The 71,904-nt window shown below is 48.3% G+C and overlaps 1 protein-coding gene across 2 annotated transcripts; it reads left to right on the forward strand.

Annotated features, from left to right (window-relative positions):
* Positions 1-21,658: 21,658 nt before the first annotated feature.
* VSTM2B (V-set and transmembrane domain containing 2B) lies at positions 21,659-46,952 on the forward strand (the record flags this gene model as incomplete). Of its 2 annotated transcripts, XM_080702069.1 has the most annotated exons (5): positions 21,659-21,761; positions 22,303-22,487; positions 23,550-23,579; positions 24,871-25,342; positions 46,864-46,952. In XM_080702069.1, 5 exons carry the CDS (start codon positions 21,659-21,661, stop codon positions 46,950-46,952), a joined length of 879 nt encoding a protein of 292 aa, XP_080558195.1. The 2 variants fall into 2 exon arrangements, with proteins under 2 accessions (XP_080558195.1, XP_080558196.1); XM_080702070.1 differs by lacking the exon at positions 23,550-23,579.
* Between the last annotated feature and the right edge of the window lie 24,952 nt (positions 46,953-71,904).

Raw genomic sequence — 71,904 nt, forward strand, 5'->3', positions numbered from 1 at the left:
GACACAGGAAAGCATGGTGAAGTCTTGGGGGGTAGGGAGCCCCATGGAGGAAGCATTCCTCTCCTAACTTCATGCAATGATTGGAGACAACCTAATCCCCAACCACCCCTTCCTACAAGAGCCTTCACATGCAGCTGAGTGTCAGGAACCATCTTATTGGAATCTAGAACCCCTTGCTATGGCCAGACCTAGGTGTGATGCCTGGAGGGCATTGGAGCTGGAGGTCTTATGCAAATAAGCCCTCTTCTCCCCAGTCACCACCCCTGGGGCTCTGAGGTTAGAACCAGAGGTCCTGAAGGATTCCTGTGGAGCAAGGGGATCTTCCCTGATGACTATTTGCACCTGGATCACTCAGGCACTCAAGGTCAGAAAAGTTTAGTGCTGGGCGATACTTCCATGAAGTAGGCACTTGGCTGAAATCCAGTACTTGGGAGGCTGAGATAGGCAGATCACAGTTTGAGGCCAGCCTCAGCAATTTGGTGATACCTTGTTTCAAAATAAAAATAAAAAGAGAATAGGAGGATATAGCTCAGATGTGGAATGTCCCTGGGTTCAGTTCCTAGTACCAAAAAGGAAAAAAAGCCAGCTAAGTAAGACTGGGAGTGTAGTCTCAGTGGTAGTGCACATGCTTAGTACCCAGGAAGCTCTGGGTTCAATCCCTACCACCAACAGAAGGAGATGCAGTGAAGTTGCTCATCCAGGCACCAGCTACTCCTCCACTTTCTCACCAATCCTGAGACTTAGAGAGTAAAGAGATCATTTTATCCATTTTATTAGTTGAGAAACTGAGACCCAGAAAGGGGAAATGACTTGCCCAAGGTCACAGAGAGCAGGCCCTAGAGCCATCACTACAAATATCTGGCCAGCCAGGGATCTTTCCACAGTGCTGAGATACAGAAGCTTGTAAAGCTCTCCTCTCATCCTGAAGTTACTAAAATACAACCAAATTGCCAAAAATATCAGGAGCAAGGGACAAAACAATCACATGCAAAAAAAAAAAAAAAGAGGAGCAACAATTTGATGATTCTCCAAGTGCCTGAAAAATCATCCGTTCTCTGAAACTCTCCCAGTGCCTTAGATGTATCAAATACTTTTTACAGCCACAGATCAAATCGTTTCTGATTCTTCAGAAGCTGCATGTCAATAGCTGATGTTAATATTTTGTGAGAGATAGGCATAGTGGAACAAATGCAAAATCAATGCCATCTGTCTTCAGGAAACTACTCGAGATTCCAGACATCAGAGAAACCTGACGCAAGCAGATTTTGGAGTGATATCCCTCACAGAGGCAGAGCGAGATGGGAGTGAAAAGATCCTTTTCTGGTCAAAAGAAATCCCTTTTTGATTGTTCAAAAAGCAAAATCAGTAAGATTGGGCCATTTCTGAATGATTCTTCCTTCTTTAAAATCCTCAGACCAAACATAAATTTGAAATACAATTGTCCACACTTGACAGCAGGGTGGCATGTGGTCAGAAAGCAAGGACAACCTCCTCCATAAGAGATGCAGAGCTCCAGTGAGGCTGACCAATGAGGCTAGTTTATGTGAATGCCCACTAGGACCACCATACACCTATCCTGGAGCAGAGGCCTGTATTAGATACCTCCAAAGATGCTTGGGGGCTAAGGATTCTTAGAAGCCTGGCTCAGCAGGTTCATCATTCAAAAGCCAGGTCCAGGAACTCCAGAAGAAAGGATTGTTAGGAAGTACACTAAAGCCTCACAGACTTATCAGGCAGAGAACCAGCTGAACTTGGTAAATAGGCCAAGTAGCTCTAGACGTCCAGGCCTCAGCATGTGCTGTGACCACCTCAGCCCTCAGAGTACTCCAAGAAGCACAAAGCAGAACCCAGGCAAGTGCTTGTGGTTCCCAGAGATATGACCATTCCAGCTCTGGAATCCCTGCAGACTTCTCAGTCTCCTGAACATCCCTTCTCACCTGGCACCATTTTGCATTTGTCTCCTGAACATCCCTTCTCACCTGGTACATTTTGTCTCTGTGGTGACCCCCTCCCCCAAACCTGGATCAAACCAGGGTCTGATTGTTACCATGTAATAATTTCTGCCTCAGTTCTTGATTCTTTAATAGAAATAATTCAATCAGAAAGTATAAATATGGAATATAGTTGATTTATTTAGGAAGTGAAGGCACAGTGTGAATAAGGCTGTGATTTAAAAAAAGGGGGGGGGGGGGATATGTTCCAGAGAAAAATATCTGGAATGGGCCACTTTCTGGAATGGAAAACAGCATGGAGTCTTCCATATAGTGAGTTTTGAGTTTGGAACCTTCTCCCCTAATGCATATGCATTTTCTGAGGTCACTGCCTCTTTTCACACTACAGCTTCTGCACTGTTTTTTCCTATTGGAGACCCTTCCTTGGGGTAGGGGTCTATGCGAGGCCCTGGAAGTGGAGATGGTGTCTAAAATAGCAATTGTGGCTTCTTATCTCATCTCAGAACGTGTGGTGAATCCTCTATCCCATTCCTCTCACTGCCCTGCTTATCTCTAATCTAAGTACCCAACATGATGAGAAGACATATGTAAATGGGGTGCAAAGGACAGATTTGAACCCCATGGGCTGGTTCTTATTCCTGCTGTGCTCCAGCCCAGTCTCACCAAAGGCACTTTGTGTTATCCAGCCTCCCTGGGCATCAGTGATATTTGCTGAGCCAACACAGGGCATCCTTACCCCACCACCCTGCCTACTCCCCGAGTGGGCATCACGGTGCTGGGGACCACTATAGCACTGTTCCTCTGGGTAACTGTGTGCCCTCTGAAGCTAAAAGGGCCACAGTTCTCCTCCCTTCTGTTCTCCCTTCAGCCTGGTTTCCCAGAGGACCACATTAGTCTCTTGATTGGGTTGGGGACTGCCCCAGGGTACTTCGTTGACAAGTGACATTCAGCAAATGGCTGAATTAAAGAGATCTGCCAAAGAATATGCTTCTGTGCCAGTCATTAGGATTATAATGACCAAATGGCCTCAGTGGATGGAAAAATACATCTTAATAAGAATATGACAGTCAGGACCCTTGGTGACAAGTGATAGAAACACAAACCAAGCCAAATCAGGCAAAGAGGGAGGAGTTATGGGTTCACAGGCTAATCCCAGGAAGGACAGAGGTTCTGCGTAGATGGCTGGGCTATAGTAGCCATGCTCCTGGCTTGCAAGCTCCCAAAATCCACAGGATGTTGGAGGCAGGGGTGAGGAGTGGGCAATGAATTTTCCCTGGTTCCAAATGGAACACACTGAAGTCACATGACCCCACTGGCAGCAGTCCCACCTCCACCCCTAGAAGATACAGGTGAGTGAAGTTCTCCCAAAGAGTAAAGTCTTCGCTGACACTGAGATAGACAGTGTGTGGGAGAGGGAGAAGGAAGCTCGCAAAGGGGTATTTATAAGTCATTTCTTTCTGGCTCCTTTACTTGTAAGAGCTGACCTTGTGTGGAGTTAGACGTGTTTTAATATCTGAATCGGGGGTTTCCTGGATTCACCCTAAACTGATAGAGACTGGCAAGCAGTGGAGAAGGGACATTGGAACATAGTGCAACTCCAGAGAAATGTACCCCTGAGCAAGGCTTGCTAGGAGAAGCATGTGGACATCTGGATGGGTGTGCCAGGCACCTGTGGTGAGTGAGGGCCACAAGACCAGCCTGCAGGTGATGTGCCTTTAGTATTCTCAAGTGTCCAGGCACTTTCCTGCCTAGGCACTTTCCTGCCCAGGCACTGGTCCCCTGGCAGCACCCTGCAAGACACTCTCCATCCTTTCTGCCACTGTGACCATCCACCCCACCCTAGGAGCAGGTCTTGAGACAGCAGAAGTAGTGTCAGCAGGAGAGTGGGAAGCCAGACAGGGAGGGACTGTTGCGGGATGTGGTCATGAGCAGGTTACTGCTGTGAGCAGCAGGGGCAGGGCACTAGCCCAAGCCCTGAGGGCACCTCTGAGCCTCTGAGCAGAGTAGTCTCAGAGCTGTCCCATCAGAGAAGGGAGGAAGAATATCCATTTAAATGCACATTGTCACCAACTGTGGCTCCTTCTGGGGAAAAGGACTCCCCAAATTTCCAGGCCTGTGCTCCAGGGCTAGCAGAGTCACATGTGCTAAGGACAAAAAGCAGCTCTGTGAGGGCATTCAGCAGGATGTGAATAGAGGAGGTGGGGCACACCAATAGCTATGCAACAGGCTCCAAGCTAGCTCTAGATGGGGCTGAGACAAGCCTCGTGTGATGGGAGGAGGGTTTAACCTCCACGGAGAAGTACAGGCCTCACTCCAAAATGACCAAATGACCAAAAGTCACCAAGGGAATCTGGGTGCCTCCTGCTGAGCTCCCTACCAGCCTGCCCTGAGTGTGGAAAGCTGACTGCTCAGAAGTAACACTTGCTCCAGAGTAGAATCCCCCTCCCAGGTCTGCAGACAACAGGGAGGAGAGCGCTGGCTCGATCTACCAATGTTAAATTAAGTCAGATAATTCTCTTGTCTGCATCATAATTAACTCTACTTTCTTCAAAGGAGACATTAAGACAAAATGTTGGGTTTTTTTTTAAGAAAAGCCATTTTTCTCACTCATAATTTTTGATGAGCTAAGTGCTGTTAGCTTTTAAATTGCAATCGAGAAAGTACACACACACAGAATAATCAGCAATTTTAATTTTCAACAATTGTGATTGTGAATAATGCTGCTAATGCTACTAATAGCTTCCATGGCAGCTTATATTCATTTGCCCGAAAACTGAATTCCAGATTTCTATATTGAAGAATAAAAAGATGGCTTGGGCCAATTAGTACATGACTTGTGTGTCCCACGTCTCCTTATCTGGAAAAGCATTCTGTGATGTACCCATTCATCAGAATCATGGGGTGTTCTGCAGCCTTTACCTGGAAACTGAATGGAGAAAGAGGTTAAATTTGACCCACTGGATCATGACCTGAATGGAGCATCAGGAGGCCCTGGTCATCCTTTGCAAATGACTCTCCACTAGCAAGAAGACAAATTACCTCCACATGAAACATTCAAATGGTCAGTGGCAACTGACAACTGGCTCCTTTAAAAATAAGCCCCATTGTTCCCCAATTGCCTATTAATAGCTTGAAAAGACATCTGTTTCTAATTTGGTCTTTTCAAATCAAGAAATTTTCCCTTCACTTTTCTGCAGGGCCAGGATGAAATCAAACAAGCAACAAAATTTATCAAGTACCAAGCACATTCCAGCCCAGCGCTTGGCGCCAACTCCATAATCTGACCCAGGTCCCAAAGGCTCAGGTCCACAGGGAGCATGTGCCCTTTCTCCAGTATGTCCTTCCACACAAGGCCAGCACAGATACCACCAAGAGAACCAAATGTCAGGCCCACATCCCACTTCAGTCCCCAGCCCCCTCTGCTCTGTCCCCAAGGGCCAGAAGTTCTAATATATTCTCACTCCCGACCATAACTCCTTCAGACTCCCCTGCTCTCAGAGCACAATTTCTTCCCATCCTGGACCACTTCCCCATGAAACATCCACTGCAGGTCCCATTCTGCTCCCTGGGGCCATATGCAGCAGGTCTACTCTTTCCCATTGCAGTCCTTGAGCTCCTCGAGCAGAAATGTGTGTTTGTCCCACAACTCGTTTCCAGCTTTGGTACTTGAGTGGCAGGGGGATGTTGTAGACCCAATGCTCACACAGGAAACTGAGCCCAGTGATATTAAGTTATGTGAAGGCTCATCCCTGAGAGCAGCCCTGAATATCCATGTGTCCCCAGTGCATTACTGTTGCTCCAAGACCCATAGCCCACCATTCCTCAGTGAGCTGTGCTTACTCACACGCAGGGCCTTTGTTTAGCCCTTCTTCTGCCTGGCATACCATCTTCTGGTTTCTGGATAACTGTTATGTATCTTGTCATTCAGATCTCAGGTCTTCAGGGGCCCTTCCCTTACCTCATGGCTAACGTGCACCCAGTCATACAGAGAAGTTAGCACTGATTTATTTTTCTTCCAGAGCCATTTCCCCCTCTGGAACATAGAAGCATGGATAAGCAAGGGTAGAAATTCAGTAAATGGTTGTCATCTTCATAAAGAAAACAGTTTTCAGGCAGAAGACATAGTAGCTGGGACAGAAATGGCTAGAGATGCCACGGAGCCTACTGGTTCTGAGCGTGGGCCTTGGAATGAGATAGATGCAGGCTGACCAGCTGCATGTGACCTTGGGCACATTATTTGACAATCCTGACTCTCAGCTTCCTCAATCTGCAAAATGAATATGATTGGAGCCCATGCCTCCTGTCATTGGGTGTGAGGGGACACAAGGGAGTGGGAAATGGCAGGTTTTAACAATGCTCTATGGGTTATGGCTATTAGTGGGGAAGTGGGATGAGCTCTGGGCTGGCCACAGGGAGAGATGGAGCTGAGTGGTGGGGATAGTATGTCAAGGCTTCTATCCTGGTGAATCATAATGAGAGGAGCTGCTAGACGCCAAGGAGCTGAGGGCAGAAGAGGCAGAAATAATGAGCCACTGAGGCCCATATGGGTAACCTTCCATGATTTAGTCCCCACTGTTCTACTTCTCATGTCATAGAAGAGCTGCCCACGGGGGGCCCAGCTCGGGAAAGCAGGTATTCAGGTGTTTTTACCTGTGGCTCACATGCCCTGAAAGCGAGAAAGCTAGTGTGAAAGGAATCAGGCAGAGACCAGGGTGGGCCTGCAGCAGTCCACCCTCCAACTCCCTTTGTCAGAGCAGGACAGAAAGCAGGATGCCCAGAGGAGTGAGTGCCCTGGGGCCCCATCCTCAACCTCAGGCCCAGCGCCCCTGCAGCTCCTGGGGCTCAGCCAAGGCGCTGGCTTCAGCCCCTGGGCCCCGGGACACAGCGGGGATTGTCTGGCCTGCTACATACAGGCACAGAGCCACAGCTGAGGGGACAAGGCCTAGCTGTTCCTGGAGACAAGTGTGCAACTTTCTTCTCACATGAAAAGGGAACCTGTGTCCCCTGAAGGAGGAAGAGGAGGAGGAGGGAGAGGCCAGGAAAGGCTCAGGCAGAGCTCTCCACACCCCTGCTCCAGGGTCCCTGCGGCCTGGAGTGGGCTGGGAGGGGCCAGAAAGGGCAAAGCACCTTGGGCTCTAGAGCAAGCAGCCCAGCGCAGGCTCAGCCTGACAGAGACTGAGGCCTGGCCTCTGGTGCCAACCTTGTGTGACCCCGGGTCAGCTGTCCCCATGTGTCTTCAGGCTTCTCCACTAAAAAGGTAGGCGTTGGCTAGCCTACAGTCCTAGTATTTGGGATGCTGAGACAGGAAGATCACAGGTTCAAAACCAGCCTCAGCAACTTAGCAAAACTTTGTTTCAAAATAAAAAATAAACTAGGGCTGGGGGTGTGTGTAGCTTAGAGGTAGAACATTCTGGATTTTTTCCCCAGCACCATCAAAAAAGTGGACATTGAAAAAGCCTCCCTGGGGTCATTTGAGGAACAGCTTCAAGGAAGGGCACAGGCCACTTCCTAGAAAAGTCAGACTCCCCAGGAGAAAAAGGAAACAGGACACAGGCACGGCAAGATGAGAGTACAGAAGGTCCACTGGACCCCTGTCTGCTTGAAAGGTAGACCAGTGCCTGCGCCTAGCCCAGGGAACAGTGTGGGGCTTTCCTCCAAGGCCCCAAGAGGGCACTGAAGAGAAGGAGTTGGGGCTGGAGTAAGGACAATCAGCCCCGCTGGAGCCAAATGTGTCATCAAGGATGGGAGGGCCCTCAGAACCTTGACAAGAGATAGGACTGAAACCAGCTAACGAGGATCTCTTTTAGGTCTTCTCTTCCCTGAATCTTATCATTCATCTATATACTTCGTTATTTGGAAGTAAGAAATGCACCTGTTTCTCCACAGTCCCTGTACACATGGCTTTGCCCCATGGACTTTGCCTCAAGCTCCAGACCTGGATAATGAACAGGACAACCTCCCTCCCTGAGCATCAGGCAACCTGGGGTTCGGCTGCAGAGCACATGGACTTCCTTCCCAGAAAGGCCAAGTCCAGGGCCATAGAAGAGGGGCAGAGACACGCTAACAAGGTTGAAAGGTAAAGCTGTCTGCTGGTCAACAAGAACTTCTAGAAGGAGAACAGGGGCACATTTGACTCGAGGCTTATTTAAAAATAGCAGTGGCTGGTATTTATTGAATATTTTTAATTGGGAGAGCCAAAAGCCCAGACAGACTTTGCTTGGGCTCCTTCGGTAGTAACTGACAAAAAACTGACCTTTAATCAAAGTACAAAAACAAAACAAAAAAGCAGTTGTCACTGTGCAAGATCCACTTCCGCCCAAGCATGGGGGTCTCAGGAACTCAAACATCGCAGGAGCCTTCTATCTGTGTCTCTGTTCTGGTTCTCCTCCACAAGAAATAAAGATGACTCTAGCCATCTTCAGGGCCTGCCTTGCTGAGGAGATACTACTTTCTACTTTCCTGGAGACTCAGGACAGTTTACATTTCAATGCACTTAAGTCCTGCCGAGACCCCCTGCATCCCTGGACTTATTAGTGTGCTCAGGCACAAGAGCATCCTGATTGGCAAGGACTAGTCATATTCCCATGTTTTATGCAGGGAATGGGACCAGGTACACTTAGCCAACATAAGATCTGGGTGAAGAAGGAGTGTATCATCTCCATTCAGAAAGCCCCACAAACCTGGAACTCAGGGAAGCTCTCCTCCATTCTACAAAAGAATGAGCATCAAGGAAACGGTCATGTCTTTCCTCAGGGACTGCCATTTGTTACATTCTGATTGAGATGCTCCTCGGAGCCCCTTTCATGTTACTAGAGAGCCACCTTTAGGACAGGTGGTGTCCATGCTTCCTCAGAGGGTGTTGCCTCTCCAGGATCACCCCCAGAACTGTGGATGTACCCTGGGATCCACTGATGTGATGCAGGGCCTCTCCAAAGCCCAGCAGGCAAAACCTCGGACATGTTTTAGCAGTGAGATGGAAGTCGTTAGCTCCCATTTTAATTTAACAAGCCCAATTTTATAAATAAGAGTGAATTTTCCCAGGCTATTATTTCTAATTATGCATTTACATCAATTCACATTATGCGGTTGATGAAATGTTAATACCAAAGGCAATTTTCTGCTGACGGGTGGCATGGAGAAGAGCTTTCTTCACATTACAAGTCAATATTTTTGGAAATAATTACCCAGTTGCTCACCAGAGTCTGCACTGAATAACCCAATGGCTCTGTCTACACAGCCCCCAGCCAGAGATGCTAGGAGGAAAAATGCTCTAACAGAGAAAGAGGATAGAAGAGACCCAAAGCACTCTGGGGGTGGGGAGGTCTGGGCATCTGTGACTGGACCTTCTGCTGGTTGGCAGGACAGGCTTAGCTTTAGCTCTGCTGCTACCATCACTGGAGTCTTTGGTTCCACTACTAAATGACTTGGAACTCAGATTTTCCATCTGCAAGACGAAAATGGTAATGTGACTCTCCCATAGGGCAAGTTAATATGTTTATACCTTCATTTGTTTATTAATTCAAGAAGTATTTATTGTAGTCCTAATTTCTGTCAGGCACACTATAGGTGCTCAAAAAATGGTAGGGGGGAGGAGGAGGAGGTGAGGGGGGAGGAAAAAGTGGATAAATCCAATCAGTGGGTGCCTCCTAGTTCTGAGTAACAATGCATCTCAGACCTGAATGGCACCAGCAGCGACAGAGGTGAGAGACCAGAGCTGCCATCTCCAGATAGTCTGAGTACCAAGGGTCCCCAAGGAGCACTCCAGGGGTGGGCAAGAGAAAGGTACAGAGAATTCCTCCTGTGGGCCTACGTGGGTGTCAGGCCAATTACTGAGACAGAGAAAGCTATCAGGTTGGTAGCAGACCAGGTTTTACAGGGGGACATGTTTGTGAAGAAAAACCATGAGTCTGGTGTGCATATCATGAGATACCCTTGTGATATCTACATCAAAGCCCACAAAGACAGAGAGGATCTCACACTGAGTGGTGAGGAGCCCCAACACTCAGGGGTTCAGCAGCCACAGTGTGCCTACAGACTGGGGTGGTGCAGCCAGCACAGCTGGAAGAAAGTCAAGACTGTGTCCCAAAAGCCAATTCTTTGGACCAGAGTGTGCTCAGTGGTGCTGAATATTCTGGGAGGAAGATCAAGACTAAAAGATGCCCATACATTCCAGTTACTCTGATTTCATCATTACACATTATACATATTCTTGAATTATCACACTGCAGTTCATAAATATGTGCTATAAAGTGTCAACTAAATTTTGAAAAATTTTTCCTTAAACTTTTGAGACCACAAAGACACCAAGGTACCTTCCTGGAAGTCATATCAGTGAAGGAATGGGGTGGAAGCCAGGCTGAGGAGCTCCAAGGCAGGGAGAAGCAGACAGAGAGGACAACTCACTGTGAAAGAGAAGAAACAGGCAGTTGCTCTGTCCGCCTTGGCAGGAAGATCCTGGAGTGGGACAAACCCTTGTCCTCCCAGGGGCCAAAAACAGAGCGGGTAGTCAGGGGCCTGTGGGCAGAGAAGCCCTGTTTAGGCTTCTGCTTCCCCTTTATCTGTTGACCTCAGTTTCCTCAGCTGTGAAAGGAAGAGCAATTGTAGACGCGAGGTGCTGTGCGATGACATGAGCCCAGGCCCTGCTAGGAGCAGCTGCACATCCCCCAGCCCTCCAAAGCCCTGTGTAGATGCTGTCCTGAGGCCGCACCACCTGCATGGGTGTTGATCTGCAGCAGCTGCCACACAGGCCCGCATGCCACGAGCAGCAGCCCGGAGCTGAGCAGCAAGCAGCACAGCACCAGGTGGGCATAAGCGACACATGGCAGGAATGCGCCCCCTCCCACCAAGAAGATGTCAAAGTTCCCCACAGCCCCGCAGTACTATGCCTCCCATACAAAAGAGGCCCTATAAGTCATTGTTAGAGGAGACTCCTTGTGCTCAAGGATGGATTCTTCTGGGGCTTTCCTCCAGAGTTCAGGCTGCATCTGCGGACAGATATTCCTGATTTCTCTGCCACTCCCCAGCATCTTTCTAACCAGTTCCTTCCCTCTTCTTATGTCTGTCTGGCCTACAAGGCCATGTGCTAAGTCCCAGGTCTCCAAAAGATCTCAGACACAGTCTTCTAGGCAGCAGAAGTGGGAAAGAAGCCCTCATGCTGAATGGCCATGTTGGCCCCTTATTATAGTGTAGATAAAATGCTCCACAGAGAAGATCATGCATTAGACAATGCAGCCAGGTTTGGAGGGGGACATGGCTGGGGCAATGGGCCGCTGGAGGTGTAGCTCAGAAGACTATATCTGTTTATCTGCCCCCCACTCTCCATTTTTCACTACTGCTGCCAAGACAGCTTTTCCCTACCAAGTACCCTGCCACCTCCATTTCTGCCTTTGAACCAGGGAGCATTCGCAAAATCTCTGAAACCCTGAACCCAAATAAACCTTTCCTGCTCTCAGTTGTGCTTATCAGGTGCTTTAATCACCCACTTCTGTGGTTAGGGCAGGCCTGAGCACAGGCCTCAGGGAGTCGGAGCCTGCCTGGAGGAGAAGGGAAGAGTGACCATCTGCTCTACCAAGAGAGCCCATCAGGGAAGGAGGACCGCTCTGACAAGGGAGGTATGAGGGAGGCAGGCCCACCCTGTGGTCCTAGGAGGGACCTGCATCTTTAGAAAGAGGAGGATGGGAGGAAAGGACTGGAAAGACAGGGAGGGGCAGAGGGAGGAAGCAAGGAGAAGAGTGGGACCGGGCTAGAGGCCACCTTCCTGCCTCCGTGTGCACCACCAAACTGCACAGACACACACACTGTCTGTGTAGTCTCACATCTTTTATGTACACCTGTATTGTCTGTACACACAACCATCGCTGTCTATACAATAAAATGCTATCTGTGTATGCACACACACACACACACACACACACACACACACACACACAGCGCCCCATCCTAACACTCTGCCCACACTCAATAGGCATGCTGTTGTCACAGTTATGTCTGCACACACACATCCATGCACACAGATATGTACACTCTGCATACCCACTGTGCACATGCTAACCACCTATGTCTTGAGGGTATACCCCTAGGACCCCAGTCTCTGGAAAGAGCTGGCAGAAAGAGGTTGGAACTATTTGGAGAATATACCTGTATCAGATTGTCTCTGGGGATAGAGTCCACAAGTGAGAGGATGCACAGGGATGGGACTGACTCCCAGCCCTTATACAGAGACAGACAGCAGCTGTGGGTGGAAGCTACAGTCCTTTGACAAGCCCTAGGTGTACTCCAGATTTATTCTGCCACTCTTACAGAAATATGTCCCAGCTCTGTCTCTCATCCCCACCTCGAGCCCTCCACAGGGCCACCTTGATCTCCCTCTGCCCATCTCTGAGCTATATTGGCTCTGAAATCCACCCTGCATGCCTGGCCCCTGCCAGAGCAATCAAGAGGGCTACTGCAACCTCATGGGCCAACCCTTCCCGAGCAAGGAAGAGAGCTCTGACCCATCAGGGCCTGGTGCTCTTTGTCAAAGTCTGAAGTCCACTACTGTTCCCCCAGGCCACCCATACAATAAGTACTTCCTAAAAGCTTGTCAAGCTGGGTAGAACTACCTCAGAACTTGACAAAAATCATTCCCTCTGTTCTCCCCTGTTGCTGGCCCCTTCCCACTGTGGAGCTACAGCACAGGGGCAGAAGACAGTCACAAGGTCCGGATGCATTAGCTTTAGCTTCAGGGCCTCATTACATCTGGGCCTAATGAGTTAATCTCTCCCACTGGCATATGTGTAGGCAAATGCATGGAAGGGGTCCACAAGGGGTGGGTGGGCTCCAGGCCCCGCTCTGGTCTGAGTAGGCCAGATGCCAGTGGGAGAGATAAACTCATTAGGCCCAGATGTAATGAGGCCTAAAGCTAAAGTCACACCCGGAGCTTGTGACTGTCTTCTGCGCCTGTGCTGGAGCCCCACAGTGGGAAGGGGCCAGCACTCAGGGGTCCAGGAATGAGCAAGACAGGGTTTGTGTGCCCTAATGAGTATAGGGAGCTGAGCCAGAGAGAGGACAGGGGCACAGGCTGGCATGGCATGGCACCAGGGCTATACCCAAAGAATCTCACTCAATAACTTTTTTTCCAGAAAGGGAAAAATGGTATTTTGAAACATTACTGTAAAAAACTAAGTTAGATCTGAAGCATCGAAGATATTTTGCAAATAAAATCAGGACCTTTTGTGGCTGGCAACAGCAGAGTTTAAAGCACCAGGCACCTTGGCCCAGCCAACAAGGCCCACAGGAACAGCACTGTGTCCGCCCGACATTGCACTCCTGGAGGAAGTGTGGCCTGCCCCTGCAAGGAGGGAGGGAGAGCAATCACACGTGTGCAAGGCCTTGGCAACACCCCCGCTCCCCAGGCAGGATGACCTTTTATCAACTTCAGAAGAGAGCACAAATCTGCCGTCACTCTGGATCGGTCTTGATTGGATCAGAGTCCCACCGGAAAATGGGGAGGGAAGGCAATAAAACCTCCAGAATTGATATTAAACCACTGACATTTCACAAGGCGAGCAGCACTGGCAGCTGCCAGTCTATCGTCAGGAGGAACTCGAAGGGGGCAAGCCAGGCATGAAGGTCACGGCGGTTCCAGAATCCTCTTCCCAGGCCTCGGCCTCAGCTCCAAAGGCAGCAGGGGCCTAGATGGCCTGAATCTGGCCTACTCAAACCAGAGCGGGGCCTGGAGCCCACCCACCCCTTGTGGACCCCTCCCATGCATTTGCCCATACATATGCCAGTGGGAGAGATTAACTCATTACGCCCAGATGTAATCAGGCCCTGAAGCTAAAGCTAACGCATCCGGACCTTGTGACTGTCTTCTGTCCCCGTGCTGTAGCTCCACAGTGGGAAGGGGCCAGCACGGAGACCAGGGAAGACCACAGTTCCTTTGAGAGGAAGTTTCCTTTGAGAATAGCCTGGCCCTGAGAACTCACCAGGATCCTTGATTGGCTTCCTGCCACCCACAGCTCACAAGCACCTGCCAAGCACGCTACCCAGGCAGGTATGAGGATGAATGAGCACGGTGCTTGTCCTGCAAAGGCTATGACTACACATATTTTTCTCCAGGTAACCCCATCTGGGCATATGCAGGGAGCTGGGCTGAAATAAGGCATTGCCAGGAGCCAGTCCTCCTTCCCAAACACCTGTCTACCACTGTAGGCAGGCAGAGAGTCCCCTGGAGTCTTCCAACTATAGGCACAGACCTATATGTGCCACAGACCTACAGGAGTTAACCCTTGTCTGGCCTTGAGGGGAAAGCACAAGAAGGCAGAATTTCTATCCAGTACTTGGAGACACTGCTGAGATGGCAAAACCTGCCTTTTCCTTCTCTGCCCCCACCCACCAAGCCCACAGCAGACATCAGTAATCACCTCGCTTCCCTGCTGGGCCCAGATGTAGCCTCAGAGTACTTCTCACCACAGAAGTCACTGCCTCCTCATGGGAGTTAAATTGTGAGATAAAAGCAGGTGTGGGCCCTCTTGGAAGGAGAACTTAAAGCCACTCATGATGGCCACTCTGGGTGGGAGGACAAAAAACAAGGGCAGACAAACATGAAAGGAGAGAGCAATCGTGAGGAAGCCCTCCTGGAGAAAGAGCTGAGTGAACAGGCAGGCCCTGTCCAAGACTGGAGCAGGCTGACATGGCTGCACTGGCAACATGGACTAGGTCAACGCCCTGAACTCGGCCATGGAGCTCCTAGGCGGGGCCAGAGGTGGGCCTTCTGCCAGAACTGCAGGGACCACTCGGTCCAATGTGGATGGGGACCTTTTTGCTTCTCCTTACTTCTGAGAACCACCTCTGGGGCATGAAGATGAGTCACCGAGGACCCAGAGCCTCCAGCAGGCCACAGTGCCTCCCACTGGCCTGGCACCCTCCAGGGTGCTCTGGGTAGAAACTTAAGGTGTGACCCAGAAAGACAGAGGAGGTTGCCAATGTCTTGGGGTCCCAGATCTGAAGCCATCCTTTAGTAGGACTGGAATTTCCTCAGCTGTTCCTGGAATCCAGAAGTGCAGGCAACACAAAGCTGTAGTCACTGACTTGAGTCCAACCCATGACCATTTTCAAGGCTACTTCCTGAACATCAACAGCCCTGGGAGGGAGGGAGGAGGGTTCCCAGTGCCCCCCTGTCAGGAGGAGCTGAGGCTCTGCAGAGCGGAGACTTGGCCAAGACCCCTCAGTGGTAGCACCTGAGCTCAAGCAGACAGCACCATGTCCAGGCCCTGCGTGTGCACTGGTCCCCTGACAACATGAGGCTGGTTCTTCAGAAGGCCGGCTCAGCACAGAGAGGCCAATCAGTAGAACTGGACAGGGGTAGGGTCACTACAAATGCCCCAGGCCTCCAGAAGCATCACTACTGGAATTATCAAACAATGTCCTTAAAGGGGGTCTCTGTGGGCCTGAAGAAAGCATGGGAGCCAGAGCTGGATCCTCTGGCTGACCCCTAGAAATTACTAACCAGCTTCACCATTAAGATGAAGAAAGCACATGAGGAAATAACAGAGTTTATCTCAAACAGATCGATTCCCTCAGATCCATCTGGCCTCAGCCTCTTAATTCTCTATAATGTCAAAACAATTTTTGGTTAAGTATACAGTCTGTCCTCTACTAAATTAAACTAATAGATCTAGCGGGAAATAAAACCCTGAGCATATTGAGAATATTAAAAGTACAAAATAAACTCCTCACGGGTCTGTAAGATTTATTTTGGCAAATTATTAAATAACACACACACATAGGTGCGTGTGTGCTTCAGTAAAACCCACGAGGGGATGCGCAGCTCCACTGGTCACCTCCAACTTCCGACTCCCTCTCTGCTCTCAATAACACCACTCTGCCCCAGCACCCAAGCTCCAGGGCACTCAGGCAGTGTCTGGAACAGCCATCTCACATCCTCACAATGGCTGCCTACTCTCAAAATCAATACTCTAGCTTTCTTTCTTTCTTTCTTTCTTTCTTTCTTTCTTTCTTTCTTTCTTTCTTTCTTTGTATCTTGTGCACTCAGCAATGCTAACACACCTTTTCTACTGGTGAAAAAGCCAAGCCAAGACCAGGATCTAAACTCTAGAGCCAGATCTGACTCCAGGGCCCTGGACACCATCCTGCTCAGCCTTGATTTGTTTTTGCTTTTTAGTTAGTTGTCCAATGAACCACAGATGGCTCATGCCATAGGGACAAGCTCTTGCTTGGATGATGATGCCTGATTTTTCCAACCTCATAGAGCCCCGAGGAACCAGGAAAGATGAGGCAAAGTCCTATGGAGCCCAGACCTGGGCACCATGGAACTTACCCCAAATCCCAACAACAGCTGACACAGGAATGAAAATGACAGGCCAGACCCTGGGACCCAGGGACCATGTGTCCCTCCTGGAGCTGGCCAAGCCCAGGCTGACTGAAAGCCAGACCTGCTTTGCTTTCACATGGGCACGTGTGCAGAACCAGGCTGTCTCCCTGGTGGCTCTGAGTCCTGCTGAGAACAGAGAGACTCTCTCTGGTATCCATTCACTGCCTGGCTCTCCCCTTCTGGAATCTGGTACTACAAAGTGGTGGTGACATAGGACAGAAGAGGGCAAAGGGAACCATAATGTGGCCCTTTCACTCACCTGCCTCCTATTTTAGGAGCACTCTGCCATCCTTTCTCTCTCTGTTAATACCCAGCACCTTCCACAGGGGCAGACTCCCCATCACTTGCTGACCCCATGTGTGCCCTTGAAGGGAGGTTTTCTGGGGCCAGACTTCCAGCCTTTATTTCCTGACATTGATGGCAAGTAAATAACTAAAGTAGTCAAAAATAAAAGTGCCATAAATCCTAAATTTTGCTGTAAGATGTCATGTACACAAAGTATGCTGGGATTATTGATAGAAAAGTTTATAGATGGACTGCATTTTAAAATCAAAATACAGCCGGGCATGGTGGCGCACGCTTGTAATCCCCGCGCTTGGGAGGTGGAGACAGGAGGATCGTGCAGGTTCGAAGCCAGCCGCGAGCGCTGGCTTAGGAGACCTTGTTTCCAAATAAAAATGTAAAAATAGGTCTGGGAGTGTAGCCCGGAGGTAGAAGGGCTTCCAGGAACCCCAGTACCACCAAAAAAAAAAAAAAAAAAAAAAATCAAAATACATTACCCAAAATCAGTGTTACTATATGTGGTATAGGGAGGACAGGAAAGGTCAGCAGAGACAAGAATATTGAAATCCCAATTCCAAGAGGACCTAAGCATTATAATAAATAAAATTTAAAAGTGAGTTCCAGTAATAATACTCACTTAGAGCTATACTTCAAGGGTGTTTTCACAAGTGACTGGGCAGGATTTTTAGATAGCACTATTTGAGGTACCCCTGAAAGCCCAGTGAAACCATCCACAAAATGGTATTGAAAAGAGCCATGTACCCCAACTCATGGCCCAACAATAGCAGTCAGTAATAATAACAGCAAGCAAGAGAACACTGAGAACAGGCACCTGGAGCTCAGGGCTTGGCAGAAGCAAGCTTACAGGCACAGTCAACAGGAAGGCCAGGTAAACTGAGCCCCGGTCTCATTAAAGGAAGATTCACCTCCAGGTCTCAGTATACAGTGACACCACAGAGCTGTGCTTGGAGCAAAGAGGGAGTGGAAAACCTTGTCACTCCCTATTGATGAGCAATCAGGGATGGGGAAGGGGGGAAAGTTGTGAAATTTCTCCCACAAGTGTGTCGGAAGGATACCTGCTTCATTTTACTGTGAAAGAATTACTCTAAACCAAACACGTTTATAGGAACCCAAGGGACACTTGCAGTTGGTAGTGCAGAATGGCTGTGTCCCCAGAGAAAAGTATCCCTTTGGGAACAGCAATACACACTCTTCACCATAGGTGCCTTCTTTTAGATCTTCCAACAGGAAGACCATAGCCCACCAGGACACACAAGTCAAGAACCAGCTCCTCTGGGAAGTGGGTGGCCAAGCACTCATAAGGTCTGGGAGGAACTACGGCCTGATTTCAGCTACTGATGCTCCAACTGGCCAAAGGGCTAAGTCAAAGTCCCTTTCCTGCCCACAGGAAACCGCAGGAAAAGAGGAGAAAGTGTCCCTTCTGCAGTGCTCCTAACAGCACTCCTAGCTCAGGCATTTACTAGGCCCAACGACGGATCAGGCCCAGCTAGGAGTAGAAGACAGAAGATCCAATTGCTGCCCTCATAGTCCACAAGAAGAGGCAGAAGAGCAAACAGACCTTTCCACACCCAGCTGAACAGGCAGGGAAGAGACCACAAGGCTAGCTCAGGCTGCTTCTGGCTGCCAGCAGCCCAAGTATGTAGGGGAAGACAGGGAACCTTACTCTCTTTACCAACTACAAGCATGGTGACTAGAGTCTCACCTGGAGTAGGAAGAGCAGATGTTTTGGTTAAGAAGCACCAAACTTACTTTGATTAAGTCAGACCAACTTAACCAACCTGCTTGTTGAAGCTTTGACTACTCATTAGCTATATAACCTCAGAGAAGCTCCATAAACTCTTTGAACACCAGCCATCTCACTCATAAAATGGTGTGAAACCACATTGTCTACCTTACAGGGTTGTTATAGAGATGAAATAATCCCATTTGTGCATTCCACAAATATTTAACAAGCAGCTACTCTTCTAGGGAGAGAGCATCCGTGAACAAAGCAAAGAGCATGACAAACCGACCGCAAACAAGAAGCACAGTGAATGGAGATAGTGTAATATATTTTGGAAGGTTGTTAGTCCAAAGGAAAAAGAAAAAGGAGAGCAGGGTGAAAGGTTGGAAGTGTTGGGCCAGGGCCTGGTCCAGGGGGGTCTCATTGATGAAGTGACTTCCTGACAAAAACCAAAACAGGATGCAATTAGCCAAGCAGATGTTTGGAGGAGAAGCATCCCAGCCAGATGGCACAGCTGATGCAAAGGCCCTGGGACTGGAGCATGCTGCTTTGCAGGGAGGAGGATAGTGTGGTGAGAAGAACATAAGCCAGGGAAAGGACATAAATGAGTACATAAAGGCAGAAGGAAAGTAGGGCTTGGGAAGGCAGATCAATTGACCTTGCCAGGCCACTGCTGTTTGTGCTGAATGAAATGGGAGCCACCGCAGGGTTTTGAGCATGGCAAAGTGATCTGATCTCTGAAAACAATCTCTTGGTTGTCATGTTGAGAACTGATGCATAGAAAATGATGCATAGAAAATATGCAGCCAGTGTCTACTGCGTGAAAAGCATATAGTAACGTAGCTTTTACTCTTAATAATACCAGCTCAGGCCATGGGCAAAAGATGCCTTACCCCATGTGGTGGTCGGGGTGTAGGAGTTCCACAAAGCTTAAAGGTAACCAAGGTACAACTCTCTCTGGCTTCAAGATCTCTCCCTTTGTACATACCTGATCACTGGCCACCATTCTCTGCTTGGATCTGGTAAAAGAGAGGAGATAGCTGCTTCTCCAGGCAGGCTGCTGCATAGTCTTGCCATCAGAGCTCTGTCTGTAACCAGTCCCCAAATAAAATCTGTTTTCCTAGAATCCTATGATGGTCCTGAATCTATGACACTGTACAAGTGTACCCCCTCCTTTCAGAAGCTGAGGAGAGCAGTGGGACCTTCAGGGTCTTACATTCCTGGCTCCAAATTGTTTTCTGAAGACAGGTGGAATTTCCCAGGGAAAGCTGGCCAGTGGTAGTTGAAATGACAGAAGAAGCTGACAACTGCTTCGTAAGGGATCCTGGAGAAGAAATCCAGGGAAAGAGGGAGGCCCTACATACTCCTGCTCCAGGCAGTAGACCCTGGCAAACAAGAGTGAGCAACAGTGTCCCCAAAGAGTGTGAAAATGGCTCCTTGGCCACAGATGAAGAAACTGAAACCCAGACCCAGGAGGGAGGGAAAGTGAAGCCCAGGAGCACCCTGCCATAAGGACAAAGCTTGGAAAGCACTTGCAGTTTCTCCTCTGAGGCTGTGCACCAGTACTCTGGACCAGCTGCTGGAAAGCATTTTCGCTCTTAGTTTCCTTCTCCCTTGGCTGCTTGGGAACTCTCAGGAGAGCCCCCTGGCAAGCTGGTCAGTAAGAAAAGTAGACACTGAATCTACTAAATTGGTGCACCCCAACCTCAGATCAGAGCTGAGGGATAAGGGCCTAGGGTAGAGAGAAAGATACTTAAGTCCACTGGCTGGGGATTCCCATGACAAGGGAAGAGAAGAGACCCAAAAAGAGCTGTGGGACCACACATCTGCCCTACATTTCACTTTGGGAACCAGAACACACTTCCTCAGATAGCTGAGGAGATGGCAGGCTCTGGGTGAAGCTGGGGAAGACAGAGATGAACGGGATGTAAGAGTGGGGGATGGGCTCCGGAACGCGGCAGTGGACCTCGGCCTCCTGGGATCCTCCTTTGCACTGGGTAAAGAGGGGGCAAGCTCTAGCCAAGAGCACGCAGGGCCTCCGGGACCAGCTATCGAGGGACAGGAACCCCGCCCCTGCCCAGAAACCTCCTGAGCCCTGAGTCGTGCCCGGCTCCCCACCCCACCCCACCCCACCCCCGCCGCCTCTGCCGTCACTCACCGCCGCCGCTCGCTGGCTCGCTGGTGCGCTCTCCGCGCCACAGGCACCTGCTTGCCGGGCGCTGTGCACTCACTCCCGCTCACACACTGCAGACCCGGCGTCGCCACCTTCACCAGCCTCGTCCCCGGCCCGGCGCAGCGCTCCGCCCTTCTCTCCCGCCCCCGTCGCCCACCCACCCACCCGCCATGGCCCGGGCCTGGGCCAAAGAGTGGTGCAGCTCGTTGCCCAAACCGGGGTAAGAAGTGGCGGCCTGGGGGCTGCGGAGAGGGCCGGGGCACACTTGGGGAGCAGGGATGAGGCCGTCTTGAGGGATGGAGACTGGGAAGAAGCCAAGGAGAGTTTGGGTGGGAGGATACCCCCACACACTGGCAAAGCTGGCGAGGGGCGGGGCTGCGCTCCAACCAGAAATGGGGTCCCTCGGAGCGACCCCCCAAGGAGGGAAGGGGTAAGCTTCGGAGGGATGGTGTGGGCTGTGGCAGGGTTGAGGAGCAGGGGTGCTGCAGCGGCGGAGGCGGCCCGGCGTCCAGCCGCCGACCGCCCCTTCTCTGTCTTCCCCTCCCCCTCTCCCCGCCTCCCTCCGGCTCCGGGTCTGCACGCGGGACCCGCGCTCCCCGCGCTCGGCCGGGTCGGATGCCAGGTCTGCGCTCCGCGGCTGAGAGCCCACTCGTCTTGCTGAGAGAGGCCCAGAGAAAGCCTCGGGGTCGGCGGCGGGAGAGCTCCGGGAGCCGGAGGAGGCGGCAGTCGGAAGCCAAACCAGAAAGGGACCGGGAAGCAGAAGCTTGCGGCTCGGAGGCGCGCGCTCCCTCCGCCAGGGATGGGTCCTGGCGCAGCCCGGCCCCGGCCTGGCCCGCGGGGCAGACACTGAACCGCGGCCCCCATCGCCCTGCGGACCGCCGGACAGAGGGAGGTTGACCGACCGCTGGCAACCTCGGCCGGGACCTCGCTTTCCGCACACCCCGCGCAGCGCCCCGGCCGGAGCCGCGCCCCTGGGCGGCCGGCGGCGGGAGAGGAGGGGGCGGCGGCCCGGCCATGGCAGGCTCTGAGGCGTCCTAGCCTGAGCTGGAGCAGGAACCCGCGCCGAGTCCGCGCCGCTGCTGCCGCCGCCTCTCCGCTCCCGGGTCCCCGTCGCCGCCGCGCCCCTGCGGGAGATGGAACAGCGGAACCGGCCCGGCGCCCTCGGATACTTACCGCCTCTGCTGCTGCTGCTGCTGCTGCTGCTACTGCTGCCCGTCCTGCTCTCGGGGGCCGACGGTGAGCGCGGGAACTTCGCTGCCGCGGGGAGCTCGGGGGTCCTTGCTGCAGCCGCCAGAGCCTGCCGGCCCCGGCCGCCGCGGAGAAAGAGGAGGGGAAGGCTTCGTGGCGTCCAGCAACCCCGGCCTGCGGCCCGGGCCCGAGGGGGAGGGAGAAGCGCAGCGTGGGGTCGCCGCGGCGGCCAGGTCCGCGCGGGAGTCGTTCGGAGTCAGGTCCCAGCTCCCGCCACTGAGAAGAGGCCTGCGGGGAGCGAAAGTTGGCGTGCGCCAGCCGGGCTCCGCTGGTGTGGCCCAGCGTGCGGGAGAAGCGTGCGCCGCTCCTGCCCCCTCGCCGGATCCGGAGGGAAGCGGCCTGCAGCCGGCCGCCGGTCCCCTCCGCTGCTCAACTGAACTTTGCTAGCGCCTACAGCAGTGGGGCGCCGAGTAGCTGGGGGGTGGGAAGCACAAGGCCAGTGCGCGAGGCGGGAACCTACCCCCTCGCCTCGGGCTGCCCTAAGCCCCCGCCCTACAGCTGGTCACGCCTCTTTCTCCCCCCCCCCCAGCTACATTCACTGAAGTCCCCAAAGATGTGACAGTACGAGAGGGAGACGACATCGAAATGCCCTGCGCATTCAGAGCCAGCGGAGCCACTTCGTATTCGCTGGAGATTCAGTGGTGGTATCTCAAGGAGCCGCCCCGGGAGCTGCTGCATGAGCTGGCGCTCAGCCTGCCAGGCGCCCGGAGCAAGGTACCCCGTCCCCGGAGAGAAGGCAGCCAGGTTCAAAGATTCAGGGCTCCTCCCTGTCGCGAAGCTCTCTTTGCATCCCCACAGCATCGTCAAAGTCAGCGATTGTTGTCAAATCCTGTCAATTCTTTTGACATTTTCCCCGTCTACAGTCTGCCGCTAGCTCCTAAAAGGCCCGGCCCATCCACTGCCCCATCTCTTGCGTGCTGCCTGTGGGGTGAGCGTCTGATGAGTGTCAGGGAAGATCACTAAGTTCCTCCTGGCTTGCTGGCCCCTCGTCCACTCTGAGGTCCTGGGACAGGGCCAAAGAGCTAAGCTCCTCCCAGCTGCTGTCCAAAAGCCAGCAGAGAAACATGTTTAGGAATGCCAGCTGATCCTCTCTATCGTCCGCTGGATCAGAGGGACTGCCTCCCTGTGGCTGGAACAGGCTCTGTCTTCACTGAGCCTCACAACCCACACTCTCGTACGGGCACTTGAACACACACACACACACACACACACACACACACACGCCTACCTATATTCTCCCCGGGGTCTCCCCAGGGCCCCACCCAAAATTATTGCTCATGTCTCCCACGGGCTTCTCTCCAGACACAAGAGTTCCTCCATCCAGTTTTTCACGGTTTCAAATTAAATAGAGAATGTGGATGGGCAGGGAATAAGGACGATCCACCGGTGGGAGATGGGCCTTCGTTCCAGCCTTAACAGTTATCCAGTCTCCCCTTTTCGGCTGGCAGGTGTATGTGACAGCCACTCCTTGGCAGGCACCATTCTAGCTTGCTTCTGGATACACTGCTGGAAAACCAGATGTCCTTCCCATCCCCCCCAACACACACTCCAGGCGGTTTCCAGGCCCAGTTCCCTTGGCTGATAGGGGTTCCCCAAGCCATATACCAACAACCTAATTCGTATTTCATATTTTCTCTCTCTCTCTCTCTCTCTCTCTCTCTCTATCTCTATCTCTATCTCTATCTCTCCCTCCCTCCTCCTCCCTCCCTTCCTCTCCCCCTCCCTCTCGCTCCCCCTCCCCTCAATCCTTCTCCTCCCTCTCCCTTTGCATTTCAGGTAACAAATAAGGATGCGACTAAAATCAGCGTAAGTGTGGAGCCCAGAGTGGGCTGCGGGAGACCCCTTCTGGCCGCTTAGCGCCCCACAGCTCCCTCCCCCCAGAAAGCCTCCGCCTCCGCGTAAAGTGGGGCCGCGCTCGCAGCCTGACAATGTAGGCTGCTTGGCTTGTTGGGCGCCATCTATCGCTGGTAGCGGGGTGGGTTCTCTTTGGTAGAAACTAAGGGTCCAAAACCTGAGTCCTCCAACTCGGCTTTGAGCTCACCCGTAACTCGGCTTTGAGCTCACCCGTAACTCGGCTTTGAGCTCACTCCTGGACGGTGGGCTGAGGCTCCTGCGCATCTGCTCACCTTCGCTCTGCCGTCCTTCTCCCAGCCGTGAGCGTGCAGCTCGCCCTCGCCGCCCCGGGTTCCCGCTCCCGGCTCGCCTCTGCCCAGCCCCGCCCACACGCCCTGCACCCCGCCGCCCCCTCTCCAGCAGCCCGGTCCTCCGCCAAAAGTAGTGTGCTGTAGTCTCCTAGGGGGCGTGAGCGAAGCAGGCAGTCTGGCCAAGCTGCTTGGGGTTGGGGTGTCGTGGTCCGTAAAGAGCCCACGCATTCCGTGGCAGGGCCTGAAGACAGATCGCTAGGGCTCCGTTCAGCGGCGAGGGCTCCCCGGGCGCTTGGCCAGTGCCACGGCAAGGTCCCTTCCCGCGCTGGGCGGGAATCGGGCCAGCTCAGAGAAAGGCGGGTTCACAGCAGGAAGCCAGGGGAGCCGGCAGCAGCCTGCCTGGAAGGGCCGCTTGGGTATTTGTGAGCTCCGAGAGCAGAGCGGCTTTGCCTAGGACCTGACCCTGGCCCTCCGGGGTCTGGAGGAAAGGGACCGTCAGTACGGGTGCGTGTGGCCGGCAAAACTTGGGTTGGTGCCTCGGCGCCCTTGCGGTCAGTCCCAGCGCCCGCGCGGGAAAACGTGGATAGATAGGGGTCTAGAGACCAGCCTGAGGTTTCTTGAAGGTGCCGGAGAGAGGAAGGAGGGAGTGAGTTTTACCATTCTGAAAGGAAAGGTAGAGGAAGGCTGGAAGCATAGGTGCGGGAGGGGTACGGTGCAAAGGGGGGCTTTTCGGTAAAGATGGTGAGAAACTGGGGTCGCGATGCGGTGGGCACAGGAAGCCATCTCAGCCGCGTCGGGAGCTCCGTGCCTCTAAGGAGACACGGCTTGAAAGGAGAGCGGGATCCCGGTGGTGGGCACCTGCGGCCGGGAAGTCCTGGGGCGCCCTGACTCCCCGGGCATGCGAGTCGGCTGGGGATCTGCCCAGCGGGCCCTCTCACGCGGCCTTCTTGCAGACCGTGCGCGTCCAGGGCAATGACATCTCGCACCGGCTCCGGCTGTCCTCCGTGCGCCTGCAGGACGAGGGCGTGTACGAGTGCCGCGTGTCGGACTACAGCGACGACCACACGCAGGAGCACAAGGCTCAGGCGCTGCTGCGCGTGCTCTCGCGCTTCGCACAGCCCAACATGCAGGCTGCCGAGGCCGTGTCGCACATCCAGAGCAGCGGCCCGCGGCGCCACGGCTCCCGGGGCGCCAACTCCAACCGCGCGGGCGCCGCGGGGCGCACCACCTCTGAGCCAGGCCGGGACCACAGGAGCCGGCCTCCGGGGAGCCCTCCTGCCGGACCCGGACCCGGGGTCCGGGAGGTCGCAGCCGCCTCCGCAGCCCACGCCGCCGCCACTACCGCCGCAGCCGCGGCCGCAGCCTCCTCGGCGTCGCTGCCACCCACCCAGGCGGTCCTTCTGCGCCAAAGGCCTGGCGGTTCAGGTAAGCTTGCGGAGAGGGCTGGCTCCGGGAGCACCTGCGTCCCACTAAGGCCATGTGCATGCACAGAAGGTTGGAAGATGAGCTGTCTCCTCTTCCCCTCCTCCCCTCCCCTGATGGCCTCTTGGAGCCTTCAAGAATTGAATTTAGGAATGTGACCAGGTTCAGCTGTACTGAGTGAGCCCTAAGTGGAAAGGGATTGCCCCAAGGGGAATGCCGGCACCTAGTAGGGAATGGGCTGGGCCGGTGGACTTGCTGAGCTGGTTGACTCACTACAGACAGGACTTGTCCTAGACAGCCAGCGTGTACAGGCCTGGATGTGTGACCTCCACTCTCTTTGGCAAGCTCAGAATGGTTCTGGGCTCCAGCTCTGTACCCTGCAGTAAGCTGCTGCTCTTCTTCTGTTCCAAGAGGGCTGAGGGACAGGGGTGTGACTGGAGGGGCTTTAAGGATACAGCGCTGCATAATCATTAGAGAAGTTTCTGAGGTTAAAGCCTTTTTTCCCCAGGAGTTGAGGGGGCTGGGAAGGAAAGGAGTTGGAGGATAGGCATATTGGATAAGGGAAGGTCAGGGAAAGGAACTGACTGCCTTGGGACAGGCTTAGTAAGCAGCACTAGGGGGAGCTACAGTGGGCAGAAAGTCCTACTGCCCAGTGTGCCCCTCCCACCAAGGCACTTCCCACTCCCTCCCCCTACTTCTAGGGGACCTCAGAGCTGGGCTCCTTTGCTCCAGTGCTCTCTCAGAGTGTCTGAATTTAAGCAAGTGCCCCTACCTGCCTTGGAACTTTCCGCCCTGGTATTATTATATTTTTATTGGTGCATTGTAGTCATACATCTTAATAGGGTACAAGATGGTAGAGACATATATGCACACATCACTCATTTAGCCCTTCCCCAATGCCCACCACACTTCCTCTCCCCTCCCTCCTGTTCATGTTTGGCTTAGTGATTGACATGTTTGTGAATGTAAACCATTGGCTAGAGTCACACAGCCAGGAAGTGGTAGAGGCACAGCTCACATCCGGGTTCCTGTCTTTCCAGTCCTTTGCTTTGCCACTCTACTTATGAGCTATGTTTCATCCTGTGGACAAATGTTTACTTGCTGGGTAAACATAAATGTACATCAATTTCCCTCTTCCCCCTCCCATACCCCTCAGTTAAGTCTCCTTATTTGCTCATCTATGGTTTCTCCTTCTTTGTCTAAAGTTCCTCCTTATTCACCCTAGCTTCTGCATATTAGGGAGAGCATCCAATTTTTTTGTTTTACTTTCTGTGATTGACTAATCTCAGCATGATGTTCTACAGTTCCATCCACTTCTCTGTAAATGACATAATTTTGTTCATCGTGTATATGACCCATAGTTTTGTAAATCCATTCATCTGTTGATAGACATAATGGCTGGTTCCATAGTGCAACTATGAACATAGATACACATACATGAGTTCAGTAGTTTGGTTTTCTGGTTTTCATTCTTTTATCCACTCCAATATTCTTTTGAGTAACACTAGGTGCTGTTACAAACCCCAAAATGTGAGTGGCTTGACACATTTCAAATTTATTTCTTGTTCACATCAAGTCCTGCCCTGGAGTCGGTTTCTCTGCTCCATGTAGTCATTCGGGGACTCCGGCTGACAGAGATTCTCCCAGCTTCAGCAAGTGGTTCCCAGAGTCATTCTGGGGCCAACATGTGACCAACAGATAAGAGAGCAGAGATGGAAGCAGCCCTTCTCAACACAGTTCCCTGAGAGAATGAAGCCCCAAGGGTCTAACGCACACAGTATGCATAATGAATCAGCTTCTTTCCTATGCCTTTAGAATGGCCCTAAGTTATGTATCATTCTTTGGAAACTAAGAAAATAGACACTCAACACATTTCATAGTGCTTAATTCTCTCAGAGAAAAACTGATGTCATGAATGGCAAGGTGGGTGTTTAAGAACTAGGCCCACATATGGCAAATATTACTTTTTCCTCATCCATTGGCCATCTCAAAGTCCAACATAGATGCAAGGTCCTTTGGAAAATACAGTTGTTGGCTTGGCAATTGGTTTCCAACTTCATCTCTTCACAGGGGAAGGGAAGCATGAATCTTTTGGAAAGTTAACCGTATCTATCTAGTACACAATAGGTGTGTTGGAAAAGTATTTATTGACTTATAAAGTGATTGGCTTAATCAATACTGAGTGGTGAAAAAGATTCTTCTGCCCTATCCCCTTGAGACCGAACAAGTAGACATTTGTGTATAGGGTGAAACATAGCTCATAAGTAGAGTGGCAAAGCAGAGGATTTGAAAGACAGAGGCCCAGATGCCAGCTGTGCCTCTACCACTTCCTGGCTGTGTGACGCTCTCTAAGTGATTTAACATCTCTGAGCCATCTGTAAAGCGTATAGGGAAGCCCCTGATCTCACAGGAAGTTCGGTACAGAAATTGCTGTTCATATATGCCCATTATTTTCACCCTGACCATCAGCTGCTGTGGTTGGAGAAGAGAGAGTAAGGAAAATAAAACTAAGTCCTTGGCAATTGTAGGCTGACCTATGGAAGGCCTACAATCCAAGTGAAAGCAACAGAGTTGGTTAAAGGTCGATGCAATGCCAAATGAAAGAGATGTATAAACATAAACTTAGTTGACAAAATGGTAATGAAGCCAAGGTCACTCCTACTTGAATCTCCCTCTTCTCCTGGTCGAGCCTGACCCTTGAGCCCAAGACTAATCTGACTGTCATACATAGCCTGTCAAATCTCCAGTTTCTGTGCTGGCCACAGGGTTTCCATAAGAAAATAGGGATGCTCCAGGTGAGAGAACCTATCCATGGAAGCTGGGAGGGACAGTGCCCCTCTTCCTAGAAGATATGGGATCCTCACAACAGTTCAATTTTGATGGCACAGTTCCCTGGGTCCTCTAGTAGATGGGGCTTTGAGGCCTGCCAGTCATAGGGCAGTATAACAATGATGATAAAGTTCAGGGCAGTCTGCCTTTCTGGGGTGGAGGTTCACTGCCATCCAGAAACTGTAGATTCTGGGATGACAGGGAAGTACCACTGGGATGTGCAATGGTGGCTCATAAGTCTTCTATCATCCAATAACCCTTGCCAGCTCCTGAACAGGCCAGGAGTCAGGTAGACACAGCTCATAAATAACCCTGAGTTTCTCTCCAGTTCTCCTATTGAAGACCTGGAAGATGGATCTTCACCTGGGAGGTCAGAAAATCTGTGCCCCCCACTCTTTTTTAGGGGAATATGAGTCTTACTTAGGGAACTAGGGATACATCTTTAGAGAAGGCCATGATAAAGGCTATGTTCCAGAGAAAGGGTCTGGAACAGTCTGTCTTTGGAAGTGGAAAACAGCCTGACCCCTGCTCTTTATGTGAATGAAGCTCTGAGGTCATTTTCTACAGGCACCTTTGTGTCCCATCTGACCACAGAGAAGTGGGCTACACATCTCCAAACCACAAACACACCTGAGTAGCCTCGATCCCAAGGAGGAAATCATGCCCAGTCTTTAGTTCCATCTTGCCCACCAAGCCCACAGGTTTTCCATGGGAGTGAAGCCTGCAGGCTGTTTTGGGTAGTAGCCATTAATAACTTTTTATGGGACTGTTTGCTAAACTTGGCTCCTGATGCTCAGTCTTTCTGAGCCTCCCTGGGAGACACCCAGAATGATGAAGGCTCTGAAATGTCAGCAGCATAAACTGGAAAAGGAGGGTGACCTTAGGTCTGGCCTCCTCAACTTACAATTTCTAACAGCTTGGTGGGGAGGGTTCCAGAAAGGTCCAGGGTCCCTGGCCCTTTGGTGTGGTTGGAAAACTGTCTGCTGCATTGTGATTCTCCAGGGTCACAATGGTACCATCTGGGCATGGGTTGAGACATAGCGAATATCTTCACTTTGCCACTGCCCGCAGTCCCCTCCAGTAACGGACCCGCAAGGACCCGAAAAAACATTGCCTTAAATAAATAATCCACTCTTCCATTGAGCTCTGAAGTGACTTAAACATCATAATTAAGGAGAAAACAAGTATGGCAAAATTTGTCCCAGAGAAGGAAGGGCGAGGCTGAGTGTCCTGAAGGAGGAAAATGAAAGGATTTCATAAAGGCAAGGGCTGGGCCTCACGGTCGGCAAGAGAGGCCTTCATGATCCCCAGTGGAATAAAGGAATGTGATTATCAGCAACATGGCATCCTCTCCATCAGCCTGTCACCGTGACCCTGATGGGGCTCAACTTCATGCTTGCCATGAGCAAAACCAGAGATGATGGTTCCTGCTCATGGCTGTGGGCTCATTCTCAGAGAAGTCAGGGCACACAGATAATTCTAGGACAGAGTCCCCAGGAGGGATAGCCCTAATCCTGCCAAGGCAATCTGGGGAGGCTTCTTGTAGGTAGTGTGTGATTTCAAGCTTAAAAGAGGCATCTAGGGCTGACATCCTCACAGCTTAGGTCAGTCCTAAGGGGGAAGTTTCTGGATACCTCTCCTCCCCTCCCTACCTTGTATCCCATGGCTTGAGAAGGTCAAATCCCATCCATCGCTGAAAAGTTGGCCCACTGTTCATCAGAAAGACCCCCAAACTAAGGATAAAACAGCTGCCATTGGATTCTAACAATAATATATAATTAGACTTGCTTTTTAGTGAGCTCTCATTGTATGCCACGCTAGCCTCTGCAGGGTTCCCTCCTTTCTGCAGCTCACCCTAACTCCTGCCTTGCTTCATCCCTGGAGGGCACTGCCCTTTCCTTGCTTGTAGCCAGAGCCTAGACTCTTCCTGTAGCAGGAGTGGCAGCCCCCAAGGGAAGGACTGAGAGCCAGCCTTTCTAGATGTCACCTGGAGCCAAGCCCAGCAAGGAGCCTCTCATTAAATATGCCAGGCACACATTTTTAAAGCTCTGCATATTAAGGATTCCCCAAGCATCTGTGGGGATAAACGAGGTCAAGTGCTTTTGTAATATGATATTGATTAGTTCTACCCCATGTGGACAGTGGCAAAATCTTGGCTGTGGTCTAAACCCCTCAGCATTATGGGAGATACCAACGTAGTTTTAAGACATTTTCCTACAGCACAGGGGTGGGGGGGAGTATCTTTTTATTCTCCTGGGCATTTCTAATTCTTACCAAGCATCTCTTAGAAATTCATGTCCTAAGCATTGAGAGCCTTCACTTTGCGTTATGTAAGGGCTGCAGGAAAGTATAAGATGATAAGCAAATAGGCGCAGGCCCTGCAGCTCCCCATTCCTACCTATTCTTTATGAAGGAAGAAGAACCTCCTCCCCTGGGGTGGTGTTTCTGGGGAAATTCACCTGCTTGTTGATGGCTTTGGGGCACTCGGGGAAGATGTGCTATAAATAAGATGGCTTACCCCATTTGACCTCCTCTGGATTAGGGTTTAACCTCTGTAGCCATGGAGAAACTACAGGGAGTGCTGGCCATGCGGCGCCCTGAGTGCCCTGAGTGGCTGGCGCAGTGTAAAGGGTGGGGTTGCTCTGGCCCTTTCTGCCCATGTCTTCCATGAAATAGGCCCCAAGAGCCAGGCTTTGCGAAGCCTGTCCCTGGCGCCAGTCTCTAGCACAGACGGTTTCTGGATATTATTGATTATTCTGTTCTGTCATTACAAGTCTCTAAGTCAAAATGTGAAAGATACTTTGGACTAGCTCGAGTTGGCTCTGGCTTTATAGTTCCGTAAGCAGTGTTTCTTGGAGGCCTGGTGTCAGCTAAAAAGGAAGAGCCAAAGTGGACATCTCGGAAACTTTTCCCTACCCCTCCACCCACCCACTCTGCCACACTCCTGGGTCCTGTTCCATCAGCTCAGAAGTGACCAGCCGGTCAGAAGGACTGCCTTGTGGGGCTGACCACTCGGCAGCCCTCAAAGGTTGATTGGACACAACCTAAAGCAGCCAGCTGGACGCGGACACCTAGTAGGGAGCAAGGCCAGGGAAAGTGATGGGGAAGCCTCTGGAAGGCTGCCGACTCTGGAGGAAGAACCAAAGCCTAAATGTAAGAGAAGCTGAGGACAGTTTTAGAAGAAGTTGTAGTCACTACCATTTCCAGCCATTTTATTTTTTCTCCTGACATTTAAACTTTCCTCACTGTCTGGCTAGCTTGCTCGTAGGTAAGCCAGGGTTTGAATACCAACAACTTCTCCCTACTTCTGGGCCTCAGAGCTCCAGCCACCCAGAAATCACAGTATGCACTTTATCTTTCTCACCCTCGCCCATCATAAGTATCATGCATCCCATTTTCCACGTGTGTCCAGCTGCTCAAATTTGAATCCCGCCTCCATCATTTCCCATGTGCAAGTTCCCTCACCTGTTATCATCTGACACCAGTTCCCATACCAAGGCATGTTGCCTGATCTGAGATTATCCACACAAGGCTGTTAGCTTAATGGAGCCTGGTGCCTAGCAAGTGCTCAGCAGATGCTGGCTCCTCGGTATTTTTCATGAGAATGGTACAGTGTATAGGTACATTAAATAGTCTGGACAGAGAGCCCTGATCTAAGGCTTCATTTGTGAATCCGATTTTCCTCCTACACATGTGCTGAGCACCAGGGAGCTAAAGGTGATGGAAGGAAACTGATGGAGCTTCAGAACAGAAAGTGCCATTCTGAGAGGGGACAGAAAATGGAGTTGATGCCACAACCTCGTCTTTGTCTGGCTGGGGCTATTTTCCATGCAACTGGAGCTCCTGGGTGAGCAAGGAGAATGTCACTGAGGTTTCTGATGTTCCACAAGCAAATTAAATCACCATGTTTGCACATGTGCCCCATAGGCGTGGCCATGATGGCACAGCTTCATGGCCAGCCAGTGTGGTGACTGGTCTGGCTCTGCTATAAAGGCTGTCACTGGTGGGGGCATTGTGATGTAAGGACATGGGGCCCAGGCAGTGTTTGAAGCACTAGATAACTACGTCTTGATGGGATAGGTACACTTAGAACAAAGTCCCCTGGGGACGAGCTGAACTGATGAGGACTTGTCTGGAATCCTCATCACACAGGGATTTTTACCAAGAGGGAGCACTTCCGCTGGGAAGCACTGGGTGTCTTGGGGATGGGCATGTGAGATGATAGAGCTCGGCCACCTCACGGGCTCAGGGAGAGTGCTGGCTCTTCCTGCATTATTCATACATCCCGCTGTAACTCTGTGCCCAGCGACTGCCAGTAAAGGTGCTACTTGGCACCCGGGGACTAGTAAGAAGAATGAAAGACAAAGCTACCACCCCTGTGAAGTGGTGGGAGTGTGAGCAGGCTGTGCACAGGGTCAGGAGACCAAGACCCTCAGAGCCACACATGGCTTGCCCCCATCCAGGACAGAGAGCCCACCGCAGACTCCCCAAGCACAGCCCACTACCCATAACTGGATACCCAAAGACAGAGCGCCCTTCCCTCTAGAGATCCCTGGCCCATTACCCATCAGTCCTCCCAGGAAGGAAGGAGACCATGGTTTTCTATGAGCCATGGAAGCCCAGGTATAATGTCAGTACCCGTATAGCAAATTTGTTAGAAGTGATTCTTACACAAATACTACTCAGCACAGAGGAAAGATAACCCAAGGGAAGGGGAGCTGATGTGTGTCAGGGCTCCATCTGAACTGGTGATGGTTTCAAGGAAGGATAAGTGATATAAGGATGAATAAGGAGGGAAAGGAGAGTGAGATGGGAAGGGTGTGCAGAGTAATTGATGGATGGGTGGGAGGGAGGACTGCGTAGGTGGGCATGTGGGTGAACGGGGGAGAGAAAATAGGGTAGTGAGTGGGAGCACGGATACAACGTGGGCGGAAAGAGAAGTGGGGTGGAGGCCATAGGCGTCCCCGCAGTAGGCCACATCTTCTAAGAAGGAGGCCGTGGAGAGAAGCTCCGGGTAGTGGCATGGCTCAGGGTGCCATGCCCGCCCCGCTCTGGCTGCAGCCCCTTGGCCACGCCACAGACAGGGGTGTGAACAGTGAGGGGCACATCGGGCCCAGCCTCCCCGCCCCGCCCCCCGCGCCTTCAGGAGCAAGACCAGGGGCCTCCACTGACTGGACATGTGCTGCTGCTGGATACAGCCCGGTCCAGACTTGCTGATTATTGCCCATGTAAAAGCCAAGGCAGACATGTTTTTTCAGGCATAAAAGAAATCACATCTCCAGATGGGTGGATGAATAACTGTATTCACATTAAAGACTAATGTAACCAAAAAATATACAAGGCAATAATTCATAATGCATTCTGTTCTACAGAGTCATATTTTAATGTCTGACGTATCCTGGGCAGCTCCTCCGTGTAAATTTTAATTAATGAGCACATGTTGTAGAATTTTCTGAGCACCATCCCTGGACAATTAAATTGTTCTAACCTTTTCCGTTAAATTGTGCTTCTGAAGAAAAGTCCTCTCAGCAACAGAAGGAAATATCTAAGTACCACTGAGGCAGAACCTAGAGGAAGGTTGTAAGAGGAAAGAACTTCTGTTGGTTCCTAGGTGGGCCTCACGGACCATCAGCACTCCTTCCTGACCCAATTGGTTCCATCCTACCACAGGACCCAGTTCCATCCTACCACAGGACCTTTGCACATGTCACTCCCACTCCCTAGAAGTCTCTACCATCTCTCTTTACCAAGCCAACTCTTAACCGTCTTCCAGACGACTATGACTCAAACATCACTTCCTCAGGGTAAGGACCCCTGTTCTTAGTTCCCCAAGACCATGGGTCTTCCTTTTAACATGGGCACAGATTTCCACTTGTGAAGTATTGGTTTGACTAATGTCTGGAATGTTCTTCATTCCCGCCTTGGCTTCAGCAGGCCTGGCTCCAGCGAACAGGACCAGGAGACACTGAGAAGCCTTAGCTGAGCAGGCACCGAGAGCCCACTGTCTGCCTGACCCGGGGTGCTGGGGCACACTCCGACCCAGGGGCACGACAGCCATAGAGGGAGGTGAGGCGCCCGTGGGCGGCTGGGGTTTAAGTGGGCCGGATGGAAGGCTTCGAGAGGAGCAGGGTCAATTTCCTCAGAACCCCAGATGTTCCCCTAAACTGTGTGATGGGCACACCATCACTCCAGAATTCACAAGTCCAAGAGTTTTAGATTTGGAAGGGGACTGAGAAAGCCTAAAGTAAATGATTCTTAAACTCTTCCCATTTGGAACCCTGTGCACTCAACACAACCTGCAGCTTTAACCAGAGTTCTGCTTCTAATGGTGTTACGTATATTTGGGTCCAGGCTGCAATGAGCATGAAAAGGATTACTCCTGTCAAAATGTTTAAGAACCATGGACATGGTAAAAATAGACACACACGCATAATACACACACACACACACACACACACACACACACACACACAGATAAACAGCATGAAGCCGGGTGTGGTGGCGCACACTTGTAATCCCAGAATTTGGGAGGCTGAGACAGGAGGATCACAGTTCGCGGACAGCCTCAGCTACTTAGTAAGGCCCTCGCAACTTAGTGGGACCCTGTTTCAAAATAAAAAATAAGGCTAGGGGATGTAGCTCAGAGGTTGAATGCCCCTGGGTTCTATCCCCAGTACCTCAAAAAAAAAAAAAAACACCCAGTATGAAATATATGAAACCTACAAATATTTTACAAATATATGTATGTGTCAGCTTCTAAGGGAGGAATTTAAAATGTTTTTGTTGTTGTTTGTATGGTTGGTTGGTTTTCTTGTACCGGGGATTGAACCCAGGGATATTCTGCTTCTAAGCTTTACTTTCAGCCTTTTTTAAGATTATTTGAAACAGAGATTTGCTAAATTGCTAAGGCTGGCCTGGAAGCTGCGAGCCTCCTGTCTCATCCTCCCAAGTACTGGATTATAGGTGTGAGCCACCATACCTGGCTTGAAGTGGCTTTTAAAATAGCATAAGAGAATTTAAAAACTAATAAAAACATAGGAATAAAAACTAGGCATGGAGATGCATACCTATAATCCCAGTACTTAAGAGGCTGAGATGGAAGATAGACTGACATGTTCAAGGCCAGTCCCAGCAACTTAGTGAGGCTCTCAGCAACTTAGTAAGACCTGTTTCAAGATAAAATAAAATAACAAAATAAAATAGGGTGGGAGAGGGGTGTAGATCAGAGGTAGAATGCCCCTGTGTTCAATTCCCACCTATAGTCCAGTACTTGGGAGGATGAGACAGGAGGCTCGCAGCTTCCAGGCCAGCCTTAGCAATTTAGCAAGTCTCTGTTTCAAATAATCTTAAAAAAGGCTGAAGGTATAGCTTAGAAGCAGAATATCCCTGGGTTCAATCCCCAGTACAAGAAAACCAACCAACCAACCAACCAACTAACCATACCACAAGGAATATAAGAAGAAAGGGAGAGAGAAGAGGAGGGAGGAAAAAGGGAGGGAGGGATAATGAATATACATACAATGGTGGGATTTGTTCAAGAAAAAAAGTATTCAAGGGCTGGGGTTGTAGCTCAGTGGTAGAATGTATATTTAGCATGCATGAACATTATAAAAATAAAAATAGGAAGTTAGTATAAGAAATGTGTTTGACTCTTGGCCAGTTGAAAGGTCAGATCACTGTGATAGCCCCAGTACTCCCCAGAGGGTTCTGGAAACAGACTTCCCAGCCCCAGCTTGTACTTGAAGGATAAAAATGGGATGCTGCGTATGGAGCATCTGGACCGCTGTCCGTTATATCATGGACAAGCTGGAGTGTCTAAGAAAGATTTTTGATTCATTCAGCAAACATTGTGACAGCATCCCATAGTGACAGCCGTGTGCTAGGTGATGGGGATGCACACAGCTGAGGGAGTTGTGGTCTCTGCTCTCCCAGGCTCACCCTCTGCCAGAGGATACCGGTGTCAGAAGGTAAACACACTCCTGGTTGCCCAAATACAGCCCAAAAGATACGGACCTTCCTCTGGAGTTGGGACAAAGGGAGTGTCTGGACCTGACGTCTGCAGGAGGCTCGTGTGGTGGGGAAGAGGCACGTGGGTGAGAGGGAGGTCTTGGGCCAGCAGTGTGATGCTGGGCTGGAGGGAGGTGTGGGTCTGTGGGGGCCTGGGGCAGTGGGGCAGGTCTTCCAGCTGAGGGACTGATGGATGGCCGGCAGGTTTGTACTGTCTTTGGAGAGGACACTCTGGAACCGCAGCAGAGTGCTGGGTGCTGGGCGACTGGCGTGCTGGGGTCATGGGAGGAGAGTCAGGAGCTGTCAAGCTTCCCAGGTGAGAGAGGTAAAGGACCAGGAAGTGCCAAAAGCCAGCTAGTCCAATGGGGCACGAGTTTGCTCGTGGTCAAGGGTCTCAGTAAAGGTGGGGAAGGATAGAGTGATTTTCTACAGATTCTTATCTGTAGCGGTTCTTTCCTAGGAAAATAATCCTATGATCGGCGCTTTTAAAAAGAACCTGACATGGATCGATGCTTCTTGTGCAATCGAACACTTTATTTTTTGACACAAGATTTTTTATATTTTTCCCTCTCCCAGTGAATTTCTAGTAAAAAGAAGTGCAAAACACCCAAGGTACAAAAGAGAGATACACATGCAAATTACCAACCCTGAACAAGACAAAAGTAAAGACTGGGATATTCCAGGTCTTTGTGTTTGAAATAAGTCCCATTATCTCAGGTGGGCCTTGTGCTCTGGGAGCCCAGCCCCCTTTGGCCTTGCAGCTGCAGAGGCTTCTATTTGGCTAAAAGTCACACCCAAAATCACTTGAAGAATTTAGTTTTTAAGATCACTCGAAGAATCCAGTTTTTAAGAGTTTTCATTCCTAGGGCTTAGTCCAATGTCCTCCTTTATATATAATGGGGGAGGAAGTCCGAGATTCCAGCTTTCATATAGTTATCGTAAGGAAAATCCGTGTTCCTTTATGATGATTTAAAGAACTTCGATGAACGTCTCCTGGATTTTGTCTGCAATACTATCTGCTGTCTGAAAACTTAAACAAACTCATGACACAGTTTAGCAGGTAAACACCAAGAAATAACATGAAGTCTTTAGATTTAGTTGTCAGATATATTTCTCTAGCAGCTGAGCATTTTCCTTCTTTTAATAATCCATATTCCTATCACTAACCTTCTGCAACTTTCTTTTCTTTTCTGATTACCCTAATTCTCTCTTTCCCATTTGGGCCAATCTCAGGATAAGCTCTTCTTCATACAAAATACTTTCTTATTCTCACCATATTTTCTTTCTTTCATCTTTACACATCTATTTTATCTGTCCTTTGTTTTGACATAGCTATTTTTAACCAGGTGGTGTCGCTGTATTGAAGGTCGAAGGTGGACTGGAATGCTGCTTCTAATTACCATTTGAACAAGGCTCATCTAATTACCATTTGAGCAAGGCTGAAAGTTTACTGGAAGGACATGGATTCAATTTTCACTCACAGTCCTGATCTTTTTTCCACCGGAGCAATTTCATGTGGAAAGTTAAAAGAATCATTACTAAAAGAATAGTAGTTATGAAAGAATATCTAAGAGTGGAGAATACTTTTTGCCAGCGACCACACCTTCTCTCGGGGCTCATTTCTCACTTTGAGAATCGCCTATGACTACATGGATTCTCACACATGTAGATGCCAAGATGGGGTGGGCAGCAAAGTCTTGGCAAGGAAGCATGGACGATGCAGGCACAGGGGCCTCATCGTGGGGTCCTCACCGGGCTGGGCAGGGGAGGCTGGCTGGGAGGCTGGAGCAGATCAGATGAAGGAAACAGCATGAGCAAAGGCCATGAGGGAGTCCAATTTGCCTGAAGCTCCAGACACTCAGAGGAGTGTGTGGGCCAGTCAAGAATTGTTTGTCTGCTAGGTGGGGTCAGGAAGCGCTTCCAACCAGCTAGGGAGCCTAAATTTTATTTGTAGGTACCAGGGAGTCACAGGCCATAACCTCTAGCACCTACCAGTGGTGCAACCTTAGGCAAGTCACTTAACCTTTCTGGGCTCCACATGTGAAAGGTGAGAGACCACTGAAAGGCTAAAGGAGAAAATGTTCACAAAGGGCCGGGTACTGCTCCTGGCACTCAGAGTCTTTAGGGTGCCTGTTAGCAGCCTGCAGCTCCAAAGCTTGCCAAATGCAGATAGGTCAGGGACAGGGCCTCCAGGTGAGGACTAGACCCTGCACTAAAGGAGAAAGCCCCACCTTCCTTGCCTGGGGAGCACCCCGATGCCCACTGTGGTCAGGGCTGCCCAAGGCCCACCAGCAGCACGCACCTGGCACAGAGGAAGGGTCTGTTGACCATTTTCATTCAGTGACACTATGAAAGGGTCTTGTGGAACAAGAAACACAATATGATGTGAGACTGTAATGCACCAATAAAAGTATATAAAATAATATGGAGCCAATTGCACTCCTAGAATAAATCTCCCCTATCATGTTGAGTTATTTCCCTAAATCTATAAATAAATAAAATACGGCTGAGGTTGTATCTCAGAGGCAGAATGCCCCTGGTTCAACCCCCAATACCGCGCGCACACACACACACACACACACACATATAATGGAAGGAAGGAAAGAAGAAAAGAAGGGAGGAAGGGAGAGAGGAAGGAAGGGAGGAAGGAGAGAGAAGCTAAAAAGGAGCTAGCAACAAATTTGGCCACATTAAAAATCTACCATGGATGTCAAAATTCAGGGGGAAACCCCTTCTCCTCTTCCCCTCCTATGGTAGAAGCCTGGGGCTGGGTCCCGATGAGGAACACAGAGGAAGGAGAGTTTCTGCTCTTTGGCCCTGAGAGGTACTGTAAGTGGTGGTAGTTTTCTGTGGGGACAGATACCAGATTGCCTGGGATCGAGTCCCAGCCCTGCTGTGAATCTTAGTATGGCCTTAGTAAGACTACTCAGGTTAGCCAATAAAAACTATGGATGTCGCCTTTAATTTGGATTTCAGATAAACAACCAATAACACCTTAATATAACTATGCCCCACGCAGTGTTTGAGATATACTTGTAACAAAAACTGTCCATTGTTGTATCTGAAACTCAAATTTAAATGGGTGTCTTTTTTTGTTTTTGTTTTTGTTTTTGGTACTGGGGATTGAATGAAGGGGTGTTCCGCCTTTGAACTACACCCCCATCCAATTTTATTCTTTTTTCTTTAAACAGGGCCTCACTAAGTAGCTGAGGCTGGCTACGAGCCTGCAATCCTCCTCTCAGCCTCCCAAGTGCTGGGATTCTAGGCATGGGCCACAATGCCCAGCTGGGCATCCCGTGTTTTAGCTATCAACCTTAGACAAGTCACTTCACCTTGATGGATCTCAGTTTCCCCACCTATAAAAGAGGAGCAAATGCTAACTCCTGCCATCTGGAGAGCTGGACTTAATGTAGGCAACATGCTTCCCTCCGTGCCTGCCTGCCGCTGTTAGTGTTGAGGGCCTGGCTCTGCTACTGGCCCTCAAAGAGGTGGGACATGTAAGAAAGGCATCTGTAGGGGAGACACAGGCAAGGGCGCATGAACAGCACAGGTATTCATGCAAGCCTTCTGTGCCTGGGCTCAGGGGAGATCTCTTGGGGAGATAGTACACGTTCCACATTTAAGAGACAGCTTAGACCCAGATAAAGGAAAAAGAGGGGAACAGTCTGCAGGCGTTTGCAGGGAACACTGGCCAGAGCACACGGTTGATGGCAGGGTGAGGTAACTGGGGGGAGAGGTCGTGGAGAAGCCCCAGCTGTGGCACTGAGACAGTGGCTCTTTCTCCTTGGGCAGGGGGCCCAAGAGAGTTTTCCAGGTACAGGTAAAAGGAGGGTGGGTAAAATGGTAATAAAAGCAAGGGAATGCTTTAAGAGACTACTGTTGTCTTTGGCTGTGACAGAAAAAAGAGGGTGCAGCAAGGAATAGCTAAAACGAGCCAGCAACACTCTGCCCCCATTGGCCCCGCCAAGAAGGGCACTGGGGTGCTCTCCAGGGAGGGAGGTGGGGCCGTTTCCTTTAGTGCAGGGTCCAGTCCTCACCTAGGAGCCCCCATTCCCAGGAGCGCTCAGACTCCTCCCACTGCCAACTAGGCATCGGCCCCAGCAGGCATAAGCGCCACAGGAGGACAGCTTGTCTTCAAAAGCAGAGCCAGCGCGCATGGTGGTGCACACCTGTAAACCTAGTACTTGGAAGGCCAGCCTCAGGGACTTATCAAGGCCCTGTTTTTTTGTTTGTTTGCTTGTTTTTTGGTTTTGGATTTTGATTTTTGTTTGTTTTTTTTGGGGGGGGTTGTTTTGTTTTGTTTTGGTGGTACTGGGGCTCCTGGAAACCCTTCTACCTCCAGGCTATTTTATACTTTTTTATTTGGACACAGGTCTCTTAAGCCAGCGTGGCTGGCTTAGAACCTGCGGGATCCTCCTATCTTCGCCTCCCAAGCATGGAGAATACCAGCCCATGCGCCACCACGCCTGGCATCAAGGCCCTGTTTCAAAATTTAAAAGGGGGTGGAGATATAGCTCAGAAATAGTATGCCCCTGGGTTCAATCTCTAGTACCAAAAATAAAAACCGAGCCAGCTACTTAAGGGTTAGGGGGCAAAAGGAACAGGGCTGGAGTGGGAGGCACTGTGGACTCGGGTAGGATGGGTAAGCAGGGCACAATCAGCATAGGACGGTGGGGCCCACATTTAATCTGCTGTGCCCCATCCCACACTGGGCTTTTCTTTAAAATATCCCCATTTCCTTCAAAACCGTACAACATCAGGTTTTTACCCCAGTTACAAGCACACATTATTTTATGGCAGAAATTAATTCTACCAAAACAAGTTCCACTAGTATTTAATTATTCCTTGCTGACTGCCTTTGAGTAAATTTCTTCAGAGAGGCTTTAATTAAAATGTCAACGCTGGGCGTGGTGGCGCACGCTTGTAATCCCTGCACTTGGGAGCTGAGACAGGAGGATCCGACAGGTTCGAAGCCAGCCTCAGCTACTTAGTGAGGCTCTCAGCAACTTAGTGAGACCCTGTTACCAAATAAAATAGAAAATAGGTCTGGGAGTATAGCTTGGAGGTAGAAAAGCCCCTGGGTTCCACCCCCAGTACCACCAAAAAAATTTAAATGTCAACAAGAGCCAGGCAATGGTGCACATGCTTGTAATCCCAGTACTTGGGAGGCTGAGACAGGAGGATCTCAGGCTCAAAGCCAGCCCTGGCAACTTAGCAAGATTCTCAGCAACCTAGTAAGACCCTGTCTTCAAATAAGAAATAAAATAGGAGTGGGGGCATAGCTTGGAAGTGGAATGCCTCTAGGTTCAATCCCTAGTATCCCCCCAAAAATGTCAATAAGGGAAGCAGCCTTGCAAGGTGGCATCTTCTCTGTCGGTGGCATGCTGGACCATGCTCTGCATGGGAGAGCAAAGGGGGCTTTCTCAGGCTGCCTGATACTGTCCTGCTGCCGTGTTTGAGCCACATGCAGAGAGAGGAATGGTGCTTGACTTTGGCCAGGGCCAGGAAGACTCCCATATGCCCTTTCTTTGTTCTTACTCGAAAAAGCCCCTCTAAGCACAGAAAACTCAGTACACCCTGACTTCTGGAAGCTCTGTGGGAGTGTTCTTCAGCACAGCAAGGGTGTGTTCATCTTCTTCTTCTGGGTCAGAGGGGGCTCAGGATGTAGCCAAGGCAGGATGGAGGTCCAGGGCAGGTGATGAAGAGGGAGAGGGGTAGGAGCAGCTCGTTTCCAGTTGCCCCAAAAAGACAGGCCTCTGCCCAGGCCACAAGGCCATTGCTGCCCCTTGGAAGCAGCCCCTTTGTCCCAGTCTCTGAAGCCTGCAATAGAGAAAGTAAATAGAAGTGAACATCGCTGCTCAAAGGGCCTACATCCAGGGCACTCAGCTTGGTTCCCTAACTTTTCTAAGCCAGGAAGCCCTTGTTAAGAATGTGTTAATGACACATGCAGAATAGGCACAAGTGTCCTTGATCTGCTCTACAGAGGAAGGGCCTGACCTCAAAACCCTGGCAGTAGTTCTTGTGTTAGGACAGCCGAGCTCACCATTGGGATGGTTTTGCTCATTTAAGACTGGAGAGTATCTATCCTTGGACTAGTTTTTCTCTGGATGCTTGTGCTCAATATGGAAATATTCTGTACAGTACCGGAGAGAGGGAGTCAAAGACAGGCAAAGCATGACAGTGTCAGCCTACAAAATGAGCTTCCAACTTAGCCAGGATGCAAGACCCAGAACCATCCTGCTCACCTTAAAATATTTTCATTTTATTTACTCTTCTCAACCTCCCCCCCAAAAAAACTGCAGCTTGTGACCAACTCTGCAGAAACTCCTAAACTCTGAGTGACATTTGTTTGTTAACCACTGACCCAGGCTGCCCAACAACCCCCAACCCTTCCCCCTGCAGCTCTCCCAGGCCACCAGCCGTCCCAGGGGTTCCACAGCACAGAGCAGGCACCCACATCCAGGGAAGGCCGGGCCCAAGTACGGGGAACCAGTTGCCACTCCCACAGCATATCCCACCGCCACCCAGGCTCCTAACTCATTGGCTCCCAACAGTGCGGGCCAAGCACAGATCCCAGAAGACGGCCTGGACAAGGCCTCCTCCTTTATTTGTATCGCAGTGCACGAAATAGCCTCAAAGATTCCATATTATTTTCTGTCCGGGTTTTGAAATTCTATTGCTGGATAAATGAAATGAGGGCCTTCCAAGCAGAAGCTTCTTGGACTGAGGGGGACGGGCAGTGAATGTCCTTATGTCCGTGTTCTTTTAGGGTCTCTTTTAAATGGCTCCAGCATGTCTCTCATCCTGATCACTATCTAAATGATAAAAATTAATACCTTAGTTGAGACCTTAAAATTGAGCAAAAGAGGGCTTGGTTTCTTTAAGAATGATTAGCAAGTGGTGATACTTATTTAATGCACAGATGAAGCATCTGTTCTTCCATCGGAGGGTTTCCCTCACCTCGCAAGCAGCCCAACTTCCCAGCGTAACCATGCCAAGCCATGTGCTTGGCACTACTCCTGGCACGCCTTAGGAAGGGAGGAAGGAGATACGAGACTGCTGGCATCCTGTCAGCACAGCAGCCTCCATGCCAGCCAGCCAGCTCAACCCTAGGCACGGGTGTGTCCAGGCCACTTCAGAAAAGACCCACAGAGGCAGGAAGGAGATCCCACCTCAGCAGAGCCAAACATGCCCCAATCCCCTGCCCTGGGTCCTAAAGACCCAAACACTGCTGACAGTCCTGGTTCCCTCCAGGAAACAACGAGGCAGGGACCCAAATGCAGAGCCAAGCGCTAGACAAATGTCAGTCTCCTTTAAAGAAGGAAGCACCACCCTGGGCCACAAATCTCCTGAATTCTAAACCATTGCTGGTTTGAAGATCCTTTTCCTCCAGGGAGGCCTAGAAGACAGTCTTCCTTGTCTGCCCTAATTCTTTTAGGAAACCTAAAGACAGTGTTTGTATTGTGATGAAGGACACCTCAAAATGAGAGGTGGAGGAAATAGTACACCATCCTGTTCTAGTGTAGAAACATTTCCTCTTTAAAGGACATCCCCCAAATTAATTCTTCGCCAACCCTTTGCAGAGAAGTAGCTGTATTACCCTTTTCTGTACCATCAATTTGCATCGCACTGGGCTCTGAGGCTCTTTCGTTGACATGAGTGTATGGGTTCGCTGTGGCTAGGTACAAAGGACCCTAAACTCAGTGGCATGGGGCAACACCGTAACCTTTTGTTTAGCTCATGATTCTGGTTCAGTGATTTGGGCTGGGTTCATTCGGGCATTTCTTCCACTGTCTTTGCTGGGCTCATTCATGGAGTCAGTGTCAATTCATTGGAGCTGCTTGGTCTAGAAGGGACCTCCCCTAGGAAAGCTCATGGCACTATTCTCTGTCAGGCTAGCCTAGTCATATTCACAAGACAGTGGGTTACAAGAGCCTCTAGAGAGCAGGAAAGCCTCAGTGTACAAGCACTGTTCAAACCTTTGCTTAATTCATACCTGAATATTCTATTAGCCGCAGCAGGTCATGTTATCGAGCCCAGAGCGAATGTGGAGGGCCCTATCATAGGATGCAGATGCTGGGGCCAGCTGGGGTTCTTGTGACCAGTTGTACAATCTATTGCTATGATATTGTTTATTTGGACCCCATCCCAGTAAGACAAACCATGAACATATTCATTTCATGGAGCCATTTTACAGACTGACACAAGACTCAGAGAGGTGAAGGGTGTTGTCTGGGGCTACACCACAAGCAGGAGACAGGGCTGGGCTTGGAAGCCCTCCTCTGTGGTGTCAGCCCACTGCCCTCATGGCAACACTAGGTCAGGGAGTGACCGAGGAACCAGACCATGGCCACCCTGCAAACATCCACCGGCAGAGACCCCACAGATTCCGCACTCCACAAAGAAGGATTAGATTCTTTGACGTGACCACTGCCTTGTGATTCTTCTCGCTGCCAGATGGCCAGAGGCAGAGTGGCAACTTGAGCCAAGCTGCAGGAGGGCCAGGAGTGACAGCTATTTGGAAAATTAAGATTTGAGAGAACGGTTAACACATTTGAATCTGTCCTATCCTTGTATTTCTTGGGAGGGGCTCGGAGCTATGCCTGTTTGAGAGCCCCCACCCTATTTTCATTCAGAGGTTTGAACATAACTCCTATTTCCCGAAATTGACAGAGAAAATCTTGGAATTTCAAACTGGATTACTTGTCCAACCCTCTCAGGACTCCATGGCATAGATGATTATGGCCAGAGCATGAATGACTAGGAAGTAGAGGAAATGCCCTGGACAGAAAAGACTGTCCAGGCGTGCTAGCACACACTCATAATCCCACTACTTGGAGGCTGAGACAAGAGGATTGCAGGTTTGCAGCCAGCCTCAGCAACTTATGTCCTTCACAACTTAGTGAGACTCTGTTTCAAAATTTAAAAAAAAAAAAAAAAATAGCCAGGCGTGGTGGCGCATTCTTGTAATCCCAGCATTTGGGAGGCTGAGACAGAAGGATCACAGTTTGTAGCCAACCTTAGCTACTTAGTGAGGCCCTTGCAACTCAGTGAGACCCTGTTTCAAAATAAAGAATAAAAAAATAGGGCTGAGGGTGTAGATCAGAGGTAGAATGTCCCTGGGTTTCATCCCCAGTAGCACAAAAAACAAAAATTTAAAAAAAATTTAAAATTAAATAGGGCTGAGGATGTAGCTCAGAGGTAGAATGTCCCAGGATTCAATCCATGCAAAATGAAGGGAGGAAGGAAGGAAAGAAGAAATTAATGAAAGGATCAATAGTGCTTCCTCTAGAGAAAAGAGAAAGGCATGCATTCAGGCCCATCCTTGTCAAGGAAGCCACAAATCCACACTAAGTGAAGATCAGCCACCCTGGCAGAAGCCCCCATACATAGTCAGCCGAGTGACAGTGGCCCCACAATCTGCAGCATCTGGTTGGTCAGGAAGGGCTTCCTGTGAGCCCTCCCATGTGCGGGGCTTTAGCCCTGGGGCTGGATGGATGAAGGGAGGATAAAGGCCTCCAGAGAGTGCAGGTGAGCAGGGTGGGGCTGGACTCTAAGCCAGCGGTGAGGCCCCCAGGGTTTGGACAGCACTGAGGAACATATGCAGCCCTTCTGCACTTGCTCCTCTCATAAACCTGGAGAGAGCATTCTTCTCCAGGTTTTGCAGGTGAGAAGCTTGGGTTTCATGGATGGCTTTCCCTGGTTGCACAGGAGACCTTGCAATAGCTGGAGTCCCTGATAACAGATGGGGACCCAGGCAGGTGGCCCAGATAAGGCCATATAAAGGCTTGGTGTTAGGGCTTCAGAGGCCGTCTGGGGGCCCAGGTTAGTGGCTGCATTGGAGAAACAGGTGGGAGTGACCTAGACAGCACCTAGAAAGGGTCATTTCTTGAGGGCCCTAGTTCACTCACCTTCACCAACCAGTGTTTTCTGAGCTCCTCACTGCAGCCCAAGTGTGGGGCTGACAATGCCAGTATAGAAATAAGACTCTCACACAGAAACATCAGACTATCTAAGAGAGGCCCTGTGGAAACACTGAGCCATGTGAGTTAGGCAAGGAGCTGGAGGAATCACAAAAAGGGAGGAATTGTGTGTCATTATGGCATCTTCCTTAAGGAAGAAGGGAAGCTAGGCCTTCAATGCTGAGGATACTTGGGGCAGGGGAAGCAGATTGTCTTTTTATTAAGATAAAGTAAGGACTTGAACTCTAGACTATAATCTAAGCCAGGCACATGTCTGTAATCTCAGTTATTGGGAAGCTAAGACAGGAAGATTGCAGGTTCATGGCCAGCCTCAGCAACATAGTGAGAGCCTTACTAATTTAGCAAGACCTTGTTTCAGAATAAAAAATAAACTAGGGCTGGGGGTGTAGCTTGAAGGTTGATTGTCCCATAGGTTCAATCCCCAGTAGCAAAAATGGAAACAATCAAACAAAACTATATCTAGCATATTTCCCCTTAGGTCAGGGGCACCTTGAGTCTGACCACAGGAGGCTCCTAAAATGTATGATCTACAGATAACAGCAGCAGCAAAATGCTATACCATTAAATCAAAGAAGCCACATGTGTAACCTCAAGGGGATGCTGAGTTAGGCGCCTTGGGAAGTCTCAGTCTCTCCTGGTTGCCCTGTGAACTGCCAGGTTCTTGTGAATCTGGGTTGACAGTACCTGTTTCCTTATCCCCTGCAGGAACCTGTCCTAGCTCCGCCACAGACCCTCTCCTGTCCCTGCTCCTGTTAGCACTTCATAGGTTTCTGCGCCTGCTGCTGGGACACTGACAATGAGCACCTGAGCATCTCAGGGGCACCTACCTGCCTGCACCCCGAGAGGACCACATCGCCAAGGTGGGCACAGAGAGACTAAAGAAGCATGAAGTCCAAGCAGAAAATAAATAAATCATATTTTGGGGAAGTCATACAAATGTAGAATGCCTAAAACAATGCATCTAGTTTCCAAATGAGATGGAGTTTGGGCCATGCATTATGCATGGGAAAAATGATTTCTCTACTTCAATGTATTTTTCTTTTCTACACTTTTCCTCCAAGTCTTAATTTTGCACGAACTGTTGAGCAGTTATATTTAGGATAATATGTAAAAATGTTGAGTCAAAGCCTTTCTGACAAAGCAAAATATTTTTAGTAGATTATCGTGTTTAGGATTTTTTAATTTACTTTTCCTTCGGGGGGGGGCTTTTCTTTTTATTAAATTATTTCTTTTGAGACATTTTAATTAAAGATACATCAAAATTAAAATTCACTGTCAATAATATTTATTTTTAAATAAAGACTCAAAACAAGGTCAAACACTTGTTTATAAACTGTATTGTATATTGCTGAATAACAGTTGAATAAAAACAACTTTGAAATAACCTTTCTACAGCCATGTATGACTGTTAAGCCTCAGCGCCCACTGCAGCCGGGATGCCATAGCCTCCTGTTCTCTAACACCAGCTGCACTTGGGCTGGATGTCTCCCGGCATAGAAGACAGCCCAGGGCACCTGGCAGAAGCCACAGCAAGCAGACAGAAGCACTTGCCCAGCCTTCCCTACAGACAGTAGACTTCGTGGAAGCAAGAGTGAGGAACTCCCAGCTTGGATCCTGAAGGAAAGGCGATCACTCTATAAATCAAGAACAACTCTTTCCCCCTTCCTTCAAAATAACTGTCTAATGCCATTTGCCCACTTGGAGATTATATATATCAAGGTGCATTTATTGTTGTGGGCTTCACTGCAACTTTAAAGAGATAACTTAGAAGTTCAGAGAGAAGGAGGGGTCTTTTGTACTTAGTTCATGCATCTAGAGATTGCTTTGAGCCTCTGAAATTCATGAACTTGGGTCAGGTTACATGTCTTAAAAAACTGACATACCCTGGGAGGTATTATTCTTAATTCCATGGCACAATCCCATTAAAAAGTCAGAGTCAGCCGGGCGTGGTGGCGCACACTTGTAATCCCAGCATTCAGGAGGCTGAGACTAGAGGATTGCAGTTCGCGGACAGCCTCAGCTACTTAGTGAGGCCTTCTGCAATTCAGTGAGACCCTGTTTCAAAATAAAGAATAAAAAATAGGACAGGGGTTGTAGCTCAGAGGTCGAATGCCTCTGAGTTAAATCACCAGACCCGAAAAAAAAAAAGTCAGAGTCTGTAAATTTGTTTAAAATCTAACCAGAATTTTATGCCTGTAGTTTAAATAGATGTGGTTATTACTGATATTCCTTTCCAAATACCTCCTTCCATTCGCTGTTGACTAGGCACATGGTTAAGACTATATTTTCTGGCATCCTTTGCCAGGTAGGGATCACAGCTCTGGCCTATGGGCAAAGGAAGGGACTTGTATCATTTCTAGTCACCCACTTGATTGCTAGTGCAAGTCCCTCCAAAGCACTCTTTTTCTTTAATATGACAACTGGCAACATTCAAAATGGTAAGTACTCTGCCAGCTCAGGCATCTGACCAATTGTGATAGGCAGAGCCTCCCCTGCTAACCAGCACTGAATATGTAGTATGATGAGAAATCAGTCGTTGCCATTTCAAGACACTAAGTTTTGGGGTTACTTGTTATTGCAGCATAACCTAGTCATCCTGACTGGCTCAGTATTTACTTAAAGGAAAGAAATTGTACATTTGGACCATTCCATATGTGCTGACTCCAGTATGAAGCTGAATGCCCCGGGGCACCTATGTGAAGAAAACCTCAGGACTGATATTTCTGGTGGATACATTGTTTCACATTTTATCTCTGTTGATCAGCACTACTTAAGTTGTAAATTTAATCACTTTGTCTGGTGGATAGTGATTCTGTCCAGAAAGATCATCTCTTTTTATGGTTAACTCAATACCACAGCAAGCTAATGTCATGTTAAATACTGGTCCTCTGAGCTTGAAAAGAAAAAGACACTTCCCAGATGCCAAGTTGAATGGCGAGGACATGTCAGAAATGGGCTGATATTATGCCCGATCACTTGAGGAACCAGGTTGCTAGGGAGCCACTTTCCATCACCAAAACCAAACCCCTCTACACAAGCACAATCAGCCAGGATCCTGCCCAGACGCTCCTAGCCCTGGCATGATGTTCATGGAGGAGGGGAAGCAGGTGTGCTCTGGAGAAACTGCTCGCCTGGACCGCCCTTTGTTCTGTTCAAAGAAGAAGCGCCTTGAACACAGAGGAATGAGTGCTCAAATCTGCCTCCTGAGGACCATCACTTCCAGGAAGGAAGTTTTGGATGAGGCTGAGCAAGTTTCCGGAAGAAGTTTAACCCCCCATCTGCACCCCAACAACATAAGCAAATGCAATCCAGACAGAGGCTGTGGCTATTTAGGAAGCTGAAGCAAAATAGTTGTTAGCATCTCTGCTGGTTCAGAGCCCTGGACAGAAAGAAGCGAAGTACAGGCCTGTGAATTCACAATGCAGAAAATGTTCACATTCTCTGGGGTTCCTCAGGTAGCACCCCCCAAAAAAAGACTGTATTAGTCAGTTTTTTGTCACTATAACAAATACAAAAAAAAAAAAACTTAGTGGAGGAAAGATTTGTCTTGGCTCATGGTTTCGGAGGCTCGGCAAATGGTGGGCTGGCTCCATTGCTTTGGCTCTGGGGTAGGACAGCATCCAGGCAGAAGCTGTGGCAGAGAAAGCTGCTTGGCTCATGGTAGCCAGGAAGTGATAAGATAAAAGTCCCCCAGCCATGTTCACTTACCTATGCTGTCCGCCTCCTCCCAGAAGTCCATTCAAATTATTAATTACCAAGTAGATTAATCCACAGTGAGATCAGAGGCCTCATGATCCAGTCACTTCCCAAAGCTCCACCTCTGGACCTTGCTGCATTGGGACCAAGTCTGCAACACAAGAACTTTGGGGAACATTCCAGATCCAGACCTGAACAAAGACAAAGAATGAGCAGCCTGCAATAATATTTTTTTTTTCAGTACTGGGGATGGAACCCGGGGGCACTCTACCTCCGAGCTACACCCCCTGCCCTATTTTTTATTCTTTATTTTGAGACAGGGTCTCACTGAGTTGCAAAGGGCCTCACTAATTAGCTGAGGCTGTCCACGAACCATGATCCTCCTGTCTCAACCTCCCCAATGCTGGAATTGTAAATGTGCACCACCACGCCCGGCTCCTGCAATGAATTTTATAAGATGCACACAGCCCAGAAGGAAACTAAAAACATGGCACTGGACTCGCTCTCCAAAGTGCTTTTTTTAGTGGGAGGAGGGAGATACTGGGGCTAGAACCCAGGAGCATTCTACTTCTGAGCTATACCCCCAATCCTATTTTATTTTTTATTTTGAAACATGGTCTCAGTAAATTGCGGAGGCCCTCACTAAGTTGTTGAGGCTGGCTGAGAACCTTCAATCCTCCCGTCTCAGCCTCCCAAGTACTGGGATTATAAGTGTGCCTCCCATGCCGGCTTCAAAGCACTTTTTCCTTTAATCTGCTTTTATTTATTTATTTATTTATTTTAATCTGCTTTTAGCTCAGGGCTACGTGATGGTTTGGTCTGGACTCCAGTGCCAGGAGGCCCAGGTGGGCAGGGCTGAGGAGGGGAAGAGGCCGCTGGGGGTGTGGCCTTGGAACTACATCTGCTCCAGGCTCCTCCCCCTCCCCCACACCCTGCTTCCTAGCTCGGAGCTAAGTAGCTTTCCTTCACCATGCCCTCCTATGGTGCTTCTGAGATCTAACCTACTGTAGATTACACCTCTGAAATTATGAGCCAAACAAGCTTTTCCTCCTCTCAGCTGTTCTTATTATGTGTTTTGGTAACAGCAATGAAAAAGCTGACTAGAACAGGCTAAGAACAGTGGGCTATGGCTAAAACAACATACTTTATTTCCATTTGAGATTACACCAGGGTGGTGAGCAACTCTTGCTCCAGCCTGCAGGGACACCTGATCTACTTGAAGAGACTGTGGACTGTGGATCAGCACCACAGCTAACACCAGGCACACTGGAGAGACTGAGTGTTACCCCAGACCTAGGGAGGTGCCCAGCATTCTGCAGGAGTGATAAGGACTGCTCCTGGTTAGCAGTGCCTCTTCTGGCCAACTACCTGTGGCCTGCACACAGCCACCAGCACACAGGACGGGAGCTCTCAGAGTTTGACAGGAGGTGAGCAGTTCTATATCAACCCCATATTTGTGGTTACAGTTATGACCTAGAAAAAACAGACTCTCTGACTGATCAAAGACCACCCTTGGTTGAAATGCAACAAACTGAGCCACTGGGGGAGACTGAATTTGGAGCTTAGAGGCTACTCACACTAGCAGGTAGAGTCACAGCTCTCTCCTCTTGACACTTTCCATGTTGGGTCGTGATGGGTGTCCACTGTGACAGCAATTCAGAGGGTCTAACCCTGCTTTTCCTGAATAAGGGAGGGCAGCAGGCTTGGTTCCTCCTCTTGCTGCTTATATACACAGATGTGCTTTAGAATACTTTTGCTTTCCCTTCCAGTGAGTGACTCAGCAGTAGAAATGACTGTGGGAAAACTTCAGCCGACTTGGATACCTACTCTTTACAGGCCTGCCACCTCTCAGAGCTCACTGCTGTCATCAGCCAAACAAGCCACCAGGCAGAAAGACAATACACTTACCTCATCCCAGGAGCCCTAGGAACGCAAGGAGAACCCATGACCTTTATGAAGGACCCACCCCATTTTGTGGCTGCATAGTATGAGGTAAAGTCTAGGAACACTGCCAAAGATGACCCCTTTTAAAAGACCCGGGAAGCACCCAAAATATGTTTAATGTCATAGAAAACTTGATTATATATCAAGTCTAATCTGCCACCAATTAGCAAAAATCCAACAATTTCCTGTACCTGATTGTTTTCAAAGAAGAAATTAGCCCAGCATGGTGGCACACGCTTGTAATCCCCGTGCTTGCAAGACTGAGACAGGAGGATCACAGGTTCAAGACCAGCCTGTGCAACAGGCTCAGCAACTTAGTAAGATCCTGTTTCAAAATAAAATCAGCCGGGCATGGTGGCACACGCTTGTAATCTCCGCACTTGGGAGGCAGGGACAGGAGGATCACACAGGTTCGAAGACAGCCGCGCTGGCTTAAGAGACCCTGTTTCCAAAAATTAAAAAAAAAAAAAACATACAAAATATGTCTGGGAGTGTAGCCCAGAGGTATAAGGGCTTCCAGGAACCCCAGTAGCACCAAAAATAAAAAATAAAAAAATAAAAATTAATAAAATCAGACTGGAGATATAGCTTAGAGGTAGAGTTTCCCTGGGTTCAATCCCCAGTACCACAGAAAAGGTAGGAAAATAACAAGTAGAATCTTAGTAGAAAATAGAGATGTTATCTATTAAATTTTGAAGTTAGGTAGGACTTCTTAAATGAAACCCAAAAAGTGGTAATTGTAAAATAAGAGGTAAATCATTTTAACTACATTACACCTAACAGTGTTTGTTTGTCAAAAGAAACCAAAAAGAAAATGAAAAGAGATTTGTGAAATACAACGAACAAAGGACTAGTGTAAAGAATTCCTAGAACCAGGCATGATGGCACATGCTTCTAATACTTGGAGGCAGAAACAGGAGGATCACAGGTTCAAGGACAACCTCAGCAACATAGTGAGACTTTCAGGAATCTACCAAAACCCTATTTTATTTATTTATTTATTTATTTATTTATTTATTATTTTTGGTGGTACTGGGGTTCCTGGAAGCCCTTCTACCGCCGGGCTACACTCCCAGACCTATTTTTTTATATTTTTTTATTTGGAAACAGGGTCTCTTAAGCTAGAGAAGCTGGTTCCGAACCAGTGCAATCCTCCTGTCTCTGCCTCCAAGCTTGGGGATTACACCCGGCTGAAACCCTATTTTAAAAACAAAAGAAGCCGGGCGTGGTGGCGCATGCTTGTAATCCCTGCGCTTGGGAGATTGAGACAGGAGGATCGCACAGGTTCGAAGCCAGCCTCCGCTACTTAGTGAGACCCTGTTTTCAAATAAAAAATATAAAATAGGTCTGGGAGTATAGCCTGGAGGTAGAAAGCCTCTGGGTTCCACCCCTAGTACCACTAAATAAATAAATAAATATAAATAAATAAATAAAACAAAAGAAGCCAGGCATGGTGGTGCACACTTGTAATCCCTGCACTTGGGAGGCGGAGACAGGAGGATCGTGCAGGTTCGAAGCCAGCCACGCTGGCTTAAGAGACCCTGTTTCCAAATTTAAAAATATATATATAAAATACGTCTGGGAGTGTAGCCCGGAGGTAGAAGGGCTTCCAGGAATCCCAGTACCACTAAAAAAAAAAAAAAAAAAAAAAAGAATTTTAAAATACATGGGAGTTTAACTCAGAGCTAGAATGGCCCTGGGTTTAATCCCCGTTACCACTACAAAAAAAAAAAAAAAAAAAAAATCATAGTTTTCAAACTGAGTGCTGGATACTTATTGCATTACCAAGAATTATGCCATATGTAGAACAATGATGACAACATCTCATATACACAGACAGCACAATGATTACTAGATTCCCTACAGGTCAAAGTAAAATCAATGGAAGGAAAAGAAAAAATAGTGTCCCATCATGGATTTATATTAAAAACAAAGTAACAACTTTTTCTTTCCGCAGTCCCCAGGGAAAATTCACATCTAACTTCATCTCCTACCCAGAGGTTGCAAACTACAGCTGATAAGCCATTTCTGCCTCACAGATATATTGTTTGGCCTGCAATGAGGGTTTTTATTATTACCTTACAATATCAGACACTTTCATGGAGAAGCCCAATTTCTGGCTTCTCTTCAAAAACAATCATAATATGTGGCCACATAGGGTCCACGTTTCTATTTGGTGGTAATTGGTAGGTGCCAAGCAACAACTGCCCTCTGAAATAGAACACTGTCTCCCCACTACTTTGCAGGCCCTACGACCCTGTTGCCACCACGCAGCCTGCTTCATGCAGGGACTCAGTCTCTGAGCGCCTATCAGCACAGGAATATGCGCCCAGGTCAGACATCTTTGGCCAGCGTCCATCTTTCCTTCACCCTCAGTAGCTTCTATCATCCAGGGTCACCCTGACAGGACCAGAAGACACGAGTACTCCTCAAAGAGGGCTGAAGCAAAGGCAGTTTTAGGGCTAGCCACACTCCCATTCCTGAGGCAAGTAATTGATGGGATTTTTTTGTTGTTTTTTGTTTTTTGTTTTTTGGTAGTACTGGGGTTCCTGGAAGCCCTTCTATCTCCAGGCTATACTCCCAGACCTATTTTTTTTTTTTTTTTTGGAAACAGGGTCTCTTAAGCCAGCGAGGCTGGCGTCAAACCTGCATGATCCTCCTGTCTCCGCCTCCCAAGCGTGGGGATTACAAGTGTGCGCCACCACGCCCGGCGTAATTGATGTTTTTAAATAACATGTACTCAGCTTTTACTTTACGAACACAGCAACTAAGTAAAACTAAATTTGCAGATGACCTGGGTTTTCTTTTCCTTGAAAACAGTGTGTGTGTGTGTGTGTGTGTGTGTGTGTGTGTGTGTATGTGTGTGGCACATGCACATACACACACATACACACACACACACTTGCTTTTTTGTTGAAGGTGGTAAATTATAACATGTAAACTTTTCTGCTTTGCTTTAGAGGAAAGTCTGCAGTGTACCTACAACACAATCTGCTAACATATTCTCATCTATATTACATATTATTTTTCTGTTTGCAGCTAAATATGTTCCTGCTCCCTAAATACCAAAAAGCTTGGCCACTATTGTTCAGGCTCCCTTCACTGACCCAACCCAAAGACCCTGGATAATAAAACTTTGCTTTCATCTCCCCCATGCCCACCCCCAAGTTCTCCAAACTGGAACCTAATGAATTGGTGCTTTTAACTAAGGCAGACCACCACTACTTTTCAGAACATTAAGTCCCATAAAATGGGATGTCAGTTTTTACAGTCAAGGCTTTCCTTTATCAGCAAAAACTGATTCCATTTGACTGATTAATTATCCTTAGAATTGTCAAGGGCTTCCAGACAAGGGATGACAGCTTGGGAGGAGGCAGCCACACCGTGTTGCAATGTGGGGCACTCCTGGGCTGGAGAAGGCAGAGATTACAAATGCACAAATAATTAATTAAAATCAATACAGCGAGGGTTTCAGGCTGAGAGACATTCAATTATGTTGTTCAAAGAGAAGATGCTGATCTTCAGCTATTCTGCTCCATGCTGCAAATAATAGAGCATTTTTGATTTGTGCAGCAGGGATGTTAATCTTTCGCTATGTAATCCAGTCCTTGGGGAGCGCTATAAATATGTGGCACTGTGTGCATGAGGCTCCCTGTGAAGGGCACTCAATCAACTCAGATCTGGCTTTCCAGCCTGTTTTCTTTATGTCAATCTCTCAATACTCAATTAAGAAATACATGATAGGCTAATAGATGATGGATGGATGGGTAGATGGATGGATGGGTGGATATAGAGGCAGAGACAGAAATAGAAAATATCAGATTGTCAGACATCTTCCACCCCTCCCAACCATAAACACTTTGATTCTGGATTTTACTCAAGCCAATGGCACAAACTCCTTTAAATAGCAAGCTCCTGTAGCATGTTTAAAATAGAACTTGAATTCCAATTTTATTATACAGAGAAAAAGAAACACACACACACACACATGAGTAAAGATGTAGAAGGCTGTATACCAAGGTGTTCAAAGTTTATCTCCATGAAGGTGGGATTGTGTGGACTCTAATACCTGACCGAGGTCCCTGCTTTTCTGTATTAGTCATTTATTACATCTGTAATAAGATAAAAACATTAAATTCTTTTTAATTTTAAAAACAATTTCACAAAAAAATTGTAAGATTCAATTTGTAAAGATGCAACTTTCTGTCTGTTCTCTAAAAACCACTTACTCTATGAAAACAAACTGTCTGGGAACGTAATGCTTTCAGCCCCAGCTCCTGGTGACTAAGCATGGAGGCACAGAACACATCTCTTAGGTGGGGAGTTTGAGGCACATCGAGGGTAGGTGATCTCTTAACACCTCCCACTCCACCAAAAGGTGGCCCAAGAGCTAGAGGGGTGGCCACTAGGAGTCAGAGAAAGGAGAAGCTGGAAATGAAGGGTATCATGGGAGACACAGATCCTCAAAGTTTTGCAGAGCTTAGACATAAATTATGACTATTCATTCAACAAACATACATTGCTTATTACTGTAAACAGCCTTGTACAGGAGGATAAATGAATGACTGAAAAAGCACTTCCCTCACCCATAAAGAGGCTTACATCCAAGGTTAACTAGAATTCAAGTTGGACTGTGGTAAACACAGTAATGAGTGAAGACAGAAACCTAGGAGGAGAAATCATTTTGATGGCGCCTGGGGAGAGGGAGAGAGAAGAGGTATCACCCAACATTTGTGGAGTTGAGTTGCAGGGGCGTTTGAGCTGAACCTTAAGAGGCTGCCTGCCTTTCCTCAATGCTGGAGAGTCCTATTAAACAGACACAATTGGATTCCCCTACTACTTCTGTCACTTGGGCAAAAACAAGTGCTTTTTCACAAGTCACTGACACCAGAAGTGGCAGTCTTGTCATATCCCTTTTGGAGGTGTAGAAACAACAGCCAGGGAGTTTGGGATTTTCTGAGCCAAAGGCAGTCTGTGGATCCATGAACATGGATAAACCTCTGGACAGGGCTATGACACTGAGTCAGCCACAGAGAATGGTATGTCTGAGCCATCCAGAAGGCAGTGCCTGGGAGAGATAATGCCTCACTGCACGAATTAGAGAGCACCTGCCATAATGGAGACAGATGTGAGGGATAAGGCAGGCATGCCACAAATCAAAAATAACAAGAAAAACTCCAGTCAAAGAAAACTAAAGAAATGTCAGCTCTTACCACTGCCAGAGCTAGTCAGTTCTGTGCCCAGAGACTCATCTAAGACAACAGAGACAGACAAGGCTGCTGCGTGGAGAGTTTGCAAATGAAATGAAAGACTCAGGTCCAGAGGATTCATTTGCTGACCACGAAGAAACCTAAAATCACTCAGACCACTTTCTCTCTCTCTCTCACACACACACACACACACACACACACACACACACACACACACACACTCCTAGTCCAATTTCTTAGAGAAGGACTCTGATTTACCAAGCTGGGTTAGATGACTAGCCCTAATCCAATGAGATATAAATTTAATATGGCTTCCAGCCCTGCCCTCTTCTGCTGATGAAGAAACAGAGCACCATTGTGACCTGGAAGATACTGTAATTGATGTCTATTATAGCAGTGCATCTCAAACACCTCTGTACATACAGATCATGGGAGGATTTATTAAAATGCAGGTCTTGCGCCACTGGGTCTGGGATAAGGCCTGAGAACCTGCATTTCTAACCAGCTGTAAAGTGATGCTGAAGCTGCTGTCCAGAGTCCATGCTCTAATCAGTTAAGGACACACTGATGCCTTCCTCAGTCTCACTAAATATGCCATCCATTATTCTCCTACCCAACAAGGGAAACCAATTTGCTTAATAGAAAAGATTAAAAGGAAGACTTCTTTCTAGTAGAGATATGATAAGGAGTGAGTTGTCAATGACATTTTGATGGGCTTTTTTTTTTTTACCACAGGGACATTTAACACAGCCTACAAACCAAACCATTAAACTTACAGCCAAGTAATTACTTTCACCAAGTAATGATCAAATCAGGTCAAATCAGATCCCAGCCCCGAGCTTCACCCCATCATCTGCCAGGGACTGTGATGGGAACATCACTGATTAATTAAAAGCAGTGATTCTATATCTTGACATAGCACTTTCAGCTCAGCTGCTTCACCCCGCCATGTCAAAGTGGGCTGTTTCATCCGTCTCCCTGACCCAGTCCCTGAATGTTCTCAGTTATCCATCCTGGGCCTCCAGCTTCCTGTAAACCTCATCCCTACACAGCCACAGCCCGCTGTCTCTCGCCTTCACCTGTCATGGTTTTAGTCCTCAGAGAATCACACTGTTGCTTTACACACTCACGATTTCATCTTATCCTCTCCTGTCCATGGTCTCAACCAGTACAACTTTCCTACTTTATCTGCTCTTCATTCCTGTGACCAGTCTTGCCCTTCACAGCCTCCCCTTCTTGCTAGCCCCAGTCAGCAAGTGGCCAAGGGTTCTGTCAGAGCCACCCAAACAGAGTGTGGGACAGTACCATTTAGGGTAGCAACACAATGTCATAGGAGACTGTACAAACCTCCTGTCTGTGCGGCTGCCCATGGCTGGGGTGAACCTGACCCATCCCTCAGAGCCTCAGAAACAGACACCTGAGGTCCCGGGCAGAGCCATGCTGCATCACTGCTGGGGCGGCACTCGCAAGGGGGACCCATCAGAGCGCAAGAGCAGCACAGCCTCACCAGGGCTATTCAGCATCTCATGCTGTCATCACAACTTACCCTTCTGCCTCACTTTTACATACTCCTGTTTTATAATAATTATAAGTAACAGAAAAACAATTCATGTGACTGAGAAGTGCCAGCATGTCTGGACCTGGGACATCTGAAGTCTACATTATCATGTCTGATTTCCCCTCCATCTCTGAGCCCTGCTGTCCTCAGGGCTCTTGGATCATAAACAGACCACTGTCTATACAGCTCCAGATTTGTCACCCACTAGTTTAAGGGCCAGTGGAAAGAAACCATGTCTTTCTATAAGCTCCAGCAAAATTGTTGGGGTTGACTCTTGGTCTGCTTGGGCTGTGTGTCAGATAGCTGTGTGTCAGTGGCCAAGATGCTGTGGCACTCTTATTGACCAGGCATGGTTCATCACCTGTCCCCATAGCTAAGGCCTGAATGTGGGAGAAAAGTACTCACGAAGGAGAAAATGAGGAGCTTCTAACAGAAAAAGGCAAGCAAATTACAAGTTGTTTAAAACAACAAAGTCTTTTAAAAGGTTGCATAGTTCTTACCATTGCAATATATGATATTACACTAAGCAGCTATCCGACATGCTCAAGAAATAGCATATACTGCATAATCCCATATTTCTAGTTAATATGGTTGAACCACACACATGCACACTGAATGACTTTATTTGGGTAGCCTCACACCAGATCCATTGATAAGAAATTGAGCAAAAGCAGTATGTTTGGGAGGTCATGAAATATTTGTAGATTATAGGGAAAGTAAGACAGAGAAGGGAAGGCACTTAATAAAGGGTATGTTATTGGGCTAGTTACCACCATGAGAGACTGGAATTAATCCAACCCTAGAATAAGCCCATTGGGAAACACTGAGGAAATTAAAACTAATCCCACTGGGAAATCTTACCGGGGAACTCCAATCCCACAGGAAATTGCAAACACATCTCAGAGTTACCCATCCAACAGGTAAGAGCTGGGTATTTACACACCAACTCCTGTCACTGATTCAGAGACTTCTGGTTCTCTGGCACTTCCAGATTTCCGTGCTCAGTGACAAAATAGCCTTCAGGTGAATAGATAAAGATGTTGGCCATTGGAAATGGGACTGACATGCACTCAGGTGGAAAGGATGAGAGGGCACTAGTGAGGAGATGACAACATCTGCTCCACCAACTTCCAAAAACCAACTACAGTGAACTACATTGTCACAGAGGACCTAAAGTCACTTGAGAATCCTGTCTATATAATCATATACTATAATAGAAATATCATTTACCACTGTATCAAGCCCTTTACAAAAATATAATTAGAGATTTTGGGTAGTTGTGTAAAGTCGCTTTATGGAGTTTAAAAAGTTAGAAATGTTTGCTTGAAGAATAATAATATATTCATGTTTAATATTATTCTCACCAAGAATTTCAAAACATTTTATAAATAATATGGTCTCTAAGCCACCCTGAGACGGGAAAACTAAATTTTGAAAGTTTTTTTTACAAGTCATTTTCTTCTAAAAATAAAAGACCAAAACTGGTTTCATACCCTCCTGGAGATAAAGTCACAAACAAATTGACTTAACTCAATTGATCTGATTTTTGGTGAGATGCTACCATAACAAATGTAAAATTTAGGCTCTTATAATTATTTTGGAGAGTCCCCAGAGTTAGTCCCCAAATGTTTTCACCTCCCAAGAGATAAAAAACACTGGATTATACAAGGACTATTTTCTCCCAGAGGGCCCAAGCCAAGGATTTGGTCACTGTTCTCAAATAGTCCCAACTGTGAGCCATTCACCCAACATTCATAGGAAAATTTACTGCTTAATTTTTTTTTTTTGGTGGTACTGGAGATGGAACCCTTCTACCTCCATGCTACACTCCCAGACCTATTTCATATTTTATTTGGAAACAGGGTCTCTTAAGCCATCGAGGCTAGCTTTGAACCTGCATGATCCTTCTGTCTCTACCTCCCAAGCGCGGTGATTACAGGTGTGCGCCACCACCCCCGGGCTTTTTTTTTTTCTTTTATGGTACTGGGGATGGAACCCAGGGGCATGCTACCTCTGAGCTACACTCCCAGCCCTAATTTTTTTTCTTTATTTTGAAACAGGGTGTCACTGAGTTGCAGAGAATCTCACTAAGTAGCTGAGGTTGGCCACGAACTGTGATTCTCCTGTCTCAGCCTCCCAAATGCTGGGATTACAAGCGTGCGCCACCACACCCGGCTAATTGAATGCACATAACTTCATGTGACCCTATGAGCTGGGGAGCAAAGGGGTTATAAGTTCTAATATATAGCTGAAGGGACTGGGCTTCATCTAGGTGAGGGAGGACTAAGTACACAGGAAGAGGGAAATGCTGACTAAACTCTACTCCCACTATGTTCTAGTGTAAATATCTTCCCACTACACCACAGGTCTCAGATGCTTGGCTTCTCTTGAATTAGCAAATTCTCCCGTCTAACCATCAAATGTTGTATTTTTATTGGTCAAAATGATCAAATAACAGGAAATTTAATATTTTATAGGGTCAAAAGCAGTTAAATTAATATTCAACCCAATCTAAAACTATTTGGAAATATGATTTTAGTGAGCAAGAATATTGGGTAAAAGGGTCCATTATTATTAACATTTCAAAAGAAAAACATTTTAACAAAAGAGGCAAAAAGTTCACATCTCAGAATGTGGGCACCATGTTTTCCAAAGCACTTGCTGTGCCTTCCGTACTGAGCTCACCAGACCAGCTTTGGAAGCCGGAGAATCACTTCATCCTGGAGTCCTCACCGCTGACTTTCTCCATCATGCCAAAGCAAGGCAGGAGGAGCCGATTCTGGAGCCACTGCCATGGAGACCCTGTAGTCCAGGGATAGACCTGCGCTTTCGTGCCCATTCTCCACCACACTGAGCCCTCAGCCAGCCCCACCGGCCCCAAGAGAGGGGTGTTGTGAGGCAGCTGTCATCTGGTCATCAGGTAAGGCCTGGCAAAGCAGCAGGGGTTGCGAAAGTGATGAGGAACATGATCTGCCTGTGGAACCACCCCAATACATGGCAGAAATGAGCAGAATGGGGACCACAAAGGAGCAGCTCTTCCAAGTCATCTCACAGCAGAAAACTGCACAATAAACAGAAGTGATGACTCAGTACCCACAAATGTTTTGAGACAATTCTGTTTACATTAAGCTAGAGAAGTATGTATGATTATTCTTTCTCTGAACTGAGCTCAGTATTTAAATGAAGCATTTTCAAGAATGAGCCCCACACAGCATAATCTTCCCTGCATTATTTCTAATTGCGTTATTGCTTAATTGAAGAGCAATAGAGTTGTAATTTGGGGAGCTGTGGTGCCTGGAGGTCCAGGGGTGATCTACCTTTCCAAATAATACCCAGAATTGGAAAAACTGTCCCAAAGACTGAGCACTCAAGGCCCAGCCTCCCTCTCTAGCTGCTTTATAGGTTATCTCATTTCTCTCCTCATCAGAGAGGCACCAGAGAACAAAGACCCCTTGGCTCACATCTCATGGTACCCTTGCTGCAGAAAAGTCTCATGAAGAGATGTGGAGTTCGGGCTACATGTGTCAAGCAGTTTCTATATACTTGATGTCAGGCTACAGGAGCACTAGGGCTGCAAGGTAGAGCCTGACTTAGTTCCTGGCTGTAGGAAAGCCAGTCAAGCAACAAAAAACAAATGTATCAAAAGAGTCACATACAAGACATGAAAGAAATTCATTCTCCATAGCATCTGTGCCTGAAGCACTAGGTTCCATGCAGAGGAGGCGAAACCACCTGATTTCTACAAAGAAGACAGGTATCGGCTACATCTCCTATGGTTGACAGAATTTGGCAATCTAAACTGGCTTAAGCCAAAACAAAATTTATAAGGATTCTACTAAAGCTGGATCGAGAACACAGAACTGTCAATTCCTGGCCTTTTTTCCAGTTCTCAGCTCTGCCTACTGCACAGGGGACAGCCTATAGTGGTAATCTGGCAGTGGCTGGTCCACCAGCTCGATGCAAGGCCCAGAGTTTAGTCATCATAGTTCTGATTGGCCCATCCTGGACCCCCATGCTCATCCCGGGCCCAGAAAGAAGGAATGTGCTCCTTGGGTGATCTCCAGATGGAGTCAGTGTTGGAGTCAGCCAGTGAGGTTTGTTCCTTCCAGGACAGCAAAGAGACATGGCCTAAATATGCATTTGTGAGGAGATTTATTCTTTGCAGGGTATTGTATAAAGGAGGGAAATAGCCTGCCACAAGGTTGGAAAATGAAAATGTTATTCCGGAAACACTGTTTTTTTTTAAACTTGTATTTTCCCGTTTATTATTATAATTTTATTTTTATTTCTTTTTTTGATATTTGAATTTTATTTTATTTTATTTTACAGTTCTGTTACTTTATTTTTTAAACAAATTTTTATTGAACATAAATGATATACATTTAAACTATATTTGGTGCCCTCTCCCTCCCGCCCCCATTTTCCCTTCCCCCCTCCCACCAATGGTTGTCCAGGTTAACCATGTCATATTCATAATTTTACACATATTCAGATGTAGACCCTCATTAATCAAGATCAACCTTCCTCCTCTCCTATCTTTCCATTCAAACTTTGCTGATATTTCCCCTCCATTATCTGGAGTCCCACTGGTATCCTCTGTGTTCCCTAGTTTGGGCATATTAGAGGAAACATATGTACCTTCTCCTTCTGTGCTAAATGTACTTTTCATTGTTGCATTGTAGTCTCACAATATAATGCAGTGGGTTGTTTTTTGTTTGTTTTTTCTTGAGGTTCAGAGGATCAAACCAAGGGCTTTCTGTATGCTAAGCACCTGCTTTAACCACTAAACTACACTTCCAGTCCTGGGCCTGAAACATTGTATTTTTCAGCTGGTGCATCATTTATGCTTAAAAAACAGTTTTCATCATCTTTTCCTCAACTCTAGAGCATGCTGCCCTTGAAGATGCTTTGAAGCATCTTGCTTCAAATGGACCCATACCATCTTGAGAATTCAAGTGGAACTAATTCCTTTGTGAAATAAACTTTGTTTAGGGGCTGACTGCCTTGGACTCTGGGAGAAAATGCATCTTTGCTTTTGCTGTGACCAATGTAGGTCAGAAAGCAAAAACTTATTTCTTAGAGATGTGAACCACAGCTTCAGTAAGGGCAGAGAAAGGTCCCACTATGAAAGTGCAAAGTGGAGAAGAAAGGGTCATCACAGCAGGAGCAGCTCAGGAGGCCACCTGCTGACTCCTTCACTCTGCCAGGACAGCCCTTGGCAACAGGAGCATCTCTGTGCTTACAAACAACCAGCAACCTTTCCACCTTTCTGGAGCAGACAAAAGTCTGAATCCTGAGGCAAAGGTAACAAAAGCAGTTCCTGCTGTGGTGGCCAGCTTCTTCAGAAGGGAGAACAGATATAGGGGAATTTGGGAGCTGTTAGCCATCCCCAAGTCCATTTGCTGGCAGGAGGTAGTCCTGCAGTAGCCAGTCTCCAAAATGGTCCCCAGTGGTCCCTGCTCCTGGTATTGTTGTCATCTCCCACAATGAGTAGGACCAGTCCATGTCATCAGTAGAATATTGCTGAAGTGATGGTGTTTTGGGAGGGTAGATCATAAAAAATATTTCCACTTCTGTTTTGCTTTTTCTTGAATCATTGGCTCTGGAAGAAGCCAGATGCCATATTGGGAACACACTCAAACAGCCCTCTTAGGGGTCAGGGGTATAGCTCAGTGTGTCTGAGGCCCTGGATTTGATCCCCAACACCACAAGAAGGGAGAGGAGGAGGAGGAGGAGGAGGGGAAGGGGGAGGGGGAGGGGGGAGGAGGAAGGTAAAAGAGTGAGTAGCTGGGCATAACAGTACATGTTTGCAATCCCAGCAACTCAGGAGGCTAAGACAGGAGGATCACAAGTTCAAGGCCAGCCTAGGCAACTAAGTGAGACCCTGTCTCAATATGAAGAAAAAAAAATTATCAAAACCCCAGCCCTTCCAGGCATGGTGGCACACGCTTGTAATCCCAGCATTTGGGAGACTGAGACAGGAAGATCGTGGTTTGTGGACAGCCTCGGCTACTTTGTGAGGCCCTCTTCAACTTAGTGAGACCCTGCTTCAAAATAAAGAATAGAAAATAGGGCAGGGGGTGTAAATCAGAGGTAGAATGCCCCTAAATCCTGGATTTAATCCCCAGACCCCCCCCCAAAAAAAAAACAGCCCTCTAGAAAGGCACACATGGTGAGAAATAGAGGTCCCTGCCCTAGTGCATGTGGGTGGACCATTTTGGGAGCAGATCCTCCACCTCCAGCTAAGCCTCTGGGTAACTCTTGACTGACAGAAATTAAGATAGTAAATGTTCTTTCGATCCACTATATATTGAGGTAGTTATAAAGTAATAAATAATGAAGCTCAACTTCTAAATGTGGGCAAACAAGTTTTGTCTCCTTGTTATTTGGCTCATCTTTGCAAGACTTGCTTTCATTCAGTGCCATGATCCCACCCTGCTGCATGGAAGCTGCCTGAGGACAGGGACCAGGTTGCAATCAATCCCTCTTCTTACCTAAGTCCTTAATCCCCCACACACACACACACACAACACATACACGCACGTAAACACTGTAAATGCTCGGTGAACACATACCAGAATGACTTGAATTTCTGTCTTTCTATATGGAAGAAACCCTGGGAGCCCAGAAGTGTTTTCTTCTTTCAGAAATAATTCTCTTCTCAATTCAAGATGAGACATGCAGCTCTTCAATTAAGAGAAACCACTTCAACCCAGATCTCAACTAGTTTGGTGATTCTGGGATCCTTTTTGTAGAGACAATAGCTACTTGCAAAGGAGTCCACAAGTCAGTGCAATCAATTACAGGAAATTGTGTCCAGCAGGCAACCTTGCTATCCCAGGAGGGACCTCACTGTAGCACACAGATCAGCAGCATGTGCCTGCCTGGCTATCGCTGTTCTGTTCCTGCTGAGTCACAGGCTTTGAATTGCTCACCCATCAGTGGGGACTCGGCATGCACTCACCATGTCCCTGCCACTCTGCTCAGGTGTCTGTATAATGCAGGGCCCTGTCCTCAGGGGGCTTACAGTCAGCTGGGACAGATGTTTGCATGGAAAAATTAGCCACACTAAAATCTGAATTTGCCAAGGATCATTTGTGATATTGGCTGTCAGTGATCTTGGGGCATGGAAGAAGGAGTCTCATTCAGAAAATACTGCCATACCCTCTTCTCAGGGTACAGGTCTTCAAAAAGTTCATGGTCTAATGGAGATAGCTGGCCAGGGAAACAATTACACTTAATAAGAGTTTAAAGCATGAGCAAGAGGTATCTGAGAGGGAAGAAAGAAAGGACAATCTGCCCAGGGAGGCAGAATGACAGGAAATTTGTCACGACTGAGCGTGAAGTGTGAGGCAGAGGTGATGAGAGATAAGGTTGGGGACACAGGTCATGGGGCATCAGTAAACAGTTCTTCATGAGTCTTCAACTCTCTGCACATCTTGTGTTCTGGACTATCTTCTAAGGGTATTTATACAGAAAACAGCCTTATAAATAGGAAGACAGAAATGGAGGTGCTTTTCCCCGAGGGCAAAGAGCAGACATGTTGACATCCCATTAATAAAAGCCCGGGACCCTTAGCCATCCTTTCCAGTAACACCACCCTATTCAGGTACAGACGCCCCTAAACCTAGGCATTGCCCTGGGAAAATTAGAACTCAAAGAACAGAGCTGGGTGCAGTGGTGCTTGCTTGTAACCCCAGTATCTGGGAGGGTGAGAGGTTTGCAGCCAGCCTCAGCAACTTAATGAGGCCCTCCACAGCTTAGACCTTGTTTCTAGATAAATAAAAATAGGACTGGTTGTGTAGTCCAGAGGTAGAATGCCCCTAGGTTCAATCCCCAGCACCCAAACAAAACAAAACAAAAAACCTCAAGGAATAGGGGTTGCTACTTTAGCTACTGCTCCTGTTGTGAGAATTAAGCCCCAGGAGTCTGGTATCTTCTGTCAGCATAACCTGTTCACTTGCAAGTAGAGTGTGACCTGAAATCCTTCACAGTTTAGAAAAGATCCCTGAATACCAGGTTTTGCGTGGCTAATTCTTGAGTAGGAAAAGTACACATGCTATTATCCACAGATAAGGAACACTGAGATCACAGGAAGGCTTTGATAGAGGGTCGTTTGTTGGGTTGGTTTGTGTAACTTTTTTCAAAACATACAGAAATATCTTGAGAAAATGATTAAATTCCTTCAATCTTCTTTTCTAACAGAAGGCAAAAGTCTGAAGGATTGAAGGCAGAGAAACCTGGTGTGCCTAACCACACCCAGAGGAGGGCCCAGCCTGTGAGCCTGGGCCACTGCCTGAAGGGGTGAGCCAAACCCCTTCACCACCACCAAACTGCCCACCACCCAGAGCTAAGACTCTTGACTGGAACCAACATGGTCTCCTGCACATAAGTAGCGTGAACCTCCTTGGGAATTTCTTAATTAACCAGGAGACCATAACAAAATACCACAGAGAAACCTAAACACAGAAATGTATTTTCTCACAGATCTGGAGGTCGGAAGCCCAAGGTCAGGATGCCAGCATGGTTCCAGGGCTCTTCTGGATTATAGGGAGGCATTCTCTCACTGTCTTCCATGGTGTGAGGATGCAGGGGAGGGGGAGAGAAAACGCATTCTAGTGTTTCTTCTTATAAGGGAACTAATCTCATGGTGAGAACCTCACCCTCATGACCTCATCTAAGCCTAATTACCTCCCAAAGTTCCCATGTCCAAGTGTTATTAAATAGAGGTGAGGGCTTCCACATACAATTCATCCATGGCAAACAGCCTAAGGTCCTGTGCCCAAGAACTCCCAGGACATTGACACCTGAGGATTTACTCTACAGTATCCAGGGGACCCCTCAAGTCCTCCAGCCAGGGGGAACCTTGAACACCAACTGGTTTAGCCTCCTGCCACCAGGCAAAGAATGGCAACATTGTCTACAATGGATGCAACATTGTCTACAGTGGATGCTGTCTTTGCCATTTAAAAATCTCAGAGAAACAAAAATTCTCATCAGCCCTTTTCTCAACTATCCAGTGTAGCCTGAGGATCAACTGGTGAAATCATCAGAGCACATTTTCTGGGCCGGGCATGGTGGTGCAGCCTTGTAATCCCGGTACTTGGGAGGCTGAGACAGGAGGATCACAGGTTCAAGCCCAGCCTCAGTTACTTAATGAGGCCCTCCTCAATTTAGTGAGACCCTGTTTGAAAAATAAAAAAGATAAAGTATAGGGTTAGGAATATAGCTTGGAGGCATAATGCCCCTGTGCTCAGTCCCCAGTACCACAAACACACACACACCCACACACACAATTTCCTTTTTTGTGGGGGTAGTGATGCTGGGGATGGAACCCAGGGGCATTCTACCTCTGAGCCACATCACCATACAATTTTATTTATTTTGAAACATGGTCTCACTAAGTTCTCAAGGGCCTCGCTATGTTGGTGAGGCAGGCTTCAAGCCTGTGATCCTGTCTTAGCCTCCCAGTACTAGGATTACAGGTATGCATCACCACACCTGGCACACATTCCATTTTGAGTTCACTAAACTTAATTTCTTGACTGTTTAGTCCCACTAAAACCAGTACTTGGTATTATGTTAATAATTTTTGCTGAAAACTTCCCGAAATTGTTTCAAAGTCAAATGGGCAATTGGAAAATGGAAATGTTAAGGTACGCCATGCTGAGGGCTCATAGGATATTCTTCCATTATAATGCAACATTAGCAAAATGTAGCAAAGAGCTTGGATAAGAGACTTCCCCATTTTAAGTCAGAATCCAGAAATTTTAGTAAAAGCCTGAGCCTAGGAAAGCTGCCAGGGAAATGGCCAATCTGGACCAGAGTCTTTGATTCAAGCTGCCCGCCCTTCTGTGGTGGCAACTCCTCTCCAGAGCCTCACTGCAGCTGCCCAGCAGGTCTCCAGAGGCGAGGGTCAGTCCACTTCATGATACAGTAAAGATATACCTGAGACACTTACCTCATAAGAGAATCAATTTATTTAGCTCATGGTTCTGGAGGTTCCAAGATCAGGTAGACCTGCTGCTTTGGGCTCCTGGGGGAGGTACCAGATGGCAATGGCAGGGGTGCATGGCAGAGTAAAAACCCTAGAAAACTGCTGGTAGACTATTTCTGACTCCTTCTATATTTGACACAGTTATCATCTTTCAAGTTAGAGTTTTCTCACAGTGGTGACAAAATACAGGGTTTAGGAAAGAAAAGCCCTTGCTGGAGTGAGAAGGAGCTCCTATCTGGAGCACAAGGAGCAGAGGCTGCCCGGAGCTCTGCTATGTCATTTTCCCTCCTCACTGCAGCCAGGGAGCATCATCGCACAGCATTATCATGAGAGCATTGGAACAGCTTTTCAGTTTCTGTCTCAGAGTCCACCCATCAGATGCAATCTTCCACTTTATTATCTTTATTATCTCCTGGAGTCCCATCTGAGGGTGTGGCTGGGTCTTACCCAGTGATACATCACACAGCTTTATTCCTTCCAATTAGTGCCCAACGTGGAAATTGATGTACTGAAAATGAACATCATTGATCTTCATCCAAGAATATGGTCAACAAGGCATAATTTTTTTCTGATCAATTTTACTGATCAACTACCTAATTAAGAAGACAAGGAGGGAAGGGCCTTTTTGGCCATCACAGTGAATTTATGTGCCTCCTACATGCAGCGCCCATACTCTCAGTGCTGGGTCTCCGCTTGGAATTCAGCACTAAGAAGAGATCATCTTTCAAAGACAATGAGAAATTTGTGCTCTGTGATTCCAAGAGAAGCTTGTGAGTGTGCAAGAGGAAGGGAAATTGTATACCTACCAGGGCAATGACCTTAGCAGCAGACAGGCATGTGGGCCCCAGGCCTGCTGATAGGTCTGGTTCCCCACTCCCATCCCCCAATGTGACCCCTCAGCTGGGACAGGAGGCAGAACCCTGAAAGCCAGAAGTGGTAATATCGCGAGACTCCAGGTGTCACGAGACTCCAAACATTGCGAGACAGACTCCGGTAGTCGCAAGACCACAGATGTCGCGAGAGAATCAACATGCCTATAAAACATCAGTCCTTCTGATCCGCCATGTGACTTAGCCGGCCAATTGGGACTATGTGCGACTCTCCAAATGTCTGGCTCATTGGTCCCTTCCCCCACTGCCTCTGACTCCCCGAGGGTTCTGGGGCCGAATAAAGCAGCAGCTTTTGATAACCTGGCTGGTATTTTACCTCCTTCGCGACTCCCTAGCTCCATTTTCAATGTTTCACCTGCCCCTCTAGCAGACCACCTTTGTGCAATTGTTTATTGGGATCCTCATTAGGAGGCCAGGGTATATAATAAGAAAACCTTGTCTCCAATTACACCAAGATAAATCAAGCTCTTGGGAATCTGTCCAGTGCAGATGAATTTCTCAGGTTTCAGCCTGAGGAAAGAAGGGTAAAATCAGCCAAGTGTGTAGTCAGTCTGAGCCACCCACCATCTCTTTATGCTGTTCCTCTTGCCTCTATTCACATCCTGACTCCATTAGTCATGGCTCAGCTGCCAGGAAAGGGGCTCACCTGTCACACTACAGAGCTTATTTATTACCCTCACTAGGGAGTGTTTGCATTTCAAAATAAAATTCTGCTAAGAGCAATACTCCACCTACAAGACTGACACTCCAACAGGAAGAGTTTGGATTTCAAGCACTCTGGTTCCTTGAAGTGGGCACTTGCTTATTACTACACTGATGGGGTGGTGCCCCTGAATCACGCCGTGTAGGAGCCACCTTTTCTGCTTAAGCATGAGGCCTGCCTTCCAGGGCCTTTGCTGTGATTTCAGTCATTCACTCATTCTTCCACAAACACGTCTGTGCACCACCGTGTGGCAGCTCTGTGGGTACTTACAACTCCCTCAGCAGCGCTGTCGTAATGCAGCCAAGCACAGCACCGAACACTTGCCCTAGAAAATTAATCTACATCCAAGAACAAAACAGAAGTTCCTGTTCTCATGGGATTCACACTGCAGAAAGAGGGAATTGACAACAACAACAAAAATGTCTGTGGGCATGGAAGCGGCTGAAGAATGATGTGCTGAGATCATACAACAAAGAGAGCCATGGCCGCGTGACCAGGAAAGGCCTCTCTGAAAGGTGGTATTTAAGCTGAGGTCTGTGTGATGCGATTACTGCTCTACAAACCTGGGAGGAAAGGGCAGCCCAGAAAGAGGACACAGCCAGCACAAAGACCTTGGTGAAAATAAGCTACAGAAACAATGATAATGACCAAAGAAAGAAAACGAGTGGAAGAAAAAAATAAAAACCTATCATATTTTTGCAGTATCCAGACGAGAGATACTATGGGTTTGGACTAGTAAGATGACAATAGGAGGGAGAGAGATGCCCATACACACATTAGAAGTAAAGTCAAGAGCTCACTGTTGGGACTCAAGAAGGGAAAAAACTTGGGGCTGTTTAGTTTCCTCCCTAGATCATAAGCTTCGTAAAAACAGGGACCATACTAATTTTGTTCACCTGGCACATGCCGCAGATTCGGTGAACATGATTGAATGAGTGAATATGTGAGCAAGTGAAACGACAGGAGAAGGGGCAACGAGATGTCCGGGCAGCTCTCACTGAGGTGGGGTGCCCTGCGAGGTTCAGAGAGGTGAGCTGAAGTGTGCGCGGTGAGCAGGACAGGGATGCGGGAATAGCAGGAAACAAATAAATAGAAGATGCAATGTATACAAAATAAACAGAACAGTGTCACCAATGTACTTGATCTGCCCCCAGGTAAACTGTCAGCTCTGTAACGGAGCCAGGTTCCAGAGAAGCCAGAGTGGAGAGTATTGAAAAAGAGAACTACTCTTTCATGCCCTTATCAAAGACAAATAATGAGAGCTTCAATGAAGGAATAAAGGAGAAAAAACATCCAGATCCAGTTGTTCGAGTTTAATGCCATACTGATTCCTACAAAAGATAGAGGGCTGTCAGCTGAGTCCTAAAGGAATTTTAATTTTTAGGATCTCCTTGAAGTCTACCATTACCTGTCAGCATCCAGAACTCCCTTGATTTTTTTTTTTTTTTTTCAGTACTGGGGATGGAACCCAGGGGCATTCTACTTCCGAGCTACACTACCAGCCCTATGTTTTCTTTTTTATTTTGAAACCGGGTCTCACTGAGTTGCAAAGGGCCTCACTAAGTAGCTGAGGCTGGTCTCAAACCACGATCCTCTTGTCTCAGCCTCCCAGATGCTGGGATTACAAGCTTGCGCCACCACGCCCGGCTTCCCTTTGATTTTTTGATACATTCCTTCATGTAGCACATATTGTTCATCCTTATTTTAGAATGGACAGTCTAAACCTTTGCGAAAATTCTCATGAAGCT

The sequence above is a fragment of the Muscardinus avellanarius genome (genome assembly GCF_963383645.1).
Source record: "Muscardinus avellanarius genome assembly, chromosome: 10".
NCBI classification, from domain to species: Eukaryota; Metazoa; Chordata; class Mammalia; order Rodentia; family Gliridae; genus Muscardinus; species Muscardinus avellanarius.